General features: G+C 38.7%; 3 protein-coding genes across 6 annotated transcripts; all 3 read left to right on the top strand.

Moving 5' to 3' along the window:
- Positions 1 to 2,223: 2,223 nt before the first annotated feature.
- LOC121326673 (B-cell lymphoma 6 protein homolog) lies at positions 2,224 to 19,995 on the top strand. Of its 4 annotated transcripts, XM_041270029.1 has the most exons (10): positions 2,225 to 2,326; positions 6,278 to 6,493; positions 16,202 to 16,373; positions 16,545 to 16,766; positions 16,868 to 17,776; positions 17,894 to 18,066; positions 18,370 to 18,537; positions 18,800 to 18,930; positions 19,210 to 19,347; positions 19,597 to 19,995. In XM_041270029.1, the coding sequence occupies exons 3-10, from the start codon at positions 16,213 to 16,215 to the stop codon at positions 19,738 to 19,740; spliced, it is 2,046 nt and encodes a 681-aa protein (XP_041125963.1). In that variant the 5' UTR covers positions 2,225 to 2,326; positions 6,278 to 6,493; positions 16,202 to 16,212; the 3' UTR covers positions 19,741 to 19,995. The 4 variants fall into 4 exon arrangements, with proteins under 4 accessions (XP_041125962.1, XP_041125963.1, XP_041125960.1 ...); XM_041270028.1 differs by lacking the exon at positions 6,278 to 6,493 and having other exon boundaries at positions 2,224 to 2,326; XM_041270026.1 differs by lacking the exons at positions 2,225 to 2,326; positions 6,278 to 6,493 and adding an exon at positions 12,404 to 12,539.
- Positions 19,996 to 26,522: 6,527 nt separating this feature from the next.
- Positions 26,523 to 28,706, top strand: LOC121327404 (somatostatin-1A-like). Its single transcript, XM_041271452.1, has 2 exons — positions 26,523 to 26,707; positions 28,253 to 28,706. The coding sequence occupies exons 1-2, from the start codon at positions 26,576 to 26,578 to the stop codon at positions 28,457 to 28,459; spliced, it is 339 nt and encodes a 112-aa protein (XP_041127386.1). The 5' UTR covers positions 26,523 to 26,575; the 3' UTR covers positions 28,460 to 28,706.
- A 21,634-nt stretch (positions 28,707 to 50,340) lies between these two features.
- LOC121327168 (somatostatin-like) lies at positions 50,341 to 52,233 on the top strand. Its single transcript, XM_041271016.1, has 2 exons — positions 50,341 to 50,584; positions 51,758 to 52,233. The coding sequence occupies exons 1-2, from the start codon at positions 50,447 to 50,449 to the stop codon at positions 51,968 to 51,970; spliced, it is 351 nt and encodes a 116-aa protein (XP_041126950.1). The 5' UTR covers positions 50,341 to 50,446; the 3' UTR covers positions 51,971 to 52,233.
- The last annotated feature ends 19,856 nt before the right edge of the window (positions 52,234 to 72,089 follow it).

The following is a 72,089-nucleotide window of genomic DNA, read 5'->3' on the forward strand; positions in this document are numbered from 1 at the left end:
ACCTTGTTCATAAATAGATCTGGTTGGCACAAGGCTCAACTCAATAATTAAGGATGAAGTTGGAGAAGGATCATGGACTGGAACGGAGTTAAAGAGCCACAAGTGAAAGACACTGCTTTAGAGGGTTAATGACTCATTGAAACCTGAATGGTTGAGACCACAAGGTTTACAATGACACCATAAACTCTAAGCTTAAACTTAAACTTAAACTGTGAACCTCGGTAGCAATTTGCCCCACAGCTGAAGCTCTCCGAATGTTAAATATCGATAGTCATGAGAGGCAGCAGGTTATAATTGCATACATTCACAGTTTAACATAGGCACAGTACATCCATATCTGAACATGACAGTCACATGAAGTCTTATATAAAAGTGATTTTCAAAACTGATACAGAAACACAGAAGAGCTATTGTTGGGTGCAAGGGTTTGTATCAGTGGCAGTTCTATTCTCATCCAGGGCAATTCATCTCAGTTGTCAGAGCTACGCATGTTGTAGAATGCAGGGTGGTATTGCAACAAATACAAGTGACAGCTTTGGAAAGTTCAACTGCATTTATTGTCCGTTTTTATCGCAACACTATAAAAGAAAAACCTGCTTGGCATGCTATGTTTTTATTTATTCATGAATCCAATACTGTTAAGAGTATTATTGATTGTTCTCATCAGTTCTTGGCCGGTAGCATGTTCAGGACGTGTGCTCCTGTGCATGGGAGTTTTATTGAAAAGCTACATTTAGGGCTTTCGCCTTGCCACAGACAGTAATCAGCACTCATTTTTACAGCATGACCTTTACACTGGAAAAACAGCTCAAAACTAGATACTATATTTAACCAACCCAAGACTGCAGTAGTTTAAATAAATAGGTCATTTGTTTTAAAGAGTGGGCGTGAACTTCATACATCTGCTAAATCCTGAAACGTGTCATGTGTGTGTGCTAGTTGAATCAGTTTCACTCACAAAACGAAAAAAGAGCAGCTTCTTCAGTGGACTACAGTTCCATAAGCACAGTGGAAATGAAATCGGCACAATGGAAAGGACCTGAGATTCTCAATAAATGAGGAAGGGGCACAGCATACAAAGCAACACAGTACACAGAACGGAAACAAAGTGTGTTTGAAACAGGTTCAAAATTATCTTTCATCCTCAGACTAAGCAGGCAGACTCACAGGGCAGGTGCTGTGCGCGTTCCATAGAGAGCAGGGCTGGCATTGAGCTGTGAAGGTCTTGCTGTGCTTGCATGCTAGTTTGAAGGTAAATATGCGCATTCACATTTATTTGGCAGTTTTTAGTCATCAGCACAGAAGTTGTGCTCTCGCATGGCCTTGTGTGTCCACTTTACTGTAAGCAAGCTTAGTGTAGGAGGTGTGCATCACAATTTTAGGGGGCTCTAGATATAATAATGTTCCCACTGTTTAGTTGCTTGAATCTTTCTTTTCACAATAAAGCCACATTGTGTAAAACAAAAAGGAATTAATTTACTTCAATCTAACTAGCATACATTTACAGCAAATCCATTCAGGGCCAATATTTAGATCTTAATGCTATACCTTCAAACCTAGTCATCTCCCCACAACAAACAATTAAATGAATGTATTTTACCAAAAAGCTGCATTCACAGGGCTCCAGTCAGAGGAGCGCAGGTTCACATCCTGGCTGTGCAAAGAGGGAGCTTTCGCAGTGGCTCTTGCACTCCCGCAGGTCAGGGAGGCAAAACTAGTGAGACCCTACTGGCCTGGCACCCAGTGAGCTCAAGCATACAGGCAGGGCTGGTCTTTATCATCCAGAGGCCAGTAGCTCGCTGATATCCACTCTCAAGTTCCTGGCTGTAAATGAGGAAGTTGGCTCGGTTGCGAGATCGAAGGATGCCCACTAAATCTTTAGTTCTCTTGCGCTGCGTGGGGAATTGCTGCGGTGAAAGAACCTAATTGGACATTTTAAATTAGGGAGAAAAATAATTGCACACTCTAAATTAGATTGAAGTGCATATTGCATAAGTGGGGCTCATTGTACAAATGCATATTGTATATACACAGCAGTGTGCACAATACATTCTAAAGATTACTGTAATCTCCAGCCTTGTTCCAAAACCACAGCGTCCCTTTTGTAATGCAGGGGCCAGGATTGAACAATCACCATTGCATTATGCAACAGCACACTAATTTCTCTTGATTTGTACACTTTTGACTGTATACTCAGGTATGGTGTTTGCCTTTGTAATTGCTTCCCCACACTGCCTAGTCGCTGTGAAGCTTGCGACAATGCCAGGATCTCATGAAAATTGAGTGCAGGCAGAGGATGAAGGGTAGAAGACACTTTTTCAGAGTGGTGAGTGTATGAAGTGGATTATCAAACTATGTTGCTGATGCTAAATCGGTGGGATCTTTAAAAAAAAAAAAAAAAAAACAACAAAAAAAAACTAGACAGACAAATTCTGGAATAATTTTTATACTTGTGCAATGTTTTACTACACTTGTATTGTGTTATTATATAACATTATACTCTTTAGAGATGTAATAGATTGAGGTAAGATATAAATTAGAAAAGGGTTAGAGTTAGGGGGTTAGGGGGTTATGGTTAGGGTTAGGGTTAGGGTTAGGGTTAGGGCTAGGGTTAGGGTTAGGGTTATATCATGCCAAAAAAGTACAAATTCAGTACATTGTAACTAAGCATAATGACATTGTAATTATGTTTAAGTAGACATGAATTTATTAGAGTAATTTGAGACATTTCATGTAAAGTGTTACTAGATAATGTTTCCTGGGACACCAACCATCCAAGTACTGATCAGACACTGATTCATTTATATTAATTCAGCTGAGAACTTTGTGCTGATTCATACAAAATGGCGTTTAGTATTAAATATGATTAAGGGCTAAATATTCCTAAATTTAAAAAAGTCAGTGAACTAACATACCGTATCTCTGCAGAGTAAAGACAGACAAGAAATAACATACCACAATACAAAGGCTGAATCTGAGAAGCTGCAACATGCAAAGGATCCATGCAAAGGACTTTAGAGCAATTCCCGTACAATATGTCTTAATATTGAAGCAGGAACACTATAAAAGAGAAACCTGCTTGGCATGCTATGTTTTTATTTATTCATGAATCCAATACTGTTAAGATCATATTTCCCTAGGCTGTATATTTGCATTGAACTAAAAATATTAATAACCCCCTTTAAATTATTATTTTTTATTATCAGCGGCTAATGTGAAGCACTTAGGATTCCCTTTGATTATCCAAATCAAATCCTGTGATGCATTTCAAAATAAATAAATAAATAATCCCTGTTATGGACTTTACATCTCTTCAGTTCAGCACGTCCTCCAGTGAAACGAGAATAAATTAATTCCTTGCCAGGCTCACCTGACATCTTCCTTATTCACATATAGAGACTCCATCCTTCAATGCATGTGCTTTTGTATTCTAAGGTTCTATTCTGGGAAGCAATACAGCAGCATGACAAAGGGGTGGAGTCTGTGATTATTAGAAGGGTTGTTAATTGCATGCAATACACAGTGACTCTAATTAGCAGTGCCTGACATTCCTTGTCCAAAAACTGACAGTGTTCTGCTTTTTAACCAACGTCTTAAAAAGTTGTCAGTGTTGCAAGAGGATTGTAGGGTTCTGCTAATTAGGATTAAGAGATACAACTCATTTAAGACATGTAGAGCCTTTTCACATGTGGTTAGTTTCTAAACTAACCGAACTGAGTTCACTTGTAAACGAACTCTGGAGGAAAATAACTAATTTTCTTTTGTTTTCACATGTACACCTCAGTACAAAAGAACTGGGTTCACTTCAAAAGGACTTTTTGATGGTTCTGAACCTGTTTCTGAACCTACTGTACTTTCACATTGCACTGAAACAAGCAAACCAAACACAGTACTTTTGTCCAAATGGACTGAGCCATCTCTTGAGAACTCATAGAGATGTGCCTGTGTGGTCAACCCCCTGCTTTAACAGATGTGAAAGGTGTGTTCAGTCGTTCACAGTGGTGCCCAGTACAGCTTGACTTACAAATACTGCAAACATGATACTGCTCTCCTTAGTCAGTTGAATTGGTAATGTTGTCCTGGTCATTAGCATGAGCTATCCTGCACATCTGCATTATCTCTGATCAGTCTGGAGCTAGCTCTTCTGTATACTGTGTACTGAAGGAAGGCGATTAATGGAATGGTTACACTGTTAGCGAATTGCAATGGATTAGTTTAAGATATCATCTTTGCATGTTGTGCCTGGTTTCTTTAGAGCCTTTGCATTTTAGCCCCCTCAGTAATGTGCTTTGCAATTAGGGGGATGACAAAGACAGATACCCAGATACTCTAGGAAAGTTGTGTGGAGACCTGAGAGGAGGAAGCTTGGAGCTGGATCAGCTAAACAGGATATATCTCCTGGTCTTTGTTACAGTCCTGTTCTAAATTGTTTTATTGAACCAATATACTTCCATCCAGACCCTGGTAGTGGATTGTCTCATTTCTCCTGTTAAACTTGGAGTGGAATGGCACTCCAGGCCTGTGATTGGACTGCTTTAAATGAAGTGCAGCACAGTGTTAAGCACGCTGAATGCTTGTTGTCTGTCTGTCCTGCCGCACTGTTCTGTTCCTGCAGCTCCCTTCTGATGAAGAGACTTGTCGGGGGTGTCTGTTCTTGATAAGCTACATGCCTAAGAGCCTTGTTAGAAATTGTCTGCAGACTGTGTGGAAGGCATGGATAATGCCCTATAAAGCCACATCATGCACTAGTTATTAATGTAATGTATCTTGGTTAGGTGAAGGAAGGGACAATTTCAATCTTATATATATATATATATATATATATATATATATATATATATATATATATATATATATATATATATATGTATGTTTGTTCATGTTGAAAATTCCAATCTTGTTTATTTGCCTTGAGACCTTGCAGTGAGGTATAGGTGTGGTGTTATTTTAGGTACTTGTTAAGACATGATGCTATGTCTACAGCTCTTGCCGGGTGTGCGCATAAGATTGTAGCTCACAAAACAAGGAAACGCCCATTTGAAAGGCGGTACAGTCAAAGATCTTTTACTTTACAATGTACTGAGTTTGGCCATTAAAGTTCTTTTTAATATGTTTTTTTTTTTTTTTACAGTTCAGCAGATGTATGTGACCTTAACTGAAGAGCAACACACGGGGTTATATAAAATTGTACACAAACGATTTTGTGGCTGAACTACTTTGTCTACTTGGTAGTGATTTGTGTGTAGTAATCGCAGCACTTCTGGGTCAATGTTTGGAATGTGTGTAACTTTATTCCAAATATGATATTTAGATGGTTGAAAATGCGCCGGTCACCTGTGACAACCTGCCCCGTACTGGGGTTGGGTGTCACAAGATATGGGGTTGGTTGTCACAACGTATGTTCTTGCTTTTACAGTAGACAATAATGCAACATTATTAGTTTTTTTTTTTTTTTTTTTTTTAAATAACATAACGTTTCTACTGTGTACAAAGACAGAAAAGTTGTATTTTTACTTTTTATGTGAACATAAAAAATACAGACCTATATATATATATTTGAAATGTTGACCCATGCTACAAAATTCTACCACAGCCTCCACAGAACCAGAGGACAAACAGTAAATAATTTAAATAAGCATTACATGGTGACATATCCCACATTTTGGTGCAAAAAAGTAGAAAGAAAAAAATATAAGACTTCTTCCTATAGGTGTGACAACCAACCCCCAAAACTATGTGACAATCTGCCCAAACCAGACTTTACATGATAATTTAATTCTCTCAGTACTACTGGGAGAACTTACTGGTTTTGTTTTTACACCAAAAGATAGTCAGTATCTGGTTCTATTTAACATGGCCACCAGTTCAAACAAACTCCAATACTACTAAGAGATATGTTAGATGGAATTGACCTCAAATTTCAAGATGGTTGGCTTGCAGACAATAGAACACACATTTCAGCGTTAGTATCACATGCCTGCGCCATCTAGTTTCATAGCTATGAGCACTGTGACAACCAACCCGTGTGACAACGAACCTCGATATCTCCTACAATAGGCTTAAATGTACGGGGCTATATTAAGATCACAACGGTAACTCAGCAATGTTTGTTTTTGCCGATCTGGTCAATATGCTTTTCACTGAATCAGCCTAAGCATTCAAGTGGCCGCACATTTCTGCAACAAATACAAGTAAACTGAAAGGATAAATTATATATATATAGTTGTTTTTTTAACATTGGATTGCCTTTATATTGCTATATATTTTCTTTTGTTAGTCTCTTCTTCACGTTAGCTGCGGGAGTTGTGATGACCACTTTATCGAGAGAGGAAAGCGGTCAGCGACAAGACTGAAGAAATCCTCACAGAGGTGAACAGGCGCGATAGGCCATCAGCAATGATTGAACTCGACCACCTTCAACTTTCACAAAATCATAACTGTTAACCAAAGCACGCCGAAAGAGATCAGTTCTGAAACACGTGTGACAAATCAGGTGAAAAGACATTTATTCGCTTTCATTAGTATTCGTTGATTCTTTTTTTTTTTTTTTTTTTTTTTTTTTTAATACATTATTAGTTTTATCGTTAGCGTTAGTAATTGTATTTATTTTAACTAAACAAAGAAAATGTAAACAAATAACACACTGATTCCAGGTTCTGGAATCCGAAATATCCCCCACATACTCCCTGTTAGAATCCTGCCTGGATTACCAAACTCTAAATATTGCCAGTAAACATAGCAAAGCTAGCAATCGTAACAATACCCGTGATATGCAAACATTTAGTGGGTTAACCCTCACAGGACTGATCGTGTGCAAATGCCCGAATCACTTAATAGGGTTAGTTACGATGAGAGCAAGGCAGAGGGCTGACAGCACAACAGGTGTTCACTTGGCAGGTGTTTCCACTTCATTAAAGTCCACACGCTCTCCAGTGAACGCTCTCCCCAATGCCATGATTCGGGAGCAGCTCTGAAGTGCAAGCTTTACTGAAGATTGTCACCACCAACTTCCCTCACTGTTGTTCTCCAACCAGCGGGATTGACAAATTAGTTGGCTTGAAATCCTTTTTTTTATTTTTTTTTCTGTGACCGATAGTTAGGAAACAATGCCAGGAAAACGCCTGTGCTTTTGTTTATGAAATTCACGGCTTTATATAAAAAAACAAACAAACAAACAAACAAACAAACAAAATAAATAAATAAATAAGGAGACGGAACGATACATTTTCTGGTTGTCTGCCTCCCCATTAAAACCATACACCCGATAGACAAGTAGAGAGATCTTTAACTACATAACACTAACATTCTGAGCACTAAAGGAAACTTCAATTAATATCAATAGACCGCAGATAGACAAGCAGAGAGATCGTTAACACTCTAACATTTCAAATACTAAAGCAAACTTCATTTTAAAAAGTTGGCCATTGATTTTTTCTTTTATTATTTCTAAAGAAAAAACAGATAGATAGATAGATAGATAGATAGATAGATAGATAGATAGATAGAGATAGATAGATAGATAGATAGATATATATAGCGATAATAATATATATATATAATATATTATATTTATATATATATATATATATAGATAGATAGATATATATATATAGATAGATAGATAGATAGATAGATAGATATATATATATATCAGATAGATAGATAGATAGATAGATAGATAGATATACAGATATACAGATAGATAGACAGATAGATAAACAGATAGATAGATAGATAGATAGATAGATAGATAGATAGATAGATAGATAGATAGATAGATAGATAGATAGATAGACAGACAGATAGATAGACAGATATACAGATAGATAGACAGACAGATAGATAGACAGATAGATAGATAGCTCATTACCCCTTTTAATCTATTCAATGTAAAAACAAAACACACTGATAAACATTTCCACACATCCAGAGACAAGTTCATTCCACAGCTGAAATGTCTATAGGGCATAGTTCATTCTTTTAGACAATAACGTCCACGTGGCTTATGTCAAATAAACAAATACTGTGCTTTTTTAGTTATATAATTCATATCATCATTTAAAAAAATAACAATAATTGTGCCGTCTACTTGGGTCCTGCATATATAAATGCAGTCTATGTATCACAAAAACCTCAACAATGAACTATTTTTAATATATATACGCTTTCAAAGTACTATGCATAACAAAACAATACATTAAAATAAAAGTTCCCAGACGTATTATCTACCACAAATAAAAACATATAGGCTTATATTTTATTTAGGCTGTTTGTGAAAAAAAAAAAAAAAAAATCCATTACTATTTGAGGGATACACAAGGATCAGATGTGCACATTGCCACGGTAAACGCAAAAAGAAACCTATCTTGATATGGCATTCAAATCCAAACTTCTTTTTAAAATACAATACGCGTAACTCTCATAATCGACTCCAACAGAAAATGAAATAACCGTGCATATATGCTGAGATATTGGACAGCTACACTGTTGCTACTGTATCGGGGAATATAAAACCCCTCCTGTACACCGCAGAGTCCTGTCAACTATTACTCCTTAATTCAGCGGCTGATAAAACTGATTAAAGAACCCTCATGCCTGGGCGATACTTATATTTTAAAAGCATATGCAGAGGCAAAACTAGTAAAACGTGGGCCAAAGGTTTCTTGGAATAAACACGATGCCTATCCAAACCCAGACTGGTTGAAGAACTCCACACATCTTTCATTCTCAACCCTTTTCCAGTTTGCGCACGACTTTAGGCTAGCCTTTAAGCAAAGCTCTCCTGTCTAATACATTGGATAATATAACGAGTCATTAGGGTTAACTGCTGGCAGAGGTTAACAAGTAGATTCAAATAATAGCAACGTGTTGCCTGTTAAAAATAACATTACATAAGGGAACCCACGCACAACGGCTTTATTGAATGGGCAAAAGCTTTTCTTGAGAACAATGAGGGGCACCCTTTTACAAACCAATTACAAACCTTTATAGAGACTATGGGGGATAACAGTGCTTCACTGTGAAAATTATTTATTTTGGCATAAGTGACGTTTTAGTGTTCATGAGTTTATATTCTATGTTTCATAAGTATATAAAATCCTTTACCTTAATAGCCTTGATCACTACACATATCATGCACTCCGCTTTGCGAAGTCTGAGCGCTGTGAAATCACTATAGGAAATACACCTGACGTACTCCTGTGAAAATAATTAATACAATACCTGACTACAGGAATGTCCAATTATAATGTACTGCTTGAGAATGGTAATTGAAAAATAAACTTAATGCATGCAAGGTTCACAGTAACCTATGACAAAGCATCGAATATGGAACCCCTAATTAGGATTCTAATGGGTCAAATGGTTGAGTGTGTAACAATGGTTCTTACTAGAACCTACAAGAACAAAGGTTCCAGAGAAAGAGCGGAGGTGGGATATTATTATTATTTTTTTCCAATTACAAACAGTTGTGGGGCAGGTGGACGGGCCAGCGGGCGGAGTCGGTATGGGGGCAGGACGGGGTGTTCCGAGTTTGTGGGTGGAAGAGAGGAGCTGTTTGTTTCAGATGTATGTGTGAGGTGCGAGGCCATAAAAACAACAAAAAAAAAAATTAAAACAGAAATTTTTTGTCTGTGACATTCAAAAATTGAAGGATTTCCTGAAGTGTTAAGGTGTAATATTATGATCAAAAAAAAAGGCCGCGCCATAATTTTAATTATTATTATTATATATAATAATAATATTATTATAATTATTTGAACTTGTCATACAACATATTGCCACGTGTGGACATGTATAGATTCACCGTAATATTGTGTCTCCGAGGATCTAGAATCAGTGTTCACAAGTATAATATATATATATATATATATATATATATATATATATATATATATATATATATATATATATATATATATATATATATACATATATATATATATATATATATATATATATATATATATATACATACATACATACATACATACACTAATTTAACCAAAGCGATCTGCAACATGCAAATCAGTTACTGTAACAGTGAAGCACACATTCCACGCAGGTTAGGTGACTGCCTTCAATAAAACACACTTTACAATTCTTTGTCAAAATGTTTATTTCTGAATGTGAACATTTAAATATATTTACAAATATGTATCAAAGGCTATATCGAAGAATGGACGAGGCGAGTTTGCAAAGTCTCATGCCAGTTTATTTCGTGTTAAGGCCCGTCTCTGCCAGGGTTAACCCATTTAACACACGAGCTAAAACTTATTGACAGCCAGTTTAGCAACAGAAAAAACGAATGTTTTGAAACCACACATAAACATAAAACTAATACACACGATACGTTCTATTTACAGATATTTTATTTTATAACCAATTTTGTTTAATTTTAATTAACCATTAAACAGGCGCACTGTTCCATGATATTTTTTTTGCAAACCCTATTCAGAAATAGTCAGTAATATTATTCGAATTGTTTCCATAATGTAAATGTATAGTTTCGGTTCAAACACATGGTTATGCTTTTTCAATGAAATCATTTTGTTTGTTTGTTTGTTTTTAATATTAAAAAGCAAACAAACGAAGAAAAAAAAAAAAACAGGCAACTAACAGACAGATCCCTGCCAACACAGTCAACGAACAAGTATTTTCCTCAAATAGTTTATCGTCTTCTTTTTGCTGTGCGTGAAAACATCACAAGCATCTGGAAATAAAGTGTCAGTGGTGACGTATAGTGCAGATACAGAACAGCGAGAGTCCTGTAGTAGTGAGATTGCATTCCACTTTCTCTTGACAGTACAATGATTTCGCAGGGAACACATCAACAGTGGCCGATTATTGTGTTGTGATTTTTTTTTTCTTTTTTTGCTTGATTGCATACATGCTCTATGGCACTTGAGCAAGAGTGAATCAACTAATACAGCTGCACCAACGAGTACAGTGTATACCCGCAGGGCGCACTGCGGACAAGTATAAAAGCATATCTAATAACACTGCTCGGTCCAAAGTCATTTGGTATACAAGTCTGTATATATATTTCACATAAGGATTGTTTGGATGTAAACTAATGAACATTTATAAGTTATTTTGCGTGCACAAAAAACGGGGCGTGCAGAGCACTGGTAAGCACTGGTTTGTGGACCGAGAGTACAGCATTGAAACCTATGACAACACTACGAAAAGAAGGAAACCAAATCTCACCGCAACACAGGAGCGAGATATATATATATATATATATATATATATATATATATATATATATATATATATATATATATATATATATATATATATATATATATATATATAGAGCGCGAGAGAGAGAGAGAGAGAGAGAGAGAGAGAGAGAGAGAGAGAGAGATTTTTTTAGTTATGTGGAACGTGATTTTTAGCAGAACTGCAGGACAGTCTAGCAGTGTTCTCACGTGAAGTCATTTTGTCCATAACGTTGCATTTTATTCGAGCTCGTTTTAACCCCCCCTGCAACGAGATTCGGGTCTGCGCACCACACAGTTCCGTGCAACACTCGATTTCGAAATAACCGGTAGGCCTTTGTAACATATGGTGTATCACTTTCGAAAAACAAAATCACATTATTGTCACCTTATTACCAAAGGCTGGCTACACTGTTGCAATTCGGTGTAACAGATTCGCTCCCGTATTACGCAGATATTTATTGCAAAACATTATTACCAAGACCGTGATAGACAATGCAACAGCATGAAACACCGTCACCAGCAACTCCATGTAATTTAACAGCACACCCATTACATACTGCGCCCTAGAAGACGAGCTGCACAGTCAACGACAACAGAACGCTAGCACTGACAGTAGCATCAAGCAAGGAAGCTACCAGGGAAGGAAATACTGCAAGTCTTCCCATGTAATACAAAAACTCCTTCTCGGCGGACCCACTCCAAGCTCTCAATGCCAAGAAAGTAAACAAAAACTGAAATGATTACAAAAAAAAAAGATACATAGCCTATGTAGGATTATCCCAAGCTGCATCATTTCTGTATAATATAAAAGCAGTGCATATCCGTGCGTAAAGCTGCCGTGTGTGTGCTGTGCATGCAATGGCTTTCATATGGGCAAGCATACCCAGTGCTTATGTCACAGAATAGCAAATTAGTTCTGAGAATTTAGAGGCTGGGCTTAAAGTTCACTGGCTACGTCAAGTGGTTTTTTTGCCCACGTGACCGTTCAGAACTGGGAGCAACCACGACAAAGGGGTATTTGGAGAGCGCCGACATCTATTTCTCTTAGATTTGTACAAAATATCTGAGGAAATACGAGGATTTTTAAATTCTATTTCTGTCCCTCTTTAGTTGTTTATTTAAACCGCAGGCGAGCCTCTGACTTTGTTTTCGCAGACCGTTGTTAAAACGCCGCATGTGAAATCGTGATCCTCCCCTGTCGTGTGCGAGTGGCGCAGTCGCAAGCTCAAATTCTGAGAATTTAGCTCCTGCGATTCTTAGAACTGGGGTTCTTAGAAGTGGGGATGCAACGAGTTTCTAGGAAAGACTTACCAGGTGATTCTTTTTTTTTTTTTTTTTTTTTTTCTTCTGCCATTGAGTTAGCGCCAAGTTGTACTTTTTTTTTTTCTTGCAGGTGGTTTGTTTCAAGGGCAGAAAGTCTGTGATTATGTTATTAGCGGCATCTAGTCGATTTTCAGGTGTTTGTGCGGCGCGTCTGTGTTGCCTCGCTTGGCAGGAGACCGCGTCTGTACCGGAGAGTGGCGCGCCGCTGTGTACTCGCTGCCAGACCGCTCTGAACCGTATAGTGCAGATACAGAACAGCGAGAGTCCTGTAGTAGTGAGATTGCATTCCACTTTCTCTTGACAGTACAATGATTTCGCAGGGAACACATCAACAGTGGCCGATTATTGTGTTGTGATTTTTTTTTTTCTTTTTTTTTTGCAAATGCAGTAATAAATTATTTTTAAACGGTTGTTTTTCTGTGCATGCAATTGTATGACAGCCGTGTTCCACCTGCACTAGAGAAAGCGTCTGGTACTTTTTGTTGGTAGTGGGCGTCTGGTATTGTCTGTCTGGTGGTTTTGTTTTTTTTTAAGCAGATTGTTGATCGAAGTGTTTGTATTGTATGTCTGAGTGACTGTGCTGGTTCTCAAATGGCAGTCTTGAGACGCGGCGATTGCTACAGGAGCCGAGGGGCTCGCTGCACAAGCCTCGCCTGTCTGATCTGGTTGCAGAGAAATGTAACTTCTGCACCGTCGCCCACTTGCATTGGAGAGGAGGCGCGGGCAGTTCGGGCTCCGGTATAGCTTTTAGGCGTAGCGCCGCTTTGGACCGACTCCATGTAGCTTTCCGTTCGATCTGCAGATGCCAAGTCAAGAACTCGCGGGTGTGTGCTTCAAATAGTATATTGCCAGCTGGCTAGCAAATAAACGCAATAAATGAACCGGAGAAAATGTAATTGTTGACGAGTGCTGGTTCTTTATGGGGATACCAAATGCAATTTAATATTCAAAAGAGAAATTCCCAGGTGAAGCGACGCAGTCCTTTTGCGAACAGGTGTTAGAAAAAAATGAATAATTCTTGGATTCCGCATTTTGTTGTTTTGAAGTGGCTAGGATAGATGTTAAATATACGAACTGTACAAAATGACTTTGCGGGGGGTGTTGTAAATTCACGCCTGTCTGATTTTGAATGTTTTTAAATGTACGGTTGTAGTTTAACCAGAGGAATAGCGATATATTTCTCCTCTAAGACTGGAGCTGTACGCACATTTCGCACACGGAAACGTCTGCGAATTGTGACCGTGTGTTTACTTTCACCGTATCTCTGGCGTTTTCACCCCAAGTTCGCAAAAGCAGCAGTCAGCAGTTTACTGCCCTAGACTTTTGGCATTGGGGCAGCGGGTCATAAATCTCTGTCCAGGCTTGCGTTGTTGGCCTCCCTCCACACGCTACTGCATGAGGCAGAGTGCGCTTTCTGCAGACGGTTTCGCGGAGTTTAGCATCGGGCATGTTTACACTGCGACTGTATTTTTAAAGTAGGGCTGACGACGCACTTCATTTTGAAGTGGTTAGTTTTCGTGCGTGCAGTTCTGCTGACAGTCCTCCTAATACACGCCTTGATGCTTGTTTTGTGTTGTACAGAATGCCCTGTCTGCAACGAGAATAGTCCTAATGCATTTCCACGAGTAACCGGTTTGATTTTGTTTCCGTTTTTGCTTGTCAACCCTCCCCTGCTCTTGTCGATTTTTAGAATATATTTAGCGGCACCTTGTGGTCATTTTAAAAAGGCACTGACGAAATGGGAGGAATGCAGTGGGGAGGGTCTGTTTTGGTTGGGGGGATCGTGTAGAATTCTTGCACGAATTGTTGGTGATTCCAGGAAAGCGTTGGAACTGGGAATAGTTAACGCATTTGTGCTTCCCAGAATGCTAATATTGTGACGGTAGTTGAATCTTTAAGGTATAATGGAGAGGAGGTGTAATATGAAAGTATAATTGTGTTTATGGCAACATTCTCTTGAGCGCTGTAAGTAAATAAATGGCACGCTGAAAGCAATTTCAATAGTTATTTCTCAAGAAAGTGGTACCCTCTAGCGGCGCCAAAGCTAAACTGTTCTCCAGAGGTACCGAGCTACCCTGAAGATACGGGGGCGTTTTCTGAACACAGACGAATTAGACTTCTTGAGAAATGCAGGGAAATTCACTGCGGAAATTTGTTCTCAAGCTTTTATCAGATCGTGCTTTTACACTGAGTGCAACCTTTCCCTCGCTCATTGAAAGAAAAGAAAGTGCACGTATCGGAAAACAAGCTGCCAAGATATTCTTGACAATGTGGGTGTGGAGGTTAGTTTCAGTGCACAGTTTAGTCTTTTGAACATCGCTTTATCAGCACGACGACCTAAGATCATCATTAAATATTTATCCTATTACAAGTTTTTTTTTTTTTTTCTCACCCCAGATTTATTTAATATACTCATATCCGTTCAGTTAAACGCAGTCCTCGCACAGTTTTACACTTGCGCATGACGTCACACTAACCTTGCTATAGTTTCAGAGCATACCATTCCAATTAGAAAAACCAATCGTTTTTTTAATCTGGTGTGTCTAGGCGTTGTGTGCTGTTCTTCCCGGAATGAGGGAAACGCAATAGTCCCCCGATAATGGCAAACACACTATATTGCCTTCTGCCAGACACTCTGTTTAAACTTCGTTTAAGTATTGCGTGTCTGTGCTTGCGGAGGGAGAGACATGGCTAACCCCAATGTCCCATAATTACGTTTTGAAGGTACAGTTTCACTTTTTTCTTACCATTGAAAATCGCTCTTGAAGCAACATAGTGTAGTAACTAGTGCGTTTTATTTATTTGAAAATGAACAATTCCTTATTTTTACGTCTTGCATGGCAATAACCTTTTTAAGCTTTCTTTTTTTTTTTAATTACCAGTAAGTTATGTCATAGTTCCAATTATGTTTATTTTAGTATGCATTTTTATAGGAGAAAACTAAAGGTTTATTTAAAAAAATAAAAAAAAAATAAACAATAAACAGTGTTGGTATTTCTTTTATCAAAGTTAAAATGTGGTGCCAAACAGCTGTTCAAGATATCTGTTATTTATTTCTTAGGATGCCCTTGTCCAGGGTGACTTGCAGTTGTAACAAGTTATCACAGTACAAAGTATTGCATTATAAAATATCACATTGCAGAATATTATACAGATAGCAGCAGATATGAAATTCCGGTAGGAGCAAAATAAGGCATACAGTAACTGGAGGGCGAATTCGACAGAGTGCATTTAACTCTTATAGTGATTATTTGATTGCAGTGGTTTTGTTGTCTTGTAATTTAAGGGACGCAAACAGCATCCGCATGCTGTGAAATGTGGAGGTGACTGGTAAGATAGAGCAGAATTTGAAGATCGTTAACTGTTTAACTTTGGGATTTGCTTCCTGTTTTCTAAACACACATTTGTTTAACAAACAGGATTTTAAATTTTATTTTAGTGTGTCTTCATTAAGGCACAGGTGGCTGTAGGATGAGTTGCTGGCAAAAAGTTCGTGTGACCCATTCATTCTTCCCAACTAATACTGCAAGTTGCTTATTACAAATGGCTGAGGAGCACTATCCAGTCACTTTGCCACACATGGAATATCAATGCCAGCCTTTTCAGGGTATCGATGGTCATTTCTAATGCCTATACTGCATGTTGTCTTTCAGATCTCGATGAGATGGCTTGCGCAGCAGACAGCTGCATCCAGTTTACCCGCCATGCGAGCGACGTGCTTCTCAATCTGAATCGTCTCCGCAGCCGGGACGTGCTGACCGACGTCACGATCCTGGTGAACAGGCAGCCGTTCCGCGCACACAAGACCGTGCTCATGGCCTGCAGGTGAGCCGGGCTGTAGGGGTTCTGCTTCCCTTCTGCAGTGAATGAGCTCAAATTGAGTTTGCTTTTGTAGAAGCATTAACCTGTGGTAACCAGATAGATTTGTTTTAGGAATGTCAACAGAGCTGAATTGTATTTGTAGCAACATTGTGTCCTTTTTTTTATTTTTTGAAGTGGGCTCTTCTATTCCATCTTCACGGACTCTCTGAAATGCAACCTGAACGCCATCAGCCTCGACCCTAAGGTGGATCCGGATGGCTTTGCCATTCTGCTGGGCTTCATGTACACGTCGCGGCTCAGTCTGCGGGAGAGCTCCATTGTGGCAGTCATGAACACAGCCGTCTACTTGCAAATGGATCACGTGGTCGATACCTGCCACAGGTTCATCCAGTCCAGGTGAGCAGAAAGTGAGAAATGTGATTCATGTTGAATCGTGCATGGTAGTTTGTGCAAGTATCATTGCAGATCAGAGTTCATGCCTTTCTTGTTTCTTCCAGTGACCGGAGCCCTTCATCCAAGCTGCCCACAGATGAGTTTCTGTCCAGCCCAATGATGCCTCAGGACATCCATGCTTACAGGTTGCATGAAGTGGCAGAGAGCTTGCCGGGCCGAATTGCTCCGTTCCGGGACAGGGGAGTCTATGGCCCCAGCATGTACAATGCTAGCCCCTACCACCTGTATGGTAACATGCCTGTCCACAGCTTCCCCTTCCCACTTGGAAAGCTGCCTGAAGCCAAATCTCCCTACCCAGACTACCCCAAAGGCGGTAGCCTCCACCAGAAGAACTACTCTCCTCCCGAAAACACTTACGCTGAGTACAGCAGACCAGTGTCCAACGTCTCCTCCAGGGAAGCCCTGGATGAAGAGGTAAGGAAGGAGAGCCCCTGCAGCGTACCCCAGAGCCCCAAGCCCATGGGGATCCCACTCGGGAAGCACAGCTTCTCCACACCAGGGCACGAGCAGGCAGACAAGGGCAAGCGCAGCCCATCTGTGGAGGAGGAGCGGAGCCCCCGGCACTACCCCCCGAGTGGCTCAGCCGGCAGCCGCAAGGCCCTGATGAGCAGCCCCCAGAGCCCACAGAAATCAGACTGCCAGCCCAACTCCCCCACAGAGTCCAGCAGCAGCAAGAATGCAGCCTTCTCCCAGACTGCCAGCTCCCCCACCTCCCAGTGTCCCCCAGATCCCAGACGCAACTGGAAGAAGTACAAGTTCATTGTCTTGAACTCCAGCAACCAGAGCAAGGTCAGCAGCAGCAGCGGAAGTCCCCGGGACATGGAGACTCGCTCCCCAGCCTGCCTGCAGAGCAGCGAGTCGGAAAGCATGGAGCTTCTCACCCCAGCCAAGACGAGCGAGTACGGGGAGGACGTGACAGTCCCCCAGGCTAGCCGGCTTAACAGCATCAACAGGTATTTATGGTCTTTGCATCTTGGGTTCATGTATGAAATATATAGATGCCTCCTCTGCTCGTATCTCATGATGTCTGTGCATCTTCTGATTTTGTTTTTCATGTTCCTGGTTTATAGATCCCTGGAATCCCCTCAGAGTCACAATGAAAGCCACTCTTCTCTCTACATGAACCACTTGAAGTGCGGCTCCCAGTCTCCCCGACACTCTGAAGTGCGCCCCAACACTCCTGGATCTCACTATGGGGAGGAGATGACGGAGCTGCATTCAGAATACTCGGACTCCAGCTGTGGTGAGGATGTTGCATTTACATAATGTGTGGTCCAGGCGGCAGGCAGGTGGGGCAGCTTGGGTGTTCAGTTCAACCTGATTAAATTCAGAGTGTGACTTCACAGAAACGATTGCTGTCGTGACTGCATAATCCAATCTGCTGAGCACACCACCGCAATACAGCTCAGAGCTGTTAAGATGGCGCAAACGACAAAAATCCATATGCAACTTGTAATCAAAGAATCAGTATCAAAATTGTTCTTTCAGAAAAGCCTAGAATGTATAAAAGTGAAACTTGTGGCTTTTTTTCTTTGTGTGTTTTTAGAAAATGGAACATTCTTTTGCCATGAATGCGACTCCAAATATACAGAAGAGGATGCTCTTAAAAGACACGCTCTTCAAGTCCACAGTGACAAGCCATACAAATGTGACCGCTGCCAGGCTGCCTTCCGCTACAAAGGAAACCTTGCCAGCCACAAAACTGTCCACACAGGTATGGGCCTGTCTCTGCTCTGCCTCAACAGGGCCTGAACCCGGTTTAATAGCCTTCAGGTCACTCTGCCTGTGCTCCTTCAACACTTCCCTGTTTAACGCAGATATCTCTTCGCATTGGAAACTAAACTATAGTATTCCTCTTGGGAGACCCCAACTCAGATGTAGTTTTCAATGTGGCCATGTTTTAGTAAGGACCGCAGTTTATTTGGAATACCGTCCATGCAGTGTTTTCTTACCCTCGTTTTTGTATTTTTTGGTAGGAGAGAAACCTTATCGCTGTAATGTCTGCGGTGCTCAGTTCAACAGACCAGCTAACCTCAAGACCCATGCTCGCATCCACTCGGGAGAAAAGCCATACAAATGTGAAACCTGCGGTGCACGCTTTGTACAGGTAGGTGGTGCTCTGACCACAGCGATGGAACATAGACTGATGCTAAATGCCAACAATACCTCCCACTAAAAATGTGATTTGCATTCAACTACTGGTTTAATAGGTATAATAAAGAAATGAACTAGTATAGGACTTTTTTTTTTTTTTTTTTTGTTTAATTCTCCACATGGCTGGTAGAGCAAAGACCTGGTCAGAGGATGGGTGGTGTAGCCCACCCCTGTTGTACAGGCTTGGTGTGGAGTCGATGACTGAATGCATGTTTCTGTTCCTTTCTATAAGGTTGCTCACCTGCGTGCTCACGTGCTGATCCACACAGGGGAGAAGCCATACCCCTGTGAGATCTGCGGGACTCGCTTCAGACACCTGCAGACCCTCAAGAGCCACCTGCGCATCCACACAGGAGAGAAGCCTTACCATGTAAGCACTGCGCACCCATAGCTTTGTACATTTTCAACAAGCATGCTTGAAGTGCACATCATCGAACGGCTAACTAGTTTTATAGATGGAAATGCATGAGAGTCTTAACTATTTGGAATTCATACAATACACTAAAACTAAAGCTTTCCTGTTTAGTTATGCAAAATGTATAATCAAGCAAGATTGTCTGAAATGTATTCTACTGCATCTTTAATGTTTCTAATTGGTCTCCCTCTGTCTCATTTTTAGTGTGAGAAATGCAACTTACACTTTCGCCACAAGAGCCAGCTCAGACTCCACCTTCGTCAAAAGCACGGTGCGATCACAAACACCAAGGTTCAGTACCGCACCCCCGTTCCAGACCTGCCCACAGACCTGACGAAGTCCTGCTGAGCTACTGGGACAGGAACCGAAACCAGACAAGGGTTCAACACCCCTGAATTCGGCAGTCATCCAAATGTGTAGAGGCTCGCTGCTGTGGAAAAGGACAGCCAGACTGCGTCTGGCAAGCGAAACGGGTTTCCTATACATGTGAATTGAAAGCCACGTTTGAGTCACTATTGTCTATAGTCACTTTATTGTCTGTATATAGAGATGGGAGTGTTTAAGTGTTCAGTATGTGTGTATGTATATATTTTTTTTTTTGGGGGGGGGGGGGGGGGGGGGGGGGGGGGAGGACTGGAATTGTTCAAAAATTCAGAATGTATTTTTATAAGTCTTAACATAAAACAATTTCTCGGATCAAAATACTTAAATTTACTTCCAATAGGAAAACAGTAGATTCCTTTTGTCATGTTTAGAATTACCATGTTTCGTTGTGTGTGTGTGTGTGTGTATGTATGTGTGTGTATATATATATATATATATATATATATATATATATATATATATATATATATATATATATATATATATAATTTGTATTAAATACAGCTTATTTCATGGACTTGGCAGCCATGCTTGTGTAGCATACTGCTGTGCAAATGCATTTTAAAAAGACTGGCTTCTGCAGGCAGAGGCCAATCAGGGCTTGGTGTTATAAATGGATGTATTTGAAGGTATTGCTTCTGTAGAAGCAAGAAACTGTTTTGTCTGATGCTTTTGTACAATGTTTGTTTTGCTTTTGTAATTGACGGTTTCTTTGTTTTAGAAGTTGCAGTAGGTGTGATTTGGTATTTTGTACATGCTGTGTACTGAAGGTGCCTTTCTCTGTGGTGACAAACATTTTCAATCAGTCCAATAAACCAGCAAGGTACAACTTCAAGGACTTTGTCCTGAAAGGAATTTTTAAAATGCTTCTATCATCCTCCAGAACCTGTGCAATCAACCTGCTTTACCTGTAAATCTTCAGGAGGCTTTGGGGGTGTGGTCTTTTAAACTGCATTAAGCTTATATTGTAAAAATATAGGTGTATGAATGTGAAATAAAATCTCTAATTGAATTTTAATGCACATCTGTCTCTGGGTTTATTTTGGCTGGTGTCTACACTGGAGGAGGAATGCTCTGAGTGAGTCTATCAAGTGAAAGTGTTTGCATTTCGTTCCTTAATGCAGGCAAGTCTCTCCTGGGGCCATAGACAGTCTGTAGACTGGACCCCAGGCACCAGAGAGAGTCTGAAGTGGGGAGTCTGTAGATTGGACCTCTGGGGTGCCTCGGTCTATACTTCGATCTTTTTCCTCCTGCTATCTGACTTAGAATTAGCAATTGGTCTAATACTTTAGTTTTATATTCATGTACAAAAGCAAATCCTTTAACAATACAGTTGATGTGCCTGTTCTGTTGCTCACAAAATAAGGGCATGTCTCTGAAGGACTTTATAGAATTTGATTACAGGCAATAAAAGTAGAGGCAATGTGTTACTTTCAAAGAATTGCACTCCTATATGTTCTTAAGCTAGCCATTGTAACACTGTCCAGTAATAATGGTTGATGTGCCACAATCTGCTACCCTAGCCGAGCGGATGTTTGAAATGGGTTCTCATTTGAACAGAAATGCTTTTTGCTGAAGGCTTGGTGGAGGTGCAGCTGCCAGCTAAACCATACGCAAAGCAGGAAGGAAGTTGTCTGTGCAAGACCCCCAGAAAGTGTGGTGATAGTGAAACTTCAGGAGGCTGAGTGTTCTCTGTATTTGTCTAAAACAATAATCTTTCATGTTTACATCGCTCTGTTCAGGCACTGCTGGTAAACGTGGCAGCCTGTATGCTCCTGCAGTCTGACTTATAAATCAAATGGTAAGAATAAGTGACTAGGCTTTCCCTACTCTTTATTAAACACGTAATTTACGTTCTCAATCACTGTAAAGTTAAATATGACACATTCAAGTACAAAATATTTTAGAAGTATTGGAGATGTAAACAACACATGTAGCAACACTGTGTTACACTCCCAATACATAGGACATCACCTGGGTAACGAATTTAATACAGCTGTGTGTCGGAACGGCGGAACGGCGGTCGTTGATAGAAGCGAGTAATTTTTCGAGATTTACAGTTATACTGTATTTACAGTATAATTGTAAATCTCGAAAAACTACTCACTTCTAAATCTTTTGTAGTCATTTTTGTATTACTTTAGTATAAATACATGTTAATTTGGATTCATATGTTGTTTTTTTCTGACTTTATGTGAACGAAAAGACACACATTTGCCCATTTTCCCATTGGAAATTGTGATATTTTGAAATATCACTGTCCTGGTCACAAAAGCAAAGTCTGTGGGGAATAATAGCCATTTTCTATACTTTTGAGGCATAAGCAATTAGGAAATAACACTTACTACCCAGGAACAAAAAAAAAAGTTTTTTTTTGTTACAGTGTAATTGTTCAGCAATGTGAGGGTGGTGCTCATCGAGAACGGGTTTAGTGGCTCCACCTTATAGTCCCCGGATCTCAACCAGCAGAACTCGTTTCAAGGTGTAAGCGTGCAGATTCAGATGATACTGACTCCTCGCTAACCCTGGCCAGTTCAGAGCAGATCTAGCAGGAAACGGAGTGATGTTTACCTAGTTTTATCAAACAGAAACAGGACAGGGGCGGCATTTCACCTAGGATTGCGTTATTTACATTTCTGACGTCTGAAGTCATGTAAAACAGAAAATAGAGTGTTATTAGATGAAGTGGCAAACTTCCATGTCCCAGAAAACGTAAAACCTACCGCAGCCTCGTGTAGTAGAACAGAAGAGGGCGGCTCCCACCCAGACCTGGCCTTTGTAGAATAGCAGCACCTCGGGCCCACAAAGATGCCTTTGCCTGCAATATCAAAAAGAAAAAGGGTGACTTGAACATAAGTCAATACTGTCATTTCACCAGCAGATGTCAGTATAGCACTAGGACATCCCCATTATCAGTAGTGCCTAAGCGCTCTCAGCTCTGCTCCAGCCCCTGTACAGTAATTTGTATGTGTGTTGATGATGTCATAACATTGGTGCTAGAGGGCCGCAATAGGATAAACCACAGTGAGCTCAAAGAAGGGGGCAGCAATAGGATAAACCACAGTGAGCTCAAAGGAGGGGGCAGCAATAGGATAAACCACAGTGAGCTCAAAGAAGGGGGCAGCAATAGGATAAACCACAGTGAGCTCAAAGAAGGGGGCAGCAATAGGATAAACCACAGTGAGCTCAAAGAAGGGGGCAGCAATAGGATAAACCACAGTGAGCTCAAAGAAGGGGGCAGCAATAGGATAAACCACAGTGAGCTCAAAGAAGGGGGCAGCAATAGGATAAACCACAGTGAGCTCAAAGAAGGGGGCAGCAATAGGATAAACCACAGTGAGCTCAAAGAAGGGGGCAGCAATAGGATAAACCACAGTGAGCTCAAAGAAGGGGGCAGCAATAGGATAAACCACAGTGAGCTCAAAGAAGGGGGCAGCAATAGGATAAACCACAGTGAGCTCAAAGAAGGGGGCAGCAATAGGATAAACCACAGTGAGCTCAAAGAAGGGGGCAGCAATAGGATAAACCACAGTGAGCTCAAAGAATTGTGGTTGATGTAACGTGCACAGGATAAGACAATGTGTTGTATTAACAACGCGGCTTTCATCCACACAAGATCTGAAGCACCGCCGCCACTACAATACAACAGCTTTGACGTTTTGCTCAAAATTAATTTATTTAAAAAATAAAACGGCAGACCACAAGATGGCAGTATAGTCCTGTATCGTTCAGTTTGTTGTGAGGGATGCTTCATGTATTCTGCTTCACGTCTGATGAGAGCTCAGATATCTTTACATTGCAGCCTGTACAGAAACAGATTTCTCATCAAACTAGACCTTTGCTAGATATACACACAGCATGCACTGGGGCAGTGTAGGAATGAAAAATCATCAGTATACAACAGCCCTATTGAAATTTATTATACTTTTCATTGTACAAGGTTATTGTCAAGTAATCAAGTTGTGTTTTAGTATTTTGCAAACTGTTACATTCTGTACCTTTATGGCTATGCCAGTGCTGACCCAACCCCCCCCCCCGCAGCTCCATGTCACACATCAGAGGACCAAGAGTCTGGTTCTGGATTGGACCAGTCTGTGGAACACTGATATCTCAGCTGGTCTGCTCTAAACAAAGGGCTGGAGTTCAAAACTGAGCATAAGCTTTGAAAATGAGAGTGAATTCTGTAACAATCAATAGATAGTCTGTTTTGGGGATTAACTCCAGTAGCCGAGCTGGACATAAGTCAAACTGAGATATGGCAGCCAAGTGGATTCTTAACTATAAAGAAAACCAGTGCTGATGTGCCAATGGGGCAATAACACCACCCCCTGGAGCAGCGCAGATCGGTAATAAGATGTGTGCTGGAGCTCTTATATCAAACATTTGTTTTTCCTCGTCTAACGTGTCCCTTATAAAAGTTTACTGTAATAAAAGCACACCAAAGTTTAATAGCATATGTAGGAATTGTAAATAGGTATGGGAAAGCATGTTTAAAAAAAAACATGGCAAACCATTACAAAACTCCTATTCTAACACTTGGAACTGGGTAATTTCAATTAGGCTTTCCACTGCCTGTTTCATCCATTTTCAGGAGCCTCACTCGCGCACTAGCCTTGAAAATCTGCAACAGTTGTATATACTTGTGTGCCATTCTAAAAGTTTACCATGGTAAAAGCATTGCAAACTGTAATAAAGCACAGTGAAAGCATATGTAATAATTGTAAAGACCAGAGAGGTATGATAAAGCATATGGGTAACCATGGTAAATGTCTAGTACACCATATAAGAAGCATAGGAAAACTGTAAAACTACCTTGCAGAAATATAGCGGTAAATTTTTATTCCTGACCTGGAGGCTTTTTACTCAGAGAATCTTGCTTCTAAGGTTTGTTCAGAAAAGAAAAAAAAAATGTTTAACTAGAAAAGATTTTGTGGAAGTAAAGAGATATTTGAGAGCAAACTGTTTAGAAATGCAAACCCATGTATCTAAACAGCTTCACTTAGTGAAAGTCACCATGGGAAAAAAACAGATAATAAACATGTAGCAACACTGAATTGCATTCCGATTAAAAACACATGTGAATCTTTAAAGATGCCGTTAGCACATCTGTGTGTCAGTGTTTTAGAGGCTGTGTTGTTGTACTTATAGAACAGAAGACATCAGGAAGGCAGTTTTTCAGCCAAGATACCACCGCAGAATCAGAAGAGCAATCTGTATTACAATTATATCTACAGAAAACTTTCAGTAAGCCTGTTCAGCAATTATCGTCCTCTTCATAGCTAAACATTCCTTGAATCTGTACAGGATAGTCAACCCCTGAGACGTTAAAGCAGCAAATCATATTTAAATACAAGGCTTTTACCCAGAGACTTGAGTTTGAATTCTATCACCTAACTTTTATGATTATTATTTTTTTCTTATGCTGAAAAGGAATAGTGGAAAGCCAGGTTAGGTAAAATCCTAGTCCCTGTACACATTAAATAGATCTTGGATTTTTTTTTTTTTATAAAAATCACACACAGTTGCTTTAAAAACACACATATTGAATCACAAATTATAATGCCAATATTTGGACTAGAGAGAAGGAATTAAATGCATTGCAGTGTAATCTTCCCTTGGTTTGTAGTCTCATCCTGAATGATTGAGCTGTGCTGTGAAAGGTAGTCATGAAATTCTCACACATAATACATCAGGTCAGCATCCCTCCCAGAGGGAACATTGTACCAATTCAGTTTCACCACCTCTGAAGTGTTCGATGCTTGTATGTCTAGTACCCACATCACTGTCTTTAATGCATCACTTTAACTCAATTAGCCATTTCTAAACTATGCTGGTTTCTTACGTTTCTTTTATAAGATATTAATCCCATGACCCAACACAGAGCCAGGAGTGTGTTCATTTAAGCATTACCAGCATGACAGAGACGGTGTGACTAGGAGGTCACGAGCGTCTGGTTTACCTTCTGATCTCTTCCAGTTACCTGAACCAAATCTAGAGCAGTTAGTTGACTTCACAGAAACCAGAAGCCAAACCTGAAAATCAGCACCTTGGGTTTATCGTGATGTCAAAAGAAATAGGAAACTCAGAACTGCTTGAGGCTGTATTCACAGAGTTATTTACTCTAGATTATCCTACAATAAAACAAAGAACAGTTTTGAAAGTTCTTTGAGGTTGTACCACTGTGTTGTTTATATTGTGCTGTATACCTTAATATTTAATGCAAAATGTTTAAATGCATTCTTTGTGACAAGCACCCTTTGAAAATAAAAATAGGCAGCCAACATTTTTCTTTTAAAACCCTCCATTAAAAAACATGTTATTAACTTCCTTACCTCATAACACTGTTTTTGTTAAGTGTAATGTTTAACATTGAAGTCCACGACATCACATTTCCATGCAGTTCTGGTTTTAGCTTGCTTGTCTACAATGTTATGTTGAGTTTACTGCAGATTAACTAAAAGCACCAATGCTAAATATCTAAATAGATATGATTCTGTTTTTTATGTTTTGTTTAAGCAGCCCAAGGTTCCATAAAACACTTCAGTTTTTATGGCTAAACAAAGAGAATGCCTATGTTTCTAAGAGAAGCAAAGCAGTCAAATCACTAAATGCTAACAACTCTTACAATGTGGAAGGCAGAGACATGACACAGAAAGTCCATTAATCATGGTAACCCCTCCTCCTTGACGTGTGGAGGCCAGTTTAAAAAGAGACTTAGCAGACCTCTGCACCAGACAACAGCGACAGCTCCAGAAACACTCTTACTGCTCCCTATCATCCGCTTGCTGCCATAGAGAAGATGGTGTCTTGCCGTGCCTTGCGGGTCTTGGCTCTCCTGGGTCTTGCCATAGCTGTCTGTAGTGTCAGTGCAGCCCCACATCCAAACCTTCATCTGAGGCAGCGAAATAGGGCTACGGGGATGGGGACACAGGTAACATCTCGACACCTTTCCTTTCATCTGTTTAAAATGAACTTAAATATGCTGCTCGGCTCACTCACAGCCAATGACTTTTCCTTTCTCCCTATGAACAAATTCATTTGAAAAGCTAGTGTTGTGACTGCTGTGGATAGTGCATAGCCCACTGGCTCTAACAATTCAAGCAATTCCACCAGTTGGTGACTCATGAGATAACGGTCGTTGGCACACCAAGTCTGCAAGACTACCTTTTTTGTTTTATCTGTCGGGTTTCTGTTTTTTGGGTTTTATTAATTGTATTTTTTGGTGCTTGTTTTTAGATAGTTTAGAGTTTTATGTAAATCTTTTTTTTCAGGGCTTTCGTTTTTTTTGATATACTGTATGAAATGAATGTTTTCGGTTACTTTCCAAAATACTTGAACGTTTTTTTTTTTCTGTCAGAATATGTATAGCAGTAACTCGACAGTACTTGTACACTTAAGTTGTACCTTCTTTCCTTTGCTGTCTTCCACAACAAAATCCCTATGGACACGATTATATTCTCAGGTTTTGTGTAGGCATTTTTGTACATTTCGTACCATTCTGTTTTAAATCCTCTGTATCTTAACTGTAATACAGCTTTAAATCCCGCTAACAAGCCGATTGGAATCTCGTTTTAAATCTCACAAGTAGAGTCTCTAATAGAAATGCAGGAAAGTGCTGTCACTCAGTAGTTGGGGAGGGTTTAAAGTATTCAGAACGAGTCGATGATAGATACAAGTCAGGCAGGAGGGACATTGCCAGCAGCACTGGGAAATGTATTTATTATAAGGTTTTATTTTTTTAATAGGAAAAGGGTAAAGTCAAAGTGAATTGATTAACCATTTCCACAGTTTTCCGATGTTTATTAGCTATCCACTGATTTCATTTTTCTTTGTATCAGGTTTGTTTTATTGGTTTTGATTGGTTAAAACCAAAAATCAGAAGCCCTATTTATCTGTAATTAAGACAATTCAAAAGTGAATAATTAAGTCAAGGTTTTGTTAAAGTAAACTTCCCACTAATAGAGGCCTAACAGCCAATAACTGGTGGGATTGTGACTGATGGACTCACTATCTGATTAGGCCAGACAAGTTGTGACTTTTATAATGTAGCTGACTGCAGTTTAGAAGCAAGAATTCCACACAGTTAACAGCTTTATTTATTAAAAAAAAAAAAAAAAAAAAGTTTTACTCACATTGCATGTTTCTTTTTGACAGCTTTAAATGCTGCAACTCAGAAAAAGGCCGCTAGCCAAGGTGCTAAAATGAAGTGAATAAACTTATTAATATTAATATTAATGATCGGAATGATGTAAAATATAATACTCTTGTGTGTGTGGTGTTACACATATATATAATATATATATATATTATATATATATATACTATATATATATAATATATATATTATATATATATATATCAACCTCAACACCCAGGCCACTCATGTTCTAATCTTCTTGAGATCTTCTAATTGAGAATGAATGAGCAGCATTGCTTGTGCAGCCCCATGTGACCAGAGGCTTGTCTTTTGTTGCAGGAATCACCCAGGTACTCCCTGGATGACCTGCTCCTGCAGCTGGCTCAGCCTGAGAGAGATGTCCTGGAGTATGATGATCAGGGCGAGGCCCGGCTTGAGCAAGAGAGATCCCTGGAGTTAGAGAACGACCCCAGCAAGGGCCTGCCCCCCCGGGAACGCAAAGCAGGCTGCAGAAACTTCTACTGGAAAACATTTACATCATGTTAAACATTAAAGGAAAAAAGAACTTCTCTTATCCCTTGCCTTAGGTCTAAATTCTTGTGATGTGAAGTCCAAAATGTAACAAACTTGTGAATGAAAATAAGGGCTTTGTATTTGATTAATTACAATGCCTGCAATGCTTAGTTCATGTTTCTGATTAAAAATATATATATTTAAAAGGAAATCTATTGGGTCTATTTTAATGATTTAAATGGCGACTGATCTTAACACCTCCACCCTCAAAATGTTTAGACCTACTATTACACTAAATGTACAGTTCCTTTTACTTTGGTTGATAGGGAAATCTGGTTGGGTCTTACAACTGATCTGGATCCTTTGGTATCCATAGTTCAGTAACAGTTTCCTTACAACATCATAGCTATGCACTGAGCTGCAGTACATGGAACCAGAACAGCATGTATCAAACCCTGTATGTTCTCAGAGTCTGTGGATCCTTTAGTATTTGGAAATGGCTAAGAACTAGATTCTGATTTCAAAGCTCCCAGTGGGTCCCCAGCCAAGATAGGCAACTCATTGACCCAAGCAGGAGTTAAACCACCTGTGCGTGACTCTCCCTGCACTCCAGCAGGAGAGGAAAGGATTTTACTGAGCCCCCTGGCACACAAGACCTACCTTTATACACCACCTGCTTTTCCTGTTCTATGCACAGCTAATTTATGCGCTTTTTACAGAATTGATGGAAAAAGGTCATTTAAAATGCAAAAAGCTGAACAATTAAGGCTTCTATTCATTTAAATAAATCAAAAGGCTGAATTTAAAGTAAACATAATTTGTTGCTGTTTCTTTTTGCATAATTGCTCTGACCTGGAAAGCACAGAGTACATTTGTTCTTATTTTGTGTTAGTGATTTGAGAAGAGCAGTTTAATCAGACATGAATGAACTGCGCAGGACTAATGGTAAAGGAATGAACCCATTCAATTATCTACAGGGATCCCATAAGCACACACCACACACTGCGCTGAGGCAAATTCATGACATGTGATAATGGACACAAGCCCAGTGCCAGGCCTTCCACCTCTCAATGATGAAAAGATGGTGAATAGGACTTATTTGCATAAAATATAAGAACACATTGAAAAAGGAATTGTGGAAACGCAAATTGCATTGGCGCTTGCAATACTGGACGGTGGTGTAAGTATGTGTGCCCATCAAAATAAAGAACGCATTAAGGTTTTCATACATGCTTTCTATAGATAAGGAGTTCAAAATGGACATTTCTGGAGATTTGACATCAAGATACCTTCCAAAGAAGATACTGTGATGCAAATCAAGGGTAATTAACTACAGGTCAGCTCACATTTGTTAATTTATACCAATAAAAGGTACAGATTTCAGGTGATCATAATGACAGAAAACGAAAGACAAATTTTAATGCACTGTCAAACCCATCCAGGAATAAAGTAACACAATTAAAAAATACTGATGATGTTTCGTTTCATTAAGTGCTTTTAAAAAATTGTTCCTAATGAGGGATTTAATGCACTTTTCATTTATGTTTCCTGCTGTTGAAAAAAATATGTATTTTTTTTTTTTTTACTTACCGGGGACAGGCACATAATTGCTAATGGTAATTCTTACTTAATAAAGCAGCACTTATGACTAATTAAATGCAGCTTTTATTTCTTTTTCTTTTTTAAATAACATCCTTCATTTTGGCAGCAGTCACCCCAGGACTGTAACTACATTGACAAGCACTGCTCTATATTTTGTATTTTTTAGATCACACAGAAAGAATATAGTCTCTTTTCCAATAAGGCAAATATTGTAAAACAAGTAACTGTCCCTCTAGACAATTTTTACAGCAACAAATGTTTAGCCTGCATAAAGTATTTATATCCTCTATACTGAAAATGTAGTAATTACGCAAAAATGTGAGCATGCTCTGTGCATCTTGCTGATTTTTACAGAACATCTACAGCATGTCTGCCTTAGGATCTACATGAAACTTCTTCTTCAATGCAGAACTATATGTGGCTGAAATCCACATGCATCTGCATTGAGAATAAGTTATTTTTGGACTCTTGGGAGTGTGCGTGAAATATTGTGCATCAAACCCCTTCTTTCACTGAAAGAACATTTGCCCTACTGTAACAGGGCAGAGGCTGGGTGTGAACTGGAGAGCCAGGCTCCTCTGAATTTGTGGTTTTAAAGCTTTTAACCTGATCTCATCTCAACAACAGAGGACAGACTCCGAAACAGCAGTGTATCACACAGCACTGCCCGTTACACAACCAAACACAATTATGTGGTCACACAGTTGGAAAATATAATGGGAGCACCTCAGACTTTGTAGACTTGCTTTATAGTTAATATTGTGAGGAATGTTTAGGGGACAAAGTTTTCCTAGTAGTATTAGTTTTCATCTACAAAGTAACAAAGTAACTGTGCATGCCGTTCCTTTGACAGAAATGCATGCAAATTCCGTCGTAAATCCCAAACCATTTTAAGGCATGAATGTATTGCAGTTGCAACCTGTTTTCAGTTCTTCAAAACAGGCCTATGGTCAACTGCTGTGCCACTTTCAATCATAACCTCCACATATTAGACGAATAGAAACCTCAGATGTGATTAAATGCAATTTGAAGGCTGAGTCGCTCTTAACCTTATCCTTTTTGAAGACGTTACCAAACAGCTTCTGTCTCTAGATTATTGCGACACAGGAACGGTTGCTGGGATGACCGCTTGCAACCCGAAAGCGGCAGCCTTCATGTCTTCATTCCAGTCTGTTGATTTCCCTGCTGTTTTCACGCACGAGTGAGCCTGTTTCTCTGAGATTACCCGAGAGTCGCCAGGGTGCTATGCAAAACAGACAGTTTGACAGTGTAATTAGCTGATACGGATTCCTGCATTTCATGATAGGATTAAAAAAAGCTGTCAGTTGTCTTGTCTTGACATCCTCACGCTAGAAGTGTCTGGCTATGCCACTTTTCTTGGAGGGGGGGGGCGCACTGTGTAAAAACAGAGGAACTATGAACAAAATAACAAAGTATCTCAATGATTGCAACAGTGCTTTGTTTAAAGAGTTCGTAGCTTCCAATAATCTGTGTTGCTTTGACTGTGTGTTCAATTCTCTTCAGTTCCAGTTGTCTGCCCTCGACTGCTGTAGGCTGGTCCAGTCAAAGTGTTTTAATATTAGTAAGCCCCAGCTCCAGCTCTCAGTTCACAGTGGCATATTGGCAGCAAAACAAAATAGTGTCAGGTGATGGTTCCTACTTGCAGCCTATGTTACATATACAGTCTATCAGAAGTTTACAGTAACTGCTCTTTCATATTCTGTTGTTTCAAAATGAACAATACCGTGCAATGCTACTACAGCATTAGGGTAAAACTCCTTCACATACAACATTAAATTAATTAAACAGATCAGATGACAAGGAAACCTGAAGACGAGAAAGAGAGTGGAAATGAGACTCCAGTTAGGATGGCTGCTTGACACACGGGCCCAGTCCACTCAATCCATTGTCACTTGTTAGCTCTGGCTTATCATAAAAGATTCAAGGGTGTTTTTAAAATCTCACAAGCATTTAGCAAAAGTTGTTCACAAGATGTGAATGAAGACAGAGAGGTTGTCAACGGGGCAGCGGGTAACAACACATTCTCATTGTGATGGCATCACTGCTTCCCTGGAGGGAGCGAGGGAGGGGAAGCCGTTTGTCACGGTCACACAGGCTCCTTCAGGATCTGCTTGATTTTGCAGTGCACTGACAGATGAGTCTACACAAACCGTCTTTCTCCCAGACATTTGAAATTCATGATCTCCGCAGGTCCGATTGTACCATCGCTGCGTTGAGCTATTATTATGCACAGCATCCATCCAAGATCAATGATTGCAGTCCTGTTGTTTTTGCAAAGCACAGAACACAATAAAGAATTCAAACCTTCAGGTTCCTGGTTTCCCACTGTTAAGAGAAAAAACTATTTAGTTGTTTCTCTAATTGTAACTATAACGAATCAGGATACGCTACGAAACACAGCTACATTAACGATGTGCCATACCTAAACAACATGCTTTTTAACAGTTATTTTTTCTGATCAGATCATTTTGTTGCTAGCACATGCATTAAATGACACATTATAGTTAAAGTCTTTGGAAGTGTATCCCCAAATGTTTTCTTTATAACAGTACTGGTATATCTTCGAAGAATACCATCAAGACATTCTAACTGTCCTTCTAACAGCCTCATCTTGTTTGCATGGGTAATAAATACAAATAAAGGCTTAACTTTATCATAATCAAATGCAGTAACAAAGCGATTGATTCAAAGTCAACACAATCAAGTGCAAGTGAATGAAATCTGGTTGTGCTGCACATTGAGCATGAAAGCACAGGAACATCGCTATTTTGGGATGGCATCCAGCACTAACCAGGACATCTTGTTAAACAATCCATCTAACCCAGACCTCCCTGGCTGTCTCTTGAGCTGCCAGGGGTGTTGATTGCAACGTTTGCTGGAGGGCCTCGGGGGGGTGGCAACCCTTTCCATTAGAAATGAGTGAAATTCTTTGCGTCCGCTTCATCCAGCAACAGTTTCATTAGGCCTCCAGCACTGAAATAAAAAAAACAAACAAACATGCCTTCAAAGTAATTGGCTTGACAAACGAGTGAGATGAGAGGCAGCAACTGTCCCTTTGGAGCTGGTGCTAATTAGAGCCATGCTCCTGCACAAAGGGTTTCTAATGAGGGGGGGGGGGGGGGGTTGTTTTAATGTTTTACTTCTTCTGTTGTGAAGAACAATCACTGCACAAGTCATGCAGATGCTTCTTATTTCTATTTAAGATTATTTGCTCACCACACACATTCACTAACAGGATGAATGATCTCGCAAAGTCTCCGAATACATGCATTCAGCTCGACTCTGGTAGCGTATGTATTTTAATTAATATTGCGCCATGCACAGGTTGGGGCTGGTCATTTTACAGTAGTGACTACGCTGGGGCTGGTCATTTTACAGTAGTGATTACGTTGGGGCTGGTCATTTTACAGTAGTGACTATGCTGGGGCTGGTCATTTTACAGTAGTGACTACGCTGGGGCTGGTCATTTTACAGTAGTGATTACGTTGGGGCTGGTCATTTTACAGTAGTGACTATGCTGGGGCTGGTCATTTTACAGTAGTGACTACGTTGGGGCTGGTCATTTTACAGTAGTGACTACGTTGGGGCTGGTCATTTTACAGTAGTGACTACGTTGGGGCTGGTCATTTTACAGTAGTGACTACGTTGGGGCTGGTCATTTTACAGTAGTGACTACGTTGGGGCTGGTCATTTTACAGTAGTGACTACATTGGGGCTGGTCATTTTACAGTAGTGACTACGTTGGGGCTGGTCATTTTACAGTAGTGACTACGTTGGGGCTGGTCATTTTACAGTAGTGACTACGTTGGGGCTGGTCATTTTACAGTAGTGACTACGCTGGGGCTGGCCATTTTACAGTAGTGACTACGTTGGGGCTGGTCATTTTACAGTAGTGACTACGCTGGGGCTGGTCATTTTACAGTAATGACTACGTTGGGGCTGGTCATTTTACAGTAGTGACTACGTTGGGGCTGGTCATTTTACAGTAGTGACTACGTTGGGGCTGGTCATTTTACAGTCATGCAGCGTAATTATAAGAGTAGCCAATCACCTTGGGGATAACATATTTTTAATACACTTATAAAAGATCAAGAGTAAAGGAACTTGCAAATCATGGTGGAGAGAGATTTTCTTCTACGATGCAGATCTAGATTTGCTGTGTGCTGCCTACTTCTTGAGTCAGATAATATTGACTGTGACATGGCTCATTCTGTCAATGTACACAATCATTTTTTAAAATTTATTTCAGTTTTACACTAAAATATTGAGTTATGATAGCTAATATTGGAAGAAATGTGAGACCTTTCAACACTTGTTTAAAAATAGATATTAGTTACAGTGGGGTTACCACTGGATCTCCGGATGATGTTTTTCTCGAAAGCTCCGGGTAAATCCATCTTTCACTAGACTTTACCCCGTGAATTGGGTGGAAATGGCAGATGGAAGGCGACTTTTAATTGAACAATTTATTACACGTACTATCTTCTTTAATGTACTGGTTATCACTTAATTTTCAGTGATCTGATTGGCCAAATTAGTATGTGTAATTACAACACGTACTAAAGTCAAATTAGAACATGTAGTAAATATTTGAAAAGTGTACTTAATAACGCGTTTTTGACCCAGATGGCCTTCCATACACACACACACACACACTCGCACACACACACACACACACACACACACACACACACACACACACACACACACACACACACACACACACACACACACACACACACACACACACACACACACACACACGCACACACACACACACACACACACACACACACACACACACATACACACACACACACACACACACTCTCTCTCATACACGCACACATAACGATGACTAACCGAGTATGAACAATCTACCCATTAGCCGAGCAGCAGGAGATGTTTCTGCTGACAGTCTTCCCTGTGCCGTTCATTACAGCCAGCAGACATTTGCGGCGAGCCACTGCTCTCTGTGCAGCTTAAACAATTACTCACAGAGCAATGAGTAGGTTGTTTTGCTTTTCATCCTAAATTCAAAAGTAAACAGACTTTCAGGGCGGCTTGTATCACTGCATGCTGGTGGCTGTTTCCCCTGATAATTACAGCAACGGTACACAGGCTGGAAGGTTGCTCCACCAACACTTAGTGCCCAGCTGTGTGTCCTAATAGCATAGACATTCTCTGTGAGGAAGCTGGGCAGCTGGCATCCTAACCCTTCACTTACTGCAATTCATTTATGATAAATATTTGATTTTGCAAGAAGTTAATCAAACGTGCAAGCGGGTCATCTTTTAATGCTTTGTGCCTCTCAGGCATGATTTGCTTAAAAGGTATAATTGTTGCTTTTCTTTTTTTTCGAGATGTCAAATATTGACCCGACTCAGTTTTAAATTCCTTTTAATTGAGAAAGACTGGTTGCCAGGCCAGCTTAAGGATTCCCACAGATAAGACGATCTGATGCCACTTAGGAACCAATCCAGAGAAAGGAGAAGGTTTTACAGGAATCAATGGGCCTAGAGTTAGACACTCAGTCATATCATCTGCATAAAACCAAATGATCTGTATTATCCGAGATACTGGACAAAAGCTGTGACGAGTGATTCTTTTTCAATATCTCTAAACCAATGGATAACATACAGCAGCGTGTGTCGTTAATGGTACATTATGCAGATGATTGTCTTTTTTTTATTCCTCAATGCTGATTTTTATTTTAATTTTTTTTGGTTTGTAAAAAGATGCTTGACAGCCTTTATAAAAACAAGCCAGAAGGAATTTTTGATGCAATCGCTACTGATGTGATCTGACAACCTGTGGTGTATATTCCCAGTCTTCTCTAAGAGCAATGTTAAAGTACAGACGTATAGATCATTGCAACAATCCTATTGTTGTATCTTATATGGAAGCACACATTGTTAAACTTGACAAAATGTGTTGATGTAAATGTCGATGTCTGAAAGAGCCAAGACATTTGAATGAGTGTGTATTTCACCTAGAAAAGAGACAAAACATACTGTAATGTAATCTATTAGCATGTTGTCAAAATATTACCAATGGCATTTATGAAAGCTTGGGATTTCTATAACACCCTAAGAATGAGTTTTCTAGGTACGTTTGTGATAGTTTAAGAACTTTACATGAGGTTCTGTTGATACATCCTTCCTGGTGCAGGCTGGAATGATTCTTCACTAGACCGTGGCAGTGTGCAAACAAGCAAAGTGTTTAATCTAATTAAAGAAAGGAAGTGTCATCATTAGCTGCTATTTACCATCTCCATTAGCATGTTTGATGAGACTTTGGCACATGTTTGCTGAAATTCAGGGTTCGAAAATAGCTACAGAACTAACAATAATATCAAAGAGTATTCTGATTAAATGAGTTAGGCCTAACAGTAATCATTTGATCCTTATTTTCGAAAATGCATTGATGAATAGCTTTTGAATGCAGTTCTCATTATCCAACGCATACACGGTATCACAGTCATGTGATCTCTTGTGTGAGCGCGCCTGGGGGTGGCCGAGTATGACCTTGATGTTGTCCAGTCCCAAGACTGAGCTGTGATCAGTACCAGGAAGGGGGACATCCAGTGCTCCATACACTACACTGTCCCAACCCTTGTCTGCTTTCCAGACAAGTCCTCAAGTCTCCTTCTATTGAGGCTTTAGATTTTCATTGAGAACCTATTAAATTTACTTACAGTTAGGGATCTTTATTTGAGATTGAGTTTGTTTATAAGACTTGACCATCATCCACCCCCACATATAAAATATTGACTAATATCTGACTAAGCTTCATTTTTTTTTTATATATGATACCTTGCGTAAAAACAAAACAAAATATAAATGATGCTTCTGCTGCCGATCAAGCAGTCAAGGTTAATCTGATCCCCCCTTTAAAGAGCTGAGATCGGGCAGGTTTATCAGCTGATTATGGGCTAGGAAGAAAAAAGGAGAGGCTGACACTCCTGTTTATAATTAACTATATCGTCTGATTAATCCTCTGTATCTTTCATCTGGATTTTTCATGGAATGGGCAGTCAGTGAAATTTTACAGTACCAGTGATAACCACAAATAATTGGTTGATGCATTACAGAGTAAAATACTCAGTGCTGTAAAATGCTCTAAAATACTACTTGTGGTTGATCCATCAATAGCTGAGACCATCAATAGCTTAGGAAAGGTACTGTTAAGAAAAACAAATCTGTAAAATTACAGAAGTAGCAGCAGTGTAACTTTAATCTAGTCTATTTCTGGAAAATGAAGGAATACGCATATTAAAGATGAGAGTCATTGAATAAGGCACCCTGGCTTTAACATTGGAATAACTGAGTAGAGATTTGAAAACATCCTCCAGGATCAGCCTGTTAGACTGGGACATGGAGGAGTTTTCCCAGGAATGTCACTGGTGCCAGAGGCCTCCGTGATCCGGTTTAGTAGGTTTCTTGTATAAATTTCAAACCCTATGCAAACTGGTATTTAACATTACCATATTATCATAAAAGTGGAAAGGACTGGAAAAAAAAAAGTTACCAAAAAATGGCAAAACTAGAAATGATTTTCAATGTTCTGCCATGGAAGAATGGTAATTAGCCTTATACTACAAGTGTCTAAAGAGTGCAATGAAACAGACATATACCTCAGCAGAAAAGACCAGGGCCGACTTGCCACTACTGCCACTCTGCAGAAAGTGCTACAGGCCTTTCTTCAGCAGGTGAGATCTGTCCATTCAGCACGGCAAGGGCTGCTTTCTATCAGTCCTGTCTGGAGGGATGATCCAAGGTATTACACTCAAGTTAAACTGAATAAGCTTCTTCCTCATCTTTCCAAAGTATATATTACAGTTTGAACTCATTTCACTGAGAAATTGAGTTAGCTGCTGTTTCTGTGGTGTTCCTGTTGAATTCAGTCAGATTAACAAGCATGTTATTCTTTGCTTGTTATAGAAGTGGCTTTAATGTCCTTTGAATGGGTAATATATTGAAATACAGATTGATTATTTAAGATTGAAGAAGGTACTCTAAGATTTTATAAAACCTGCTTACAATGGTAAACTGCATGCAGACATCTCGAAATGAATATCCGAGCATGTCCGTACAACCTAGCATACAGATTGAAGAAATAAAGACAAAAAATAAAGGAGAGAACTGTCTGGATGAAGGAGGATCAGATAATGGAAGGGACCGATATTTAATGCTGATAACCAGCTGAAATTGTTCTCCTGAATCCAATTCAGTGCCTGTCATTTCCACTTACAGCGGAGGTCAGCACCTGACTGGAAGCATCCCCTCAGCACAGCACTGTATTAACAGGGCCAGCTCTGAACATCACTGTGCTCTTATGACTTTATTTATCTATTTAAATTTAATTATGGGGGACAAATAGGCACTGAGTTTGCAATAAACTATATTCCAATTCTAGCTGAGGAACTATACCTGTGTTTAGTATAATAAAGGAGAATGCTTTAATGACTGTAGGTATTCTCTATTTGGTCATCTTTGTGCTAGAATACTACTTTTTAGAATTAAACAATAGTCTGGTAAATTACAAGCCTGATTCAAATAAAAAGACTCCATACCTGTAGATAGAATACTTCTGTTACAATGGGGTTTTTCCACTAAAGAAAAAGCAAAAAGCATATTCTAGCTGATAGTGTTTGTAGAATTTCTGTAGAGTACAAAACTACCCCCCTAGCTTCAAAGCACCCATACACACACACACACACACACACACACACACACACACACACACAAACGCACACGCACTGACGCATTGACATGTGTCTTTATCTCCACTTGAATTAATGAGAAACACGTCCTTTCTCTGTGGAAGTGTGCAGGTTCCCTTTGCTTGTATGCTGTTGTCGTGGTGCCTCAAGCCCTCCTTGAAGAGGTGCCCTTGTGAGACAGATAAGGGCTGCTGTCATGCTAATGGGGAACAGGGGCAAGGCAGGATTAAAACAGTGACGCAGTTTGAACACATTGCAGAAGCTTAATGCTGATCACTAGCAAGTGAACTGCTGAGATTAGGCTTCAGGGTCAGTGCCATGAATCAGGAGAATGAGGCACACACCTATTAAAAACGGATCTTTACTTTGAAAAGGATGGACTTTTGTTCATTGAGAATGGCACACAGTTTTATTAAACGTCTATATAGTACACTGTATATACTGTACCCTTCTAAAGTGCACACAGTCACTTCTCCAAGTAAGACTGGCTTCAGTCTGCTGCTGAAGTCTACAGTGACATTATTGTATTGTTTTCCATCAGGTATAAATTTGCATAAGGATTAGTGGTTGCAAAACAGGTTATTATATTACTGCTTATAGTACTTTCAACACAGTGGAAGACTTTGCTTTAATATGCCTTTAATTGCTATTTCAATATGACCTTTAATTCTGCAAAGGCATACTTTAATTGCCTGACTAACCTATAAAGTTTGTATTCCTTTGAAGGGGAATGCAATATCCCTTACACAGGCTCAGTCATTGCATTCACAGTTTGGTAGAATCAATACAAACTAAAAAGAAAAAGTTGAAACTGTGAACAGTCCATTGCCGTTTGTTGTTCCTAAGGTTTGTAGTAACAGTCCATCCCTTTTTGCATGGCAACTTTGCAGTCTTCCCATGGTTAAACTGTGCATTTCCCATATATTATCCTGGTTTGCCATGTTATTAATGTGATTTGCAATACCTCACTATTGATTACAATGCTAACCTATACTTTATCATGCTTTTGCTATGCTTATTACACTCTGATATGCTTTTACTATAGGGGACTTGTATAAGGGATTCAATAGAACATTGTGGAGCATTATCTAGACAGGTACCTCCTAATTTTCTCACAGGATTGGCTATATGAAAAGATTGCTGTAAATGAACAGGAGGAAAGTGATCTGGGGTTTGTTTATCGCTCTTCAATGCTCCAGAACTCAACAGGCTGGCCCTGCCCCCAGTACAGCTCTAATGTTGTTACGTGTTAATCTTTTTGCATGATATATGTAAGTACAGAAAAGGGTTAGGGTTCAGGTTCGAGTTCAGGTTAGGGTTAGGGGGTTAGGGTTTGGGTTACACATGCAAAACAATTTCCACATAAATTTACTGTAGCTGTGTGTAATAACATGCATGCAATTATGTGTAAGTACACGTGTATTGATTACTTAATTATATACGATTTTCATGATGTTGTTTCGAAATGTTTAAGTAGGTAGTAAAGGTATATCTGTCACTGAGTTAAAAAAAACCTTCCAGGGCCTCCTCTAGACACACCTGTTCAGACAGCATCTGTAAACCTCACAACTTTCGACTATACTGGACTACATGGCACCCACCTGTACCAGTACTGGCATCATCCTGTACCTGCACTGAACGGCTCCACACGTTGCTGTTTCTACTACTGGTCTTGATCATAATTATACTTTCTGTATTTTGATTTTACTCTTAAAAGGTATACTGTATTCACATTTATTTTTTTATAACTGCTATTATTTGAAATAATTATTATCCATTTATTGTACTAACTATTGGCTTTTAATGGGATTTACTCTTATAAGCAAATATTTTAAAGTAGATCTGATCTCATTTGTAATCTCTGTCAAATGTAATTATTTACTGTATTTTTTTTTATTTTTCTCTTATTTGAATTTGCTCTTATTTAGCACTGTCTTTATTGTATTTTGTAACTGCTCTTATCTATAATGTAATATTTTGTAACAATTGTAAGTCGCCCTGGATAAGGGCGTCTGCTAATAAATAAATAATAATAAAACAAATAAAAGAAGCAGAATATCTGCAATATGACTCATTAAGACCATCTGCTTTTTCAATGCGTTTTGGAGCCTCATAATTGCAAAAATAAAACATAATGAAAAACAGATCATTAAAATAATAAAACGAAGCACTCAAGCAATGCACAGCAATGTGGGCTACAGTCAGGCTGCAAAAGTGTGCTTTAAGTGGTATTACAAGGCAGGAGCTTACACAGAACAATCCCTGTAAAACCTCAAGTGATCCCAATAAAACCAATTACTGGGCATTGCAAAGGGTAACCGCATAGAAATACAGAAAGGCATATCGAAATCCTATAGTTCAAATATACTCGACCCTGATAATGACGTGACGCTGTCATCAGACATCATGTAGTTTGTATTAGATGGGAATGACGCCACATCAACATTAGCTGCACTCTCTAATTATTGAACCATACAGCATAAATTAATGTACAGAGACCTATGCAATACCCTTTATAACATAGATAAGAAAAATTGATAGAATAATGAAAACAGAAATTGGATAAGATGACAAGGACGCAGCAATAAGTAATATATTTATCTGTTATGCCCTATAAAATAACTTCAGTATGGATAATAACCAGTCTGATAGCAAAAACAACAACATACCATTTATCATTATTTATATGTGCTCTGCACAGTATAGTGAAATCATATTTAAAAAAATAAATAAATATTTTAAAAAAAGCAGTTTCTTAAAAAGAAAAATGGGAAGCTTCCCAAGAGCTTACAATGCACCTCAGCAATGCAGGCTGGACGTCAAAGCCATGGATCTTGAAATAATAGACACAGACTTCCCGAGCCACACAGCCACCCCTAATCCAGGAGCCAAGCATTTCTGTACAGTGCATACTTCATAGTTATTAAATAGATGGGCATGGCTTGGACATCCACTCTCATTCAAATCAATCACATGTTCTGGGTTCAATCTGCAGGGAAATTTGTCTTATTGGGTATGTGAGTCCTGATAGTACATTAGCTCTCAGATATAGATGTTCTACAAACATTCTGCATCTTTCATCAGAGTTTATTTTAGCTCCCTTAATCATAATGATGTATGAGCTCAGAAAGGATAACTATAGGAACTCACAAATATAATAAGCCTGGCTCCTAATGCAATCACCAGTCTGCCCTGCTATAGAAACGGATTACAATAAATAACAATTTTATGTGACTGATTACATGAAGGTTTTTTGTTTGGTTTTTAACAAATTAGGCACATGGCAGCTTCTTGTGGACACAAGGGTCTTTCTTATTATTTGTTTATTTAGCAGACACCTTTATCCAAGACAATGTACGAGACTAGGCTGTGTGAACTGTGCATCAGCGGCAGAGTCACTGACAACGATGTCTCGCCCGCAAGACGGAGCGCAAGGAGGCTACGTGACTTGCTCAGGGTCACACAGTGAGTGAGCCAGCATGTGAATCAAGCGGTGCCTGCTTACAAACATTTTTCTTGAATCACTGGACCATATTATAGTTATGATACGATAACACACTAACAAAAAGCATTAGTAGCTGCCAAATGATGTTTCGCTTCATTACAAATCCACTCCAGTGTACTAATAATTAGTAACAGTTGTTTGACGGATACAAGATTAATTATCGCCTAAGGGCAGTATAAACATTGATTTATTTCCAGAGCACTGTGAAGTATTCTGAATAAAATCCTCTTTCACATCACTTATTTAATGTGTTTATTGCACACTAGGGGCCTTGGGCTAATGTCACACAGTGAGTGAGCCAGCATGTGAATCAAGCGGTGCCTGCTTACAAACATTTTTCTTGAATCACTGGACCATATTATCCCCTTTCCTCCCCCCCGCCCCCCCCCTCCTACCCCCCCTTTCTCCGCCCCTCCCCCCTTCCCCCCCCAGTTATGATACGATAACACACTAACAAAAAGCATTAGTAGCTGCCAAATGATGTTTCGCTTCATTACAAATCCACTCCAGTGTACTAATAATTAGTAACAGTTGTTTGACGGATACAAGATTAATTATCGCCTAAGGGCAGTATAAACATTGATTTATTTCCAGAGCACTGTGAAGTATTCTGAATAAAATCCTCTTTCACATCACTTATTTAATGTGTTTATTGCACACTAGGGGCCTTGGGCTAATCAAATGCAGGTGTACTGTATTTATTTTCCAGCTGGTTGCTAGCGTTGATATGAAATGCTCTTTTCAATAAAGTGTTGAGTGAGCTATACAACAAAGTCTCTTTAAAATCTGTGCCTCGACATGGGACCATTCGTACTGACGAGTGTTCTCTCCAGTCTTTTAATTTTTTGAATGGAGAAAACAGCTGTGAACTCTGAGGGAAAAAAAAGCCAAACAAATAATATAATCAAGGTCTCTTCTGCACTCTCAGGTTGTTTGCTTTTCAGGATTTCTCTTCTTTCAAAAAGTTGAAGATGAAACAAACCCAGATGCATTTCAATGGCGGAGGCGAGGCCTCGGAAGCAGCTCCATCACAGTTCCCAAGCGAGATCCTTAGCTGCTCAACAAAAACATGCCTCACCTCACTAATACTTTTGCCTCACCTCACTAATACTTTTGCCTCACCTCACTAATACTTTTGCCTCACCTCACTTGGTCTCATCACACTGAATCTGATGCACATTCGACTGGAAAGGAATCGGTTTGTAAATTGACTTCCCAGTAGGATATATCAGTGATAAAGAAACCACAGGACAAATGCGACTTCAGAGGGGATACAGGATGACCTATCCAACATAGAATTCATTTACAGGGGGTGAGGGGAGATAGCTCTCATAATATACAACCACCAACCACAAACCCTACTTCTACCACCTGTCAAATACAGGTGAAACTGAGAACAGCGGTGGATGGAAGAGTATTAGAAATCCATCCTTGCTCTGTTGCTGGCAGTCTGTTGTGCAGTTTGACAACACATTTAATACTGCTCTGAAAAAATCAATAAGATCGAGGTATTTCATCCTCTAGAAGGCGGTTTGCATACAATACATGTTCATAGCTATTTCTGCACAATTATACTTATTTCTCGAACTCTGTGCTACTTCATATTTCTCGTGGGCTATATCTGGAAAACTTTAGGGTGTGTTTTTAGTGTTGTGTTTTTGAAGAGAGTTAAGCAGTGCTTTGGATAATGGGAATAAAGCCTCTGGAACACTTTACAATGTTTCATGAACTACAAACTTGATTTATTACTCGAAACAGGCTCTGAAAAACCTCACTCTTAAACACTGAACTTCTGTGCATGTCAAACCCAATGCTCCCCTGAAGTTTTTTTTTCCTTCACAAGTTTGCTTGGATGTGTATGTGTCATTGTTATCAGGTTGTGATTACACCAGACTTTGCTATTCATCTCATTAAGAGTGTGATCCATCCTGACAAACTACAGTGAGAATCTCAGTGCTGTTTACAAATACAATCACTAGAAAACTTCATCAAGAAGAACAGTAACTGATAAACTGAAAACTTGTTTAATAATTAGCTATACATTTCAATATTACAATGTCAGTCTACCCAACTATTTCTACCAGACTATCTGAGGAAGGAGGAAGAAGAAACATTGTAGCTAATTATTAAAAGAGTTTTCAGTGTATCAATATATATTTCAATGTTGTTTTATCAAGATGTATTAAATGTAATTCAGAATCTCTAATGCAAACATTTAAGAGCCAACTCAATTCCCAAACCTTATTGTAAACTTCAAAGCAACTTTTTTTCTGATTTAAGGTAATTAAATATTTTGTGCACATTTACTTGAATAACAGAAATAAACTGAGCAAAATTGGAAATCATTTTAAAGTGAATAAATACTACAAGCGACCAACTCCCCCCCCCCCCATTCCAATGTCATCTTCTTCACAGCGATTTCCAATCCCAGAATACACTGCGATTATTGCTTGTGCTCATTAAGCAATCATCTAAGGAATTTAGAAACCTTTTGTCTCACTCTAAATCAAAGCTTCAAAACAGTCCTTTAAGCGTGAACAGTTAGTCATTTTCAAAGACCATGATTGCAATTCAAACTTTTTAAGTTGTAATGACTCCAGCATGCATTGGTCATTGATTTTATTCTCCTTGCAGGAGAAAATGTGAGCGTGTTTGTTTGCCTTTGAGACCCTATTTTCCAGCTCCTCCTCCTCCAGCCAGTGTGCAGTACAATGTGTATGCAGAGTCACCCTGTGAAAATGTAGCAGGGGTAGTGTCCTCCCGACTGCCTGAATCAACATGGGCAAATTCAAAACCCTCAGAGCTGTCTGAGACAATCCAGCTTTCAGTGTGATCTTAATATGAAAGCACCACTCTCCCTTTGTACAGGTAGCTTCCACGTGAAAACCTGAAATGGCTCAAACGGCAGCACAATGGGAATCTTAAATTACTCTCTGCAGATAACATGCACCCCCCACCCCCAGCCCCTCTTTTCGGTAATTGTTAAGTCATTATTTGTAAATGTTGGTACAGTTTATATCTTTCTGTATAATGCGTTTTTAATATCCATTCTAGCTATGTCATAGACAGGTTTTGAAAGATTCGATTGGGTTAATGATAACCTCAGCTGCACAAAGTCGGAAAGGTGTGAAAGGGTGTTCCTGTTACTATTTTGATAATACTTTTGTTTTTTCTTTTAAATCTGATAGGTCTATTTAACTTAACCGCAATACAAACATATCATTTCAGTTGTGTATGTTGGAGACATATTTTAAATATTTTAATAAATAAAAACAATATTGTTAACTTAAATTGATGAGCAGCCAACTAAGATTTATGAACCCTAAAGCTCTGTGAAAAGAAATTTGAAAGTTGTTTTCATCTACCATCATGTCATCTTCCATTGCACATCCCATAAACTGTACATATTCAATGGCTTAGGCAATTAAGAGACTCATTTGTATAATCTTTTTAAACAGAAAAGCAATGTAGAGCTATTTATTTTGCATTGCAGTCGCTGCTCTTCAAATTGCTTATCAATAATCCCATGATTCCATTAAGAGCAACACACATTTCTTCAGCAAATTCAAGTCAATAACAGTGGGCAGGCCCTGGGTTATTAAAAAAAAGAGAAAACTCACCTTAAAGGGAATTACAAGAATAGCAGGATTGATTTCTCTTTTAGAAATGCATTACTGATGCTATTACTCAGTCCAATTTCCATGAAATAACTTTTACAATTAGCCGGGAGATTATGAGTGTTAAAGTGTTCACTGTGTTCACTGTGTAGGACCTCAGCTTTAAACTCATTAATGATAGCAGGGTAAGTAAAACCTATTACAATGAATATACAAAACCCTCTGCATTCTCAGAGAATGCTTCTATTTACACATCTACTGAAAGGCATATTGGGTATGTTTGTAATTTTTAAAAGAATGACTGCCTTTCCTGTATACACCCATCAGATACTACATGTTTTAGTGTGGGAAAACATTGCACTATATTTTCCTACAATAAAGACTATCCATGCTAAACTCAAGGGAGTTCTTACTTCAGAAGCCAGAGCATCCATTATACCATCTCAAAGGTGAACAATGTCAGTGTTATTCTTATGTAGTCTGATGAATTGGTATTGAACGGCAAGGGCTAGCCGCTAGGAGGAGATTCATTACATTAGGTAACAACTTTATTTTGTAAGTTGTTATTCAAGCAAGGTAATCCCTGCATGGTATTATTGTAGGAACAATCTGAGTTTCATGAAACCCGAAATTGATTTTGTTGCAGAAGTAAGTTGTTGTATTTCAAGGAAGCAATAGAGATTTAAAAAAAAAAAAGAAATATCTGACAAAAATAGAAATGTGTGTAAGACAACAATATGAAGAAAACTAAAACACTATGGGCGTAATTCATTCAAATGTTTTTCTTTTTTTTTTAATTGAAGGGTGAGCAGTGCCATCTTGTGGACGGAGGTTATATTACAAGGTGACTCCTACCCCCTTCAAATTCCAAAGTTTTTGGGGGTTTTCTTTGTTTTAAATTTGATGGCTAACCCAAAGCAGAATTAATCAGAACACAGATTACAGTAAACATAGTAAAGGTCCTTGCGTGCTTAAAAAATATACCAATAGCTCCAAAAAATAAAAATGAACAATATAAATCACTGTCTTTATTGAGGAGTTACCAAGGGACGAATTATTCAAAGCGTGATAGGACCTGCATTGAAAACAGGATCATTTGTGTAAAGATAATTCCATGGATAGCAGCATTTAGTGGAAAGACATTGAATAAAACTGCACAAACACAGAGATCATCCTGTGTACATGCTATTTGTGTGGCTACGAGGTTCTGTTTTAACCAATCGATCTGGCAAGCAATCATTCTTAAAAAACTAGGATCAAACTGGTAAATTAAAGTACTTATAGATACTTACTCTATGTATAAGATCGATAGACAGATAGGTCGATAGATGCAAACTCAAAACTGGAAGATATGAAAAGAATAGAATTGCAATGGAAAACTTTCAGCATGAGAGTACAGCTTTAATAGACAATGAAACTAACAATAAGTACAGATTCAGCAGCCTGAATTTCATCTTCAGAAAGAATTAACAGGTTTTTTTTTTAATGGCTGATAGGGGAACTGGAAACAGATAAACCTTATTTTGTAATTCTGTGATATCTGGTAATTATTTACTGGCAACACGGTTTTAAAATGATCCAATAGTGCTTAATGTTTCAGAAAATTCCAAGAGGCATTTTATTACACCATTCAACAACTTGAGTTAAGACAGCAGAGAAAACAAAATGGATATAAAGTCTGGAAGCAATGTTTCTTTGGGGACAAGTGGGACATTGCATAACCCAGGAGACTCTTAGTAGTACTGTGCAATACAGGTTTAATCTTAAACTGAGGAAAAACAAAACCCCTTTGAGGCTTGGAATGTGGTTTCAGGAGACTAGGTTTCAGGCCACTGCCCTGCACACCAGGGGGACTTGGGGGTTGATACAGCAAAGTTACCTCAAAGTAGGTCTCCCGAAACCAGGATTGGTATTCCCTCAGATTTAGAATCAATGTACAATGCTGCTACAGGAACACGGATGCTCAAATGCCTGTCTGTTATTTTATATATATATATTGTGAAGTGCCAGATCTTCAGGGAATTGGGGTATGAGTTGTACAGACTCCCTGTGTGCTCACTTTACCGGGAGGCACAGCTGTTCCTCTTAGGTGTTTTTCTGATCTTGTTTTGTCTCTGCTTTTAATTACCATTTGAACCAACACAGATGTTGCCTTTTCCTTCCCTTGTTTTCCAAATGTTAGAAAGAAAAACAAAATCAATCGATGCAACAATCAGCCTCAGTGGGATTTGAACCAGACCAGAATGTTTCTTTCAGGTGCAAAATCTGTAGTGGCATTTTCTCTTTCAACAGTATTTATAGTATTAATAAGCTAGGAGCATGAGGCAATGTATAACCAAAGGAAAACATTGTAAAACAATAAACAAACCCTACTGCAATAAACCCATGACATCAGCACCCTCTTAATTGTTTTATTACCAGTCGAATAGACTGAATGATCAAATATTTAGTATCACTTCCCAGTGAGTGACTTCTCATGAGTCTAAGGAACTTACTAAATCCAATAAGCCCACTTTCAGAACCAGGCCCTGTAGTTATCCCTAGAAACGGTTTGCAGTTGTTAGCTATGCTTTTTCCATGCATTTACCATCATTTACCTTGCCAGGTTTATAACTATGCTTTACCATACCTGTCTGCTCATTGCTTACCTGTGCTTTATAATGCTTTCCTTTTGTTTCATCACTTTTACCATGATAAACTTTTAGAAGGGCTCACAAGTGTAAACAACTGTTGTAGGTTTTCAAGGCTAGTGCTCAGGTGAGGCTCCTATCAATGGATTGAAAAGGCAGTGAAAAGTCCAATTGAAATGATCATAATCCCAGTATTACAATATATAAAATCTTAACACATTTGCAAGGTAATGTTGCAGTTTTGCTATGGTTGTACTGTGCATTTACCAAAGTTTTGTAATTGTCACTGTTTAAAATATTCTTTACCAAACCTCTTTACAATGCTTAACAATGCTATGCTATTACAACGTGCTGTGGTTTTACACACACACACATAATCGAGTGGGATAAAACACACACACATGATGGAGTGGGATAAAACACACACACATGATGGAGTGGGATAAAACACACACACATGATCGAGTGGGATAAAACATATACACACGCACACACACACACACACACACACACACACACACACACACACACACACACACACACACACACACACACATAATCGAGTGGGATAAAACACACATTTGGACTGGTCTTTCACACATGCACACATTGGGTGACACTACAGCATGTAGGAAAAACATTTCTATTTTACTAGCACAAGGAGCTGCTAATGTGGCGACTTCAGCTCAATTAATATGCAAAAACAGATGCAGTAATTACATGTTGGCAGTATGAAAACACTTAAACGACTTATTTAAAAAAAAAAAAAAAAAAAAAAAAAAAAGCATTACTGTGTGCTTTGGCTGCCCTCACAAAACCTTACGATAGCAAATTAAAAACGTTATTATAATTAAAAACGTTAAGATAGTAAATTAAAAAACAGCTTTTGCTGCTTCTCTGTGGGTTATTTTGTTATGCTTTCCTTGTGTCCATAAAGGCGGTTATAAAGACATCCACACTGCAATTCTCCTCCCCAAAATCTAATGTTCCTGAACAGATTATGAACAGCAATACGTTTGATTAGGACGGGGCTGTACAGGGTATAATAAAGGACTCCGAAATGTATATGATATTTCAATCAATTTAAAAATTCGTAATTTATTATAATTAATCTAGTCTTTTATTATGATAATAATACAACATTTTAACCTCTACGAAGGGGGTTATCCATTTTATACTGGTTTGTTTTTAAGGGGAAAATTAATAAAAATTAAATAAACTTAACAAAAAATAATTTTTTATCAGAAATGGTTTGGAAAAATGTTACGAATTTGTTACGATACGATAATGTCTTCTTTTTAAATGGGAGATTACAGTGACAGATCGAAGAAGAAGAAAATATTTTGTTTTAAACTCTGTGTTAGAGGCAAGTCTGACCCTACAGTCAATGCCACTGTCTTATTCATTAGATGCTATTAAAAGGTAAAACAAACGCATACGCCGTTTTTTTTTTTTTTTTTTTTTTAAGAAATAGTTTTGGTTCTGTTAGTAGGCTATTATTTCTACAGATAAATAATATTATACAAACGCAACCAAACAATAATAATAATAATAATAATAATAGCAACTCTAATATACAATATGCTATTTTTTTAAAGAAATTACGTTAGGTAAGACTTCGTTATTTTTAAAATGAACGCTTTTGTTCAAGATGGGAGCTCATTTTTCCACTAACAGATTAAATAATACTTTCTTGGTTTGTGTCAGAAGCTTGTCATTGATGTCATTAGTCAGAAAGAGAAATTACGCGCGACAACCCGGTGATCAGATCCACCTCTCCCCCTGACGTCAGAAAAAGAGTTTAAAAAGCATAGTTTGGCGATCCCTAAGAGCAGAACTGAAGAAGCTAACCTGTACAACGCCAAGAATTATTGAAGCCAACTGTTCTCACCGGTCCACAGTGTACTCCAGTTTGGAAAGATGCTTTCCTCTCGTCTCCAGTGGGCCCTGGCTCTCCTGTCACTCGCCTTGGCAGTCAGCAGCGTCTCAGCGGCTCCTTCAGACCCTCGGCTCCGCCAGCTTCTTCAGAGAGCACTCGCTACATCAGCAGGGAAGCAGGTAAGGAGACCGTCCGAAATCCAGGAATGTACTTTTATTAGAACTAAGGAGATGCGCACCGGAGGGCTGTTAGAATCGATAGGGTTAAGTGTAGCTACTTATGGGTATCTTAAAAGTTCGACTACGTATTTTGATTCAGAAATGTACTGTTTTCAAAAGCTGTGTGTAAAGTGCATACCCAGTGCGCTCTGCTTGTATATCGCTTGCATTTTGTAACTTTGTAAATGATTCAGTGCTTAACTCTCAGTGGATAGGGCAGCCATTAAGATCTGCGACGGTAGAGGTGCAAACCGCTGTAAAGTTGTTTCCTAATTTTTTATTCGAGCTGAATATGGAGATGTGTTTACAGGGTGTTCCAGGCAAGAGCTTATATCTGAGGCTCAGAAAGTCTAGGTAGAACCAACACCAAAAGCTTTGCCCAATCCCTCCCAAAAAAAACTTCATTTCCTTATTCATCTCGAATAATAATAAAGAAATACGAGTTGTTTATTTCTCGGGTTAAATAGTTAACAAGGCAATGTTAGTGAAATGGAAATACTGTAACACTAATATTTAAAAAGGGAACAACTTTTTGGTGGTTAGCTGCAACAGTGTCAGTAGGAGCGCTCGGGCTGGTCTCACTCAGAGCTCTCCAAGGTCCTGAAATCTGGAACAAGTACCCATATTTTCGCGGTCTTCATTGCTGAACAACAGAAAGACTCTGGGTTTAGTGAAGGGATGTTACCTTTTTTTTATAATACATAATTGCACCCTACCGGATGGCTCAGGTTTTTTAGATACAAAACATCAACTAACTTTTACTTTAGAGATCATAAAACCATGATGTTTATTGGAATGCAAACAGCGACACAATACAACCCAAGAGCCTATGATTACCAGAACCCACGCGAGTCATGCAGTTTCGTTAGGAGTTATAATAATAATAATAATAATAATAATAATAATAATAATAATAATAATAATAATAATAATAATAATAATAATCACGAATATGCAATTCGTTTGTTTCAGGCTTTGAACAGTGTTCTAAATAACAATAACTGTATGAAATAAACCGGAGTCGGTATACAGTAGACTTATATATAGAGAGGGTAGAGCAAGAACGCTATAAAAGGAAATGTACTTTTGGAACGAATGAATAAAACTGGGTGCGCTTTCTTTCTCTCCTCGCAGGATCTGTTAAAATATTCCCTTGCAGAACTGCTGTCCGAGCTCGCCCAGTCAGAGAACGACGCCCTGGCATCAGACGAGCTGTCCCGTGCAGCCGAACAAGACGAAGTACGTCTGGAGCTGGAGAGGTCCGCTAATGGAAACCCGGCAATGGCACCCAGAGAACGCAAAGCCGGCTGCAAGAACTTCTTCTGGAAAACGTTCACCTCCTGCTAACTTTGAGCCCCCTCCAGCCGCGCCGTTCTTCATCTTCTCCCCAGAACCCGTCTAAAAAGAGCTGCAAACTGTAAATAAAATGAAATGTACACCCTGTTATTGCAGTAATTTAAACAACCAGTTTTGATTTTAATGTTATCGGAGAATGGTCTCTGCTTTGAATTGGGATTCATGCATAAGGCCCTCTTGGTATGCATTACCCGATTCTGACAGATATACGATCTTGAATTGTTTGTTTCAATAAAATACGTTTCAGACTCAAATGTGTTGCTGGATGCTTTGAAAGCGTTTGGACACTCTTAATTTATTTGGTTTGAACCTTACCCTTGATGTTTGAAGTTCACACAATGCATTAAACGTTGGTTTTAATGTGAAACAATAGCAGCTATTCACAGAACGTTCGTTTGTTTTCTATTATTTAAATAACTGAAAAATAAGGCTTTTTGCTGATTATTATTATTATTATTATTATTATTATTATTATTATTATTTAAACAAGTCTTTTCAGAGGAGTTAAGATGAATATTTGAGAACGTATTTAACAGTCATGTTCATTAAGCTGCTCTTAGGATATGTGCCCTTCTAATAAAAAAACCGAGGCAGACTTACTTTTATGCTATATTACAATGCATGGTTATAAATGCAATATCTGAAATAATAATGTGAGACATGTTCTACATTATATCACAGTGCTTCTCCTGGTCACACAACTGCACTTAAGCATTGGTGGTGCACATCAGCAGAGGATGAATGTGCTGCAATCAAAGAGCACTTCTCAGCTGGGAAGAGAAGGGACCCAGGACTGACTGAGGTGCATTGGTGGTGTGTGCACTCCATTTTACTCTGTTTACATGCACAAGGAATTCATGCTTTTAGAACGGATTGTTATGAAACCAAAAACAATGTGCAGTTTACCTGTGCACCAGAATCCCATTAAACCCTTGAATGCGATCCCAGCTCCAAACTGGTTCACAAGCAATCCCATTAAACCCACAAACCCGATCCCAGCTCCAAACTGGTTTACATGCAATCCCATTACACCCAAAAACCCGATCCCAGCTCCAAACTGGATTACATGCAATCCCATTAATCCCCCGAACCCGATCCCAGCTCCAAACTGGATTACATGCAATCCCATTACCCCCCCCCCCCCCCCCCCCCCCCCCACACACACACACACACACACACACAGACACAGAGAGATAGGTAACTTCAATCCAATTGCATTGAGCATAAAAAAGAAGCAAACGTGTCCCATTGTAGCCAGTGTCATTGTCCACTACCTTCAGTAAACACACAAATGTGTGTGTGTACATGCATGTATGTGTGTGTGTGTGTGTGTGGGGGGGGGGGGGCTGTATATAGTTCTTAAAGGGTCAAACAAAGTCTTGATAAGGAAGGAAAATACAACAAAACCTACCTCCTGAAAACATAGTTCCTGTAAAAATCTTTTTAAAAGTAACACAATTTCTATTAAATTTACCACATTTCTTTTTTCTTTGTTAAAACACAGTACACAATAGAGTTTCATCCCTGTGCTTGGGATGACACTTACTAGATGCAATATACAGTTCTATCTATGTAGGTATCAGACAATAACAGAGAGTATGCAGAATATATGAAGTTATATGAACCGTCAAGGTTTACATTTGCCATCATTCTATTGATACCTTATACTTTATACCATTCAGTCAAACATATGGTATTGAAACATAAAACGGGACTGGTACCCTATACTTCACATACACCATTCAGTCAAATATAGGACTGGTACCCTATACTTCACATACACCATTCAGTCAAATATAGGACTGGTACCCTATATTTCACATAACACCATTCAGTCAAATATAGGACTGGTACCCTATATTTCACATAACACCATTCAGTCAAACACAGGACTGGTTGGTCACATTTTGTTGATGGTGCTTGTGAATTTTGTATTTGAGTGCTTTGTGGTAAGGACTCCTCATATCTCATATCTCAGTGCTCCTCAATCCTGACCTGAACATCCCTTGCCAATAAACAGCCAATTCTGGAACTAAAGCCGAGTGAACACAAAGCCACAGTGGCTTGAAACCTGGTTCCTGGAGACCGGGAGACCTAGTTTGAGTCAACTTTTCTGTATCAAACCTCAACTCTCCCCTGCTGTGCCATGCACTGGCTTGAAACCTAGTCTCCTCATCCAAGCTGCAAAGTGGCATTGTGTTCCCTCAGCTTTATGCCCACTCAAGGCTAATCCAACATCACCTCCTGGTAAAGTTTTTCAAAGTTATAAATCTCTGTTTCGTTGGTTGTTCCAATAATTAATGTGTTTGTCTGTCATCATTATATTTGATCTGCACCATGTAAACGTGTAATAAAAGATGACAATATAAATGACGTGGTTCTTTTTCAGCCACACCAGCCCATCATTTATTCATTTCTGAAGGTTATGCATTTTATCGTTTATTCCTCTCAACTAACTTTTTCAAACCAGGATATATAATTAACTTCTTGGAATTAAATATTGGCTTTTTGCTGGCATGGAGGCTTGTTTAGATGCATTGTCAACCTAAAATCATGGTGGAGGTTTACAAATAATCAACTGACTCAAAGATTAAACAATGACCCATATAGAATCTTTAACACCTGTAGTACAGACAGCTGTGCAGAATATCTGGAAGTGGGTCGCAGCATAGAAGCATTAAAAGAGATTTCAGAAAAGGTAACAAACCCATTCAATTATCAGAGGCTTACTGCTTCCTGGCAGCATGATAATTACTCGAGTGCTTTCTTAAGTAGTACATCCTAAATGAGCAGCTTGTTAACTGCTTTTTTTATTTAATGTAATTTCCTTTACTTTCAAGACCTGTCATTATTTATAATTCCCAACATTATTTATTCATTTTCACTGGCAGATGCGCATGCTGTAGAAACAACAAGTGATCTTGAATGTGTTTTAAAATGAAAACTCAGCTTCCTCTAGTTACATTCCAGCATAGGCTGCCAAAATGAAACCCAAATGAATTTGTTTTTATCCACAGATCCCTGTCCTGCCAACCGTCCACGGGAGTCTAGAAATTTCTGTCATGTTCATCCAGTAATACAAACATTGTTACCCTCACAGCAATTGTTTGCTCCCTGTATTTCACATTATTATTTTCTTGTTTTTTTTTAATTGAAAAAGAAGAAACTTTTCCTCTGGGTCATATTTCCAGACAGAGCTAGCAAGCTGGTCGTCTTCCAAGGGCCTTAAAAATATAATTAAGCCACATGATGCAACAACAGCAACAAAACCATCTTCAAAGTGTTTCCATTGTGCTATATCTGTGAACCCCCATGGAGGGGGTCTAGATGCTGGTAGCCAGGGCTTTTCCTAATATACTTCTATTGCTCTCTGAGCATCTGGAACTTGGCTGTAAAGTGAAATAAAAGCCAAGAACAAATGGTTACTGAGGGCCACCAGATGTTGTTTACTGACTCAGTCACTTTAAAGCCACATGTTTAATTTAAAACCCATGCCAAAACTCTTTATACCTTTTCTTGGTATCATATACCCTTCATCATGGCTTGCCACACTGTGGGTGGGGCCACCTAGTTCCCAGTGCATTGTACAAGTAGAACCAGGCTTGTCTTGACCAGTGTGGAAGGTTCCTGTCATTTGGGTCCCTGTAGAACTGTTGCTTGTACCACAATATCTTGCACATGTTAACAAGCTTGACCTGTCATGACAAGCTTGCAGCCAGAAAGTGCCATGAAAGATAGATACAAAGTCGAGAGAAGTCAATTGTGAAGTCAATGAGATCCTTCTACTGCCATGATTGCTACTGTATAGTTGTAATTTTGCATGGTATGTCATGTGCCCACATGCATTTGAATACATCTACATTGTTTGGTTATTGACATTCTTCTGCCTCAGACCTTTTTAATTGTTCTCAGCTCCTAAAAAATTGCAGACTTATAAAATGTTATAGCTAGCTTGAAATCTCCAACTGTTTAAGAGCTGAAAACAAATAAAAATGTCTAATTAAGCAAATTATTAGTTCAGTTAAGGGTTTAGTTAAGTAACTGAGAGCTCAGCTGGAATGAAAACAAGAAGACACAGGGGGTCCCCAGAATCAGGGTTGAGAAGCCCTGCTCTACACACGGTAAGATTAATTGCAAGCTTGGTGCTTGTCTGAATGCAGTCAGAAAGTTAGACCATTTCAGAGCTCCTGAGACTTGACTTGAAGCTAAGAGACAGGTGACAGAAGCTTTTAGAATTTGCTGGGACAGTGCTGTAACTGGGGGTCCACAAGCAGCACATAGCAACAATCTTTAATTCATTTTTACTCATTTGATCTTGTGTTTGTTTTCATGCAGGCACATGTGTGTTTGTCAGAGATTACCCCAGAGGAGATGAAATGCTGTGCCGAGGCCGACTGTGTGACAGCATAATTAGCCGTTGTTTACAAATGCATTGAACAGGGGTGGGGGGGGATCATTTGTTTAGACCTACTTTGCATTTAGAAAATCTTCCATTTTCATTTGATCTTTTTCCCCGACAGACAATGACAATGATGTGCTTTCTTTGTGTTGGACTCTGAACATTCATAATATTACTAGCACTGAAAGAAGGGTAATTTTTGGTCGTTATGTGATTTTGCAAAAGGCAATCATTTTAAATGATATGCTTTGCGAGAAGGGTTGTTGTTACCTGCACAAAAGGTTTAGCAGAAATTCATGAATATGGAGAAACTGGTTGAGTATACATGTAACTGTGTGGTAGATTATAGGGGGATTTGCAATAGATTGTAGTTATCACCATGTAATAACACAGTACTAACTAGGTAACTACCAATAGCTCCTGTTCTTACATGGTAACTATTAGTAGGATAGGTTTGTTATTACATGGATATGGCCTGTGAAACAGCATTAACATGTAATTACATCAGGTGGATACATTCATGTTAAAACACAGTTGTTACCAGGAATCTTTGGTAATTACAATGCAATTACATGGCTATTCAAGTCAGAGCATGAATCTTTGGTAATTACAATGCAATTATATGGCTATTCAAACCAGAGTAGGAATCTTTGGTAATTACAATGCAATTACATGGCTACTCAAGTCAGAACATGAATCTTTGGTAATTACAATGCAATTATATGGCTATTCAAACCAGAGTAGGAATCTTTGGTAATTACAATGCAATTGCATGGCTATTCAAGTCAGAACATGAATCTTTGGTAATTACAATGCAATTACATGGCTATTCAAGTCAGAGTAGGAATCTTTGGTAATTACAATGCAATTGCATGGCTACTCAAGTCAGAACATGAATCTTTGGTAATTACAATGCAATTACATAGCTATTCAAGTCAGAGCAGGAGTCTTTGGTAATTACAATGCAATTGCATGAATATTGATGCCCTGTAAACAAACTTCCAGTTTTGATGCAATATATACAAAAGAAAAAAAGCTTGTGTAACAAAAGACTATTACCCATTATATATTCTGCTGTGAACAAAGAGAGAGAGAGAGAGAGAGAGAGAGAGAGAGAGAGAGAGAGAGAGAGAGAGAGAGAGAGAGAGAGAGAGAGAGAGAGAGAGAGAGAGTGAGAAAGAGAGAGAGAGAGATTACTGGACAGAGACAAACTGCTTGCTTCATACCAAGTGTCAAATGATGTTTAACATTATCCTCTCTCAGCTGCATCATTGACTTGGGTTAATTGACAGTTACTGCAGAGGTGCAAGTGGATGGCTAATTCTCAGCTCACATTGAAAGCATATGATCCCAGCAGTGCTGCTGCAGCATCAGTGAGTCTCTATGAAGTGCTGAGACTCCTTCTGAGAAGGACAGACCCTGGGGCATTTTATTCCTTAGGAAACTTTGGGATCCATCTTAAGAATCTAATGTAGTTCTGTAGCCCTCAGCTAAACATCTATGCAGTCTGTCTCCCACCTCTCTCTCTCTCTCTCTCTCTCTCTCTCTCTCTCTCTCTCTCTCTCTCTCTCTCTCTCTCTCTCCTCTTTCTGTGTACTGATAAATGATCCACAGATTTGATATCACAAACTTACTCATGATCCTCTTGCAACATGGTCAGCTTTTATGGGGCACCAACTGAAGACCATCACAGACAAACCAGTATCACATACTACACTAATATGGCACAGGGATTCAATCCATTGACCAATACAACAATCGCACTAAGCTCTCAATTGGTTTCTGTGGATGGTGCAGTGGTTGATGAAGGAGTAGGGTACATGCACCTGTGCTTTTCTTAATGATGCCTGCAGTGTTAGTAACCCTTTGTTAGGTATAGGGATGGGAAGCAGATGCAGAGATTAACCCCTTGCAGGAGCTCACATTCATACATTCTGAAGCTTAGCTATCATTCCATTCAATTATATAGTGTCAGTATTTAACATGAACATTCATTTTTGAAAATATTGCTTGTTTTTACATGTCATACCAGTACTTGAGAAAGGATTGCATGGATAAACAATATGCAATTATGTACAAAGATGCATGTCAGATACGTCATAGTCCCTAGAGAGCTCACTAGGAATTGAGACTTACTGTAACTCCAAGAGCTTAGAAAGTCAGGGTTCATGTTGCAGATTCATCGCAAAACAAATACATTTCCATTTATTACAGCATTTCGAGCAATTGTAAAAAAAAATAAAAAATAATAATAACACAGACAAGTTCAAGCCCATCATATTGAATGCCCATGCAACACATCCAGACACCAGCAGAAAAATACATGATGAACATCTATTGCTCCTTTCAGAAGGTCTAATTTACAAAGGAAATGTGACAAGTTGATCCAGGCAAATATAATTAGTTAACAAATGCAATTCTTTTAAGCTGCTGTCCCATGTTCGGATATCTGAAACAACCATTGCAGGCACGTTTTGTTCAGGAAAGCTTTTTATATATACACACATGCTGTGTGAAGCTTGTTGTGTAACAAATCAATTGAAAAGAAATGAAACTATGCTCTGTATAGAATCATGAGATCTTTTAAAGCACAGTAAATTGCTTGCTTTATATAGATTCAAGCATGTCACACTGGCGTTGCTATGTCTCATTGGATGATGTTCAGAAAGGATTAGCATTTCTCAGAAATGGAAAGATAGCTTGTATTTATCAAGAGGCATGGGTAGACCTCTAAACCGCAGTGTTAGTTAATCTAATTATTAAATATTTTTCAATCGCATATATTTTCAAAAAAGAAGTTCATTAATAAATACCTGGTATTTCTATGAAATGCGTGTGTTTTACTATTGGGTTCAGTGGAAATATTTGTATTTCTTTATATTTTAATTATGCTCAACCAGTCCCTCCAGACTGAAACAATTACAATATTACATAATATGCTGCAGTCAAAGTAGGATCTTTGCCAATGCAAAACACAAGGATTTAGTTCAGTCAAAGATGTTGATAGCTAAAGTAAATATGAAAAAAAAATCTTTAAGTGAGTAAAAACACGATATTGGGGATAGCTTCAATTAGACAACAGAAAAAGCAACCTTTAATGATGAGGATTTCTTCTGCCTTAACAAGCTGCTGGCCCTTATACTTTGGTACTGTGCAGAAACAGCATCTCTTTTTTGATGTTTGCCCTTAGTTGTGAACCACAGAAATGCAACAGAAATCAGTAAGGCCACATAGTTAATAGGAACCTCAAACTGTGTAGCCTACTGTGCTGAGAGCCCTCCTCTACCACACATATTCCAGCACAGTCATGCTCTAATAAGCTGGGGAGCATTGTTCCATTTATTCCTAGTACAACTCAACTACCAATGCATGTATGTCATGGCTTGGAAGATGAGCTATCTCGGTTGCTGTTGGGTGATTAGCCCCCAATACTGTACCTGTTTCCACTTTACTCTGCCATGTGTCAGGTTCATTTCCAAGTGCTTTCTTTAGACTTGATGTCTTTTAGTCGAGTCTTCTCCTGTGTCCCTCCCTTTCTCCACCTTTCATCTTTACAGCAATTTGCAGTTTCCTGCCATTCATTAGAAAGCTTTCAGGAGGAGGTGCACCATCTTTCTTATTTAGTTTTTTTCTCTGCTTCAGTTTTTTATCTTCACCTGGATTTTTCTGTGAGACAAACACATTTGTGTCCACTTTATAGTTTCATCTCAGCATGTCTCAAGTGATTGAGTCAAGAAACTCATGCAATAGATTATTTACTGAAACAGACTAGACAACACTACGACACTATACATATTAAGAACATAAGAACATAAGAAAGTTTACAAACGAGAGGAGGCCATTTGGCCCATCTTGCTCGTTTGGTTGTTAGTAGCTTATTGATCCCAAAATCTCATCAAGCAGCTTCTTGAAGGATCCCAGGGTGTCAGCTTCAACAACATTACTGGGGAGTTGATTCCAGACCCTCACGATTCTCTGTGTAAAAAAATGTCTCCTATTTTCTGTTCTGAATGCCCCTTTGTCTAATCTCCATTTGTGACCCCTGGTCCTTGTTTCTTTTTTCAGGCTGAAAAAGTCCCTTGGGTCGACACTGTCAATACCTTTTAGAATTTTGAATGCTTGAATCAGGTCGCCACGTAGTCTTCTTTGTTCAAGACTGAACAGATTCAATTCTTTTAACCTGTCTGCATATGACATGCCTTTTAAACCCGGAATAATTCTGGTCGCTCTTCTTTGCACTCTTTCTAGAGCAGCAATATCTTTTTTATAGCGAGGTGACCAGAACTGCACACAATATTCAAGATGAGGTCTTACTAGTGCATTGTACAGTTTTAACATTACTTCCCTTGATTTAAATTCAACACTTTTCACAATATATCCGAGCATCTTGTTAGCCTTTTTTATAGCTTCCCCACATTGTCTAGATGAAGACATTTCTGAGTCAACAAAAACTCCTAGGTCTTCCTTCTCCAATTTCAGTATCTCCCTTATGATATTTATAATGTACATTTTTATTTCCTGCGTGCAGTACCTTACACTTTTCTCTATTAAATGTAATTTGCCATGTGTCTGCCTAGTTCTGAATCTTGTCTAGATCATTTTGAATGACCTTTGCTGCTACAACAGTGTTTGCCACTCCTCCTACTTTTGTGTCGTCTGCAAATTTAACAAGTTTGCTTACTATACCAGAATCTAAATCATTAATGTAGATTAGGAATAGCAGAGGACCTGATACTGATCCCTGTGGTACACCGTTGGTTACCACACTCCATTCTGAGGTTTTTCCTCTAATCAGTACTTTCTGTTTTCTGCATGTTAACCACTCACTAATCCATGTACATGTGTTTCCTTGAATCCCAACTGCGTTCAGTTTGAGAATTAATCTTTAAGAGCTATTAACTGACATGTTTCAAAGAAGAAATGTGTGTTATAATGTTATAATCTTTTTTGATGGGATTGCATGAGCTACCTCTCTGTGAAAGTTTCTGATTATCTGTATAGAGAGCCAAGAGTCTGAACCAACACAACACTTTCCATTCACTTCAGCTTTGGGTCATATAAATTAAAACTGAAGAGTATTAATATCAGGATTCTCTGCTTTCATCAAACATGTCTGTGAACCAGCAAGCCGATGTGTACCTTTCTTTGTTAACATTAAGAGATGCAGGGGGAGAGTGAACAAAGCAGGGACTTCAGTCATCATGAAGGGTGTTGAAAACGATAGGCTTAAACTCTCCACACCAATTGTGATCACAATAAACCGCTATGAGGCTTGAGTAATGATTGTTTGCTTATCCATTGACACAGCGGAGAGCACTTGCACTAACTGCCTCTAATGATGCGTTGGAAAGCCAGCTCACTTCTGCAGGATTATCTGTCTTCACACGATCAGCAGGAAGTCTCAGTGAGCTCCTTATTGTAAAGTGACAGGGTGCAGTGCTGCGCAACACGCCTTGCATTACTCACGTCTTTAAATATACCACATGCATGCAGATAACATGCTTTTCCACCAACCTCCCTACATGGTTTTTACATTTATCCAGGCATCACGCTGACTTTATATTAATGTCTGTGCGTTTATTCCAATTAAGACACTGTTTAAAGTTTTGCTGGCTGAAGGGGAGGTACTGGTCACACATTTCCTGCCGAAATTTGCTCAACGTAATCAGCTAAGTGCTTTCCATTAGCTATCGTTTACTAAATCCATTATCATCGTTGATTAAAACATTCGAGGCAGTGGGGGAGAATAGCTGCTTGTTTGTATAGCTGACAGGAATAGCAAAGTTACCAGACCCGTATGCTTTATGCTAATCCGTCTGCCCACTCTCCAATAGTGAACGAAATAATTTCACACCGTTCGCCTTCAAAATACATCATTCTGTTATTACAGGCTTTATTCAACTCACACCTGCTCAAGATTTCGTATGAATAAACATCATCTTAGCGCCGGGTTAAGGGGATATTAATGCTTCTATCTGACTTATCCCAGCTGAGTTGAAAAAAAATATATTTATGAGGACAGATGTGCATAACAATTTAAATGGTAGTTACCACGCAAACTTAACAAAATTTGATTTACGCAGTGAATTGTAAAATAGGTGTTTATTCATTCATTATTGTTTGATATTCTAAAGATAATGTTTGAGGTTTATGGTTCTAATTTGGGTTATAGATAGCAAATACTTTCTGGGAATGAATGGTGTGCATACAGCTTATTAATGCTCTTTAAGTAATAACACAAACACCGGTTAAAGTTACAACACTATTAATTAACACACGCGTCAAGTATTTCGTTTAAGGCTTTCAAAATACAACTGGGCTGTTACTTTTTTAATTTGTTATTTTTTTTTGTTGCATTGTTAGGTGCTTCAGTGCCATAGACACCATAGACCTATAATATACTTGCGGGAATGATAACGATTACATTACTCTTTATAAGAAGAATATAATAAATAAAAAGCAATGGCTTATTGATAACACGGAAAACATTCAAATCAAAATGTGTTATGTCAAGATCACATGAAATGTCGAGTTCCTGAGAATTTGTCTCGTGATCCCGACAAACATTTCAAATAAACAAATAAATAAATAAAGTCCTAAACAAATCACTGTAATAAAAATAAACTGTTAATAATTATTTAACCAGAGATGGAGAACATATTGTTTTGTTTTGTTTTTTTCAGTCAATAATAATATTATAATAATAACAATAATAAACACTGATAAGCCAAAATGCACTGTAAGTAATAGCAAAAAGGAAGCATATTCCGCTGTGTCTGATTTAATTAGTTGTGTTTTTATTTCAATAAGTATTTTAATGAGTTAATCAAGGACTAAAGCTGTTCAAACACACTCATCCAGTGAAACCGCTAAGGAGACACAGCTGTGCCACAGGCTGAAAAATTCAACAGACTGGATGTAAAATACGAAGCTTCCAAGTTTGTTATTCTCATGTTATTCATATGTTACATATTGGTACAAATACAGATCAGAGGTGCAGTGGTATATAGTGTATACATATACATCAGACAAAGCTGTAGAAAATAAAAAAAGTCTAATCGATTGGTAACTATAATTACTAACTGCAAAGATGTCTGAATGGGAAAGAGGTTGCGTTATGTTTCCATTTTCAAAGGCAGGCTGTAAAATCTCATTTCAAAAAGCGGATGAACTACTCCCCCTTTAAAATTAATCTCTATTTTTCTTGAGCCTCGCTCGTACGGTACTTTGATCAATTAGATATCTGAATTATTCCGGTTTAAAGATCAAGTGGGTGGGCAACGACTCAAGTGTCTTTGCATATTCCTCAAACCTGAACATAGAGGCTGGCAGCCGATAACAGGTGTACAATAATGGAATATTTTAAATTAATCACAGGGAGAGGCACAACAAAGGTATACTATGCTATATCGATCAGCTTTTTAATGCCAACACACTTCATACCCACCTAGGTATACAATACTCAGGTCATGCATTTCTCTGTAGTAAATGTCCTGATGCTAGTTTCACCCAGTCAGTTGGACCTCTCCCTACAAAACACATGCACGCCATCTGATAAAAAATGTAAGATTAAGACAAGATCAGTATTGCTGTATCATAAGACTGTTTATCATCATTAGTATGTTTTCATTGCTGTATCAATGCAGGGAATTGATCTCACAGGTATGAGAACTCAGCTGTGATGAAATATTTGTTATATAAAGCATGCAGGATGTTGTAACAAAAATATACTAAAATAATGGGTCATACTTTACATTGTGTCTCTACTGTGTATTTACATAGTAACTACTCTGTAACTGCATGTGTGCTTACACATGAGGGCAATGTTATTATGCATACTTACAATGTACTGTAACAAATCTTGTAATAGTTTTTTTGTGTTAGAAATGATTCTTCTTTTATAATATGTTATTTGCTGATACACATTGAACAAAGAAGATGGGAGTGGTATTTTGGTTTTTTTTCCTGAGCTCAGGAATGTAAGGAGAGAAGGGCCCTCTGCTCTACTCTGCTTGGTTGCATGGAGGGATGGGAGAATCTCAGAGATAGTGGATGCAAAGGAATGTGAGGGAGCTTGCTTGCATGCCTGGGGTGTTGGTGAAATAAAGGAATGTTTGTGAGGCTTGGAAACTTGCCACCTACACAGGTATAGTGAGGAGGGGTGATAAATGACATCATTGAAAGGGTGTGTTTTGGAATCTACAAAACTGAAGTGAATGCATTGTCTGGTGTTCAGTTCTATCAATCTCACTGCAGCCCAGAGTAACTCGACTGTTAGAGTACAATTGTCTATTCTATGCTGTACCAATAAACATATATAGTTGACAAAACTAATATTGTTTATCAGTTTCATTATTTCTTACAGTAATTGCGTTATCCTGCTTATGAAATACCCTATCAAATATTAATTGCAATGTTAAATGAATGTGATATATGGCATTTGTACAGCAACACTTGCATTTCAGCGAAACTGACAGCTTGTTTTTCCAAGCTATTTTATAATTTTATATTTTTTGTACATATTATAAATAACCCATATTTCAGATGGTGTGGTTTATGGCATGCTGGCTTTGAAATGTTTTCAGTCATAAAAAAAAAAAGTTTAAATAATAAAGCAAAGTGGCCTTATACCAGGCCAAGAAAGAAAGAAAGAAAGAAAGAAAGAAAGAAAGAAAGAAAGAAAGAAAGATCTACATTTTCTGGGTTTTAAACAGATATCTGTTTGGTTGCTTGGACCAGAGGCTAGCTGGCTGGCCTGTACAAGCTCCAGCCTCCACCTCTCTCTCTAACAGGCTGATAGAAACCTTTTTTACACTTGCTTTCCAGGTGGATTAGCTAAATTAAGTAATTGGCCAGGGAGTTTATCAAACTGGGCAATCAAGACATCTCTAGTAGAAACAGGCAAAGAAAACCGCAACACAATATAAAATATACAATATCTCCAGTGCTATGATTGGGGCTGGCTTCAAACTAGAGACAGGGTTTTCCACGCTGTCACATACCCTCATCAGTGTAGAGCTTTGTTCACATTATTGCTCAATGTATTCCCATTTGGAGGAGGGGGGCATTCAGAAGAACAGATCAACAGTGTCAGCTGAGAAAATAAAGGTAAAATACATTCTCTGCCTAATTTTGAACATGCTATCAGTCCATTGCAAAACAAAACAAAACCAAGCCTCAGCCGAAGCAGACATTCAGAACCCTGTTTTATGACTTCAGTCTTGGTAACAGCTGTCTTTCCATCCCACTAAATCTGCTGTATTGTTTTGTAAGCCTGGCCAGTTGTTTTGTAATGCCACAGGCTCTTAATTCCTCTCACAATGGAAAGGAACAATGGCTAATGCTGATAACGAGCTGAAATTGTTCTCTGGAATCCAATTCAGTGCCTGTCATTTCCACTTACAACGGAGGTCAGCACTTGAGCAGAGATCCCCTCCCTCTGCCCAGCGCTGCTGCGCACTGATAAATGCAATGCCGTTCACAGCTAGCAAAGCTTGTAATATAAAATGGGAAACAAATTACAGAGTTTGTGCAAAAGCAAAGCACACATGTGAGGCTCCTGCACTGTTGAACAAAAAAAAAATGACTAAATTATTCCTTAATGGTACGTTGCGATAATATTCAAATTAACTCACCGCACCAATTATGTGCGACTGAATTTCCTTTTGTTTTCAAATGTATATATTGAATGTACTACTGAATAGCCAATATGTGACATTCTATTAAAATTACTCAGATGTTAAAAACCAATTACACCTTGCTGTTGAACATATTGCATTTGCTGACTTCGAAAACAAAAACTCATGCATTCTTTTTTTGAATACTATCTATGTATAAAGATGGGTTTTAAGAAACACGCATTTTGCAACATGCAGTTTGTGTTGCATTTTGTCCACATTAATCTTCTAACCTAGGATGCCTGCAGTAGGCTACTGCAGGTTTCCAGAGAAACCCTTTAATGTGCCTTCAGTGGTGCAAGTAAGAGTGTTCTGGTCAAAATGCCAGCTTTGCACACACAGGGGTGTAGAGACTGTATAAAAACAACAGACACTTGGAGGTGCAGTCAAGAAGCAGACATGAGTCTTCTTCTGATAACATGCCTCTTCCAGATGATGAGGTCATTGATCACTGCTTCATTGGTGCTACATTGTTATGTCTCAATGATAATGTTTCAGCAATATGTGTGTAACTTTTGATTATTGGAATCAATAAGGAAAACGTGTTAAATTCTGCTTAAACTCTTGACGCTCCTTCAGTCACACAAATACATAAATCCTTTAGTTTCCTTACATTATCTCTCAGTAGCACTCAAGGTCTGAAGGCTCTTGCCAGGAAGATAAGGGCTGCAGTGCAGGATTACAAAGAGGTGCCATTTAATGTATTACTAAACTGCTAAATGCTAACCATCAGTGAATGCACAGCTCAGATAACAAGATGCTCTCCCATGACCGAGTCATGATTCAGAGAACCGCTTATCAAAGATCATTCTTCTCAAGACTTAAAAAAACCCAAAACATCGAAAAAATGAAGTGTATTACCAAAAATCAAATGAAAGCAGTCTGCTGTGAGCAAGTTATTGTGAAACAGAATCCTGTCAGACAGGGCAGGACAGCTACACATTGTGGAGAGTGTGTTTCTCTCAGCTCCTGTTGGGAACCATGTTCTCACAGACTCTCAGGCACTTTCAGTTTCTCAAAGGTTTCATTTACTATAAACACATAGAGCCCTTTTGACAGTATGCTGGTGCCAAACAGAAACTTCATTAAACATTTAAACAAATGCCTTTATCAAGGTCTGTACAGTACGAAACAGAAAAGGCTTCTGTTGTCTGAAACAAATGAGTTTCATTTAGACACCTCTTTGGAATTACTTGTCTTGTATCTAACATCAGCTGGTATAAAACAAAACAATAAACCCCGTGAACTGTTTCAGCAGTGCGCATGGGGAGTAATCTTTGGAGCATGTACAATTTCCAGCATCAGCAGCAGGCTTAATTTTTTCATCATGATATATTGGAGCATACTTCAACACTACAATTAGGCTCTTACTGGTTTCATTGTGATTAATGTGTGTGCAGCCATGAAGTCTATTTACAGCGTGAACTTAGAATAATTCAATAGGCTTTATTCATGTATTGATCAAACCATTTGCGTACCCTCTGTTCATAGCATTTGAGGGATAAGAGATTCTAGATCAACTACCCTCTATTCATCTATAAAAGGAGCTTGTTGTGTTTGGAAAGCTGGCACAATGCAGTCTCACTGTTATCGGAAAACAAATGTACATAATACAAATGTCTTTGGATAGAACTTTCAAAACGTGTTTGAAGTGCAAACATTCATTATAGTCACAGCAAATTTATTAGCCAGGGTTTCTCGATCTGTAATTGTTAATAAAACAGAGGATTTAGATATTAGATAAATGAAGAAGCTAATTGCATCAATGCATATATATATATATATATATATATATATATATATATATATATATATATATATATATATATATATATATATATATATATATATATATATATATATATAGTACATTTTTATTTTATATTGGTATATGTACATCTATTAGTGATATTTAGGAAAGTTCATTTTTAAAAGCAGTGTAGGCTGAGGGATGGGGCACTATGTCAGATTCTGTATGTACTGAATGGACTGAATCAATGCTAGTCATTAGTCACACAGGATGGCTCTTTCCAAATGACAGTAATTATTATAGAATAATTTTCTTTGCAATCTTCTTCAGATGAGTAATCAGTTGCAATGATAAAGCTTATAATTAGGCCACCTACAGTACGGTACATACCTACAAACCAAATCAGCAATATTAAACTAGAACTATAGACACTTTTAAAGGCAATACTCTTAGCTCTGTCAAAAGTATTGTAGGTTTATAAAAGTGTTGTTTTATAATCATAAGTTCAGAAGAAGTTTGGTAGAAGTGGTTGAAGTCTCATGTATATTCCCCATAGTAAATGGTGTTTCAGGAGTGCTACAGTATGCTCCCTGTCCCATTGGCTTTGTGGTTTTATATTTGTGACGACTTGCAGCATGACATGCAGGTAATTCCAGTCGAATAAATGATGCATGAGTCACAGTCCAGCAAGTCATCACGTCTACACGACAAAGAAAAATTGGATGAGTTTGACACTCAACATATGATCACTTCTATTGTTCAGCCCACTAATTAACCTGTGCAAGAGGCCAAATACTTTATCAATACACTGCAGTCATTTCTATGTCTTCTACTGTCCATTATACTCACTAATCTCTTCAGTAAAATCGTGCTCTACAAAATACTGGGCAATTGTCTTGATCTCCTGAACTAGGAGATGATCCACAGAGTACATCTTGATCTCCTGAATTAGGAGATGATCCACAGAGTATGTCTTGGTCTGAATTGGGAGAAGATCCACAGAGTACATCTTGGTCTGAACTGGGAGATTATCCACAGAGTACATCTTGGTCTGAACTGGGAGATGATCCACAGAGTACATCTTGGTCTGAACTGGGAGATGATCCACAGAGTACATCTTGATCTCCTGAATTAGGAGATGATCCACAGAGTATGTCTTGGTCTGAACTGGGAGATGATCCACAGAGTACATCTTGGTCTGAACTGGGAGATGATCCACAGAGTACATCTTGGTCTGAACTGGGAGATGATCCACAGAGTACATCTTGGTCTGAACTAGGAGATGATCCACAGAGTAAGCCCCAGTAGGTGCCACAAGAGAACCATATATGTTGCTTAAACTAAAGGTATAGTAACCAATAGACACATAGAACATATAAATTATATTGATTTAATTATTCTTTTGGTCTCAGTTACTTTCTGTAACAGTGGAACTGTTGACACATAACAGATTCCACCTTTAATTTCCACGTTTAATGTACTAACTGAAAGAGACTGCTGAGCTGTGACCAGTCCAGAATAATAGACCACCGTAGCTAGCGTGGCAATGCATTTTATTTTCTCTGCGCTGTATCACACTCTGACACTGAGTGATATTATCATGGCTCACAGCACAGATTATCAGAAGAGACACCGAAATGAAAATAGACAGCTAGGATTCAGCTGCTGCAAAACCAGACACATTTTAAAAAGTGAAAACTTACACTGTCTTTGTCGAGTTGCAATGCCAAAACTTTTTTTAGAATATCTTTCACAGGCATTTAATCGATAATATTTTATTTTTTTAATAACCTTAAATATATCTGCAGAATACGGAAATGCAGTTGCAGGCTTTGCATGGACTTGAAAAACTTGATTCCAAATAACTGATTACAAACTTTTAAAAGCAAATAATAAGAATGTACATTAATATCATGTAAAGGGTACATATTCATTCCTTTACCAGATCAATTTACGTGATTCTGTGGCCTTCGAGAATAAACCGCATATTTGCATGTCAATTGACTAATTAAGTAAATATGAAAAGAAGTGAAGTATCAGATTCTTGATAAATTATCCATGCTGTGTGCCATCAGTTATCTGTTATCAATACTGATTGTCATGAGCTGAAAGCAGCTTTTCAACAGGGTTCTCACTTTCAGGGAGATTACAATGCAGAGATCTGATAAATGCATCTGACTTAGTCGATTAAGGCTCTGGACTAGATCAAGGGAGAACGTCGTGTAGTCACATAACATGTGATTATTGATGCATGATGAAGTGTTGTATTAGTCATGGATATCACCATAACCCAAACTAAACCCATGGATTGCCCATGATTTCCCATGTTTTACCCAGTCATTCTGGATTGATACTAAATGACAGATATTTGGGGATTACTCTATCAGAGACTTGGACAGGAATAATTCTGAGTGTGATAAAAGTGATGAGAAATGGCCCATCCAGTCAGGACTTTGTGCTTTTACTCATCTCTGTCCCGTTCCTTGCTGGAGATGATGTACATGTGTATCAAGAGAGGAAGGAAAGCAGCAGGTACTTCAGTCTGCAAAAACTATGTGATCTGCTTCTGATTTCAAACAGACCCATTCGCCTAAGTGAGATTAATACATGTGCTGTAATCAAGGAGCGATCAGAAACAGTTTCCTTTAGACTGAAGGAAATGAGACCTGACTTCTCCATGAAAAGAGAGTTATGCATCTATATCTGGGTACATTTAATTAACTCTGTTTTGCCGCTGACATTTAAATACACCAAGAGCTATTTAACTAGTTCATTCAGCTGTTGTTCTTGCTTGTAGTGGTGAAAGTTCCTGTAATACTCAAAAAATAAACCTGATGGCAATGTTTGAACTGCCTCTACAGACTGTGAGCCTTGCAGGTGTGTACAGCTCATGAACAAGCTGGGCTTGCTTGCACAGTGGTTGAACTGTTACTGCACTGGCTGTCGGGTTTACAGCAATCGCCAGGCTTGTATCACAAGACATGAACATCGCAATTACATTGCAAAGAATATAGCATAGATACAAAACAGCAATCATGGGTATGCATTTTGTTGTAAACGCCTACACTGTTCACTAGCACTTTCAAACACTGCGAGGCCTCCTCTACTCTGTTCCACATACCAATAGTTTTTTGGTCTGGTGTTGTGGTAGAGTGGTTGCATAGCTGCGGTGACGTCACAGACCAGGAAGAATCAACACAAAAACAAAGAAGGATGGTATGGGCAAACAGTGCTGCTGCGCTTTTATTTTAATTGAATGAAAAATAAGATTTAAACAAACAAAAAGACACAAAACAAAAGGGCACGTTGGCCAAGCAAACAAATCGTAACCCTAATAAGTATTGTGCTGGTTAATACACCAGCAAGTCTAGCAATTGTTATTTCTGATTCATTAGACTCACATCTCGTCTGTTGCACTGTCCCCACGAATCTCCTCTGAGGGCAGAAAGCTGCTGGTTTTTATACAGGTGACCATCTCTCGATTAGTAACAATGAATCAATGAATTAACTCGGGAGATGGTCACCGTCTCCACAAGGGTTTTTTAAAATAAATAAACAAAGCACAAACGCACGGCTTTTCGCTGTCATCTCAAATAATAAATAATCATGAAGGATGGCTTTTGTCCGTCTGCACATAAACATAACCTTTATTTAATAATAACAACAACAACAACCAACCAACAAATGAAAGCATACATAAATAAATACCATGGGGTGTATCCTTTTATGTATTTGTTTCATTATTTATTTGAATTTCACCATCCCATTTACAGCTCGTGTTTATTTATCATATCATTTATTTATCATTTGTTTATTTATCATATCATTTATTTGGCTCTGCATCTGATATTGTATATTAAATCCACAGGACTGTGATTACTCTTCATCTTACATTGGTAAAAGCTATTCAAATAGAAATGTAATTTCCTGCTTTAATAAAAGAGATTTGTGATTTAGCATTCACATGGGGTGTAATGACTGGTTCTGGAAGAATAAGTAAGGAAAATGTTGACGTCTGTCCTCTTTAAAGGATTTTTGCATTAATAATGGCCAATAGAATACTTGCAGTTCTGCAATAAAAGGTAATTAATGCAATATGAGAATCAAAGGTTACCCTTGTAACCACCCTCGCAAATCTACAGAATACCATAGATACAGAAAAATACCCATACAACAATATAATGAACAAAAAGCAACGCTATGAAAAGAGAGACAAATAAACCCATAATAACGTAATGACGTGCCAGCATTTCATAAACGTTGTCATGACAGATTCACCGGATT

This window comes from Polyodon spathula, chromosome 14, assembly GCF_017654505.1.
Source record: "Polyodon spathula isolate WHYD16114869_AA chromosome 14, ASM1765450v1, whole genome shotgun sequence".
NCBI classification, from domain to species: Eukaryota; Metazoa; Chordata; class Actinopteri; order Acipenseriformes; family Polyodontidae; genus Polyodon; species Polyodon spathula.

Excerpts from the sequence above, each read along its gene's own strand:
- LOC121326673 (XM_041270026.1), top strand. The coding sequence starts at position 12,509 with ATGCAACGAGTTTCTAGGAAAGACTTACCAG. Across the intron at positions 16,767-16,867 it reads CACAGGTTCATCCAGTCCAG|TGACCGGAGCCCTTCATCCA; the intron begins GTGAGCAGAAAG and ends TGTTTCTTCCAG. Across the intron at positions 18,931-19,209 it reads GCGGTGCACGCTTTGTACAG|GTTGCTCACCTGCGTGCTCA; the intron begins GTAGGTGGTGCT and ends CCTTTCTATAAG.
- LOC121327404 (XM_041271452.1), top strand. The coding sequence starts at position 26,576 with ATGGTGTCTTGCCGTGCCTTGCGGGTCTTGGCTCTCCTGGGTCTTGCC. Across the intron at positions 26,708-28,252 it reads CTACGGGGATGGGGACACAG|GAATCACCCAGGTACTCCCT; the intron begins GTAACATCTCGA and ends CTTTTGTTGCAG.
- LOC121327168 (XM_041271016.1), top strand. The coding sequence starts at position 50,447 with ATGCTTTCCTCTCGTCTCCAGTGGGCCCTGGCTCTCCTGTCACTCGCC. Across the intron at positions 50,585-51,757 it reads CTACATCAGCAGGGAAGCAG|GATCTGTTAAAATATTCCCT; the intron begins GTAAGGAGACCG and ends CTCTCCTCGCAG.